A 72089-nucleotide genomic window follows, 5' to 3' on the forward strand; every position below is an offset into this window, starting at 1 on the left:
AAAGAGATATAATTAGCACAGTGATTTTTTAAAATCACTCATTTTAGATTTGGTATTTTGACTTTTAAGAGATGTAATAAATGTAAATATATGAAGTGATGGATGTGTTAATTAATTTGATGGAGGAATCCTTTCACAATGTATATGTATATCAAATCATCACATTGTACACTTTGTCTTACAATTTTATTTATCAATTATACCTCAATAAAGCTGGGGGGGAGGAAAATGCAATAAACATACTGCCATTTTAATAAATAAACAAATAATTAAAGAGAAATACTTCCTCATACAAAGAAAAACTGTGAGAATTAATTGCTGGCAGAACTGCAATACAAGAAGTGTTACAGATAAGAGAAATGTAATATCAGACAGAAATCTGGCTCTACACAAATAAATGAAGGAGGCTAGAAATGGAAAAAATAAAGGCAAATAAAAATTTGTTTAATTTTTTTAAGGTGCTCTAAAAGATAACTGACTTTCTAAAGCCAACATAGCAGCAAGGCATTGTGTGTTATAGCATATATAAAAGTAAAATATAGGAGGGGAGGGAGGAATTAATAATACACTGTTAGAAGGCCTTTACACTGCATGTGAAATCACATGATGTTATTGAAAGTAGACACTGACTAATTCTGTAAACCCTAGGGCAACCATTGAACTTTTTATTCTTTTTACAAAAAAATTTTTAAATCCTCTCATGAGGACGTGCTTAGAGAGAGGAAGAAAAAAAGAGAGAGAGAGAAACATCAATGTGAGAGAGAAACATTGATTGGTTGCCTTCCACACATGCCCCAACTGGGGATCGAACCCACAACCCAGGCATGTGCCTTGACTGGAAATTGAACTGGCAACCCTTCAGTGCACAGGACGATGCTCAACCAACTGAACCACTCAGGCCAGGCCTATTGACCTTTTTTTAAAAGCATTAAATAGTTTAACACGCTGTCCTGGATTGTCTCTCAGCAGCTTAGAACCGTTCCCCTTCTATGCTCTCCCAGGTATTATGGCATGTAGAAGCTTGGGGACTACATTTCCCAGTGTTCCATGCCAAATGGGTTACTAATCAGTTTTTACTAATGAGAAGTATAGTTGATTCTCATTAGTCATAGTGGCTATGCTCTATAAAATTGCCATGAACACTGAGTTAGTGAATACTAAATCATTGCTCCTAGTGGGAATACAGGTTTAGGTTCCTGAGAGCCTCTGATCACAAATTTTGGTGAACTAATCTATATATAACCTTGTTGTATGTATGTTTCCACTAAAAGACACCTTATTTAATATACAGTTGACCCTTGAACAACTTGGGGGTTAGGAGGACTGACCCCCCCACAATTGAAAATCCTCATATAACTTTTGACTCTTCCAAAACTTAACTACTCTCAGAATCAGCAGAGAATTGGTTCCAGAACCCCTCAAAAGTACCAAAATCTGCAGATGCTCAGGCCCCCTATATAAAATGGCATAGATCAATGTATACAATAGGCCCTCCACGTCCATGGATTCCCAAGCACAGTACAAAAATAGTACAAGTATTTATTGAAAAAAATCAGTGTATAAGTGGATCCATGCAGTTCAAATTCGTGTTGTTCAAGTGTCGACTGTATATCATTGATTCATTAACACTGAATTTATGGCCAACAGTCTCATAACTCAGGTCTGAACGAAGCTTATCCAACATATATATCTTCTCCTTAAGGCACGTCACAGCCTCTTCAGCACGACACTCGGGGGCCGTTTTAAACAAAAATCACCAACTAAAAGCATAAAAATTTAAAAATCATGGCCACTAAACAGACCATGAAGAGGACACTTGTTTACAGTATGAGAATTGAAACAAGAAGGCAGAGGGTCACCTTGTTCAACCTCAGCTGGGAACGAGTGCATTGGGTGACTCAAGTTTTTCGCCACTCTGTCAACGTCCATGGATTACTGTGATCATGCCGTGAGTACTGATTTGGGGATTACAATAAATTTTAGCAAGTAGCCAAATTTGCAAATAAGGAATCCACAAATAATGAGGATCTACTGTACTTACACAAGACTTGGAAGGCTGAAGGGAGGCAAGAAGTATAATTACCGCTTCTCCAGCAACAGCAGGCAGACACAAAGGGTACAGCAAATGGAACCTTTTATGGCAACTCCGGAGCACTTCCCTGAGAATCACCTCCCTTGGTCCTGCAGGCCGGTGTGCGCCTCACTGTGCTTTCTGACACTCTGAAAGTTTGCAGGAAATCTGAGAGCTGGTATCAGCTTTCTTGGACCTTTGCTCTTCCAGCTTTGTCAACTGTTTTATAAGCGCCTAATCTCCGGTATTAAACCTTTTCCTATTGGAACCAGAGTGTTATCTGTTTTCCCAACCAAACTCTAATATACACTCTCTAAAAAACATCCAGTTTGGAGGAAGATTGGGATAAATATTAAATGTCCAACTTCATTCGAATCATCACAATTCAGGATTTGCAGGTGAGGCTGGGTGTGACCTAATTCAAACTCAAGAGCTTAGCAAGTCACTTTGGCCTCTTCATCATGGAGGGGCATGTGACAACAGAACCGCTTTGTTTCCAAAAGTGCTGTCCCACTTCCTATTTATATTTTCCAGGGTAAACCCTTATCTTAGGCCACTAAGACACTGCAACGAGGATTTGTGTGCGAGTGATTTATGAAGGCAGTGCTTCCAGCAGAGACCAGTTAGGGGAGTGGAGAAAGCAGGAGAGAAAGGAAACAGCCAGCCAGGGTGCACACTCGGCCTCGGCCTTGGCCTGACCTCGCTGGGCTCTGGAGTGTAAATTACACTTTCATGTCCCTCCTGACTCCAGGCAAGGGAGCTGGGCTTGCCGACTCTGGCCTAGTACATCATTGGCTAAGGGCCATCCTAGTTCCCAAGTATGGGCAGAGCTCTAAAGAGTGTCCCATGTGCTGGCTGTTCACAGCAAAAGCAGAGAAATCAGGGAAGAGACACATAAAAAAGGTCCAAAAAGGGCTGTGAGAGACACAGAGGGCGTCTGCCCCACCTTTTCTTTCATGAAATGGAGAAAAGGCAGAACTTCGGGGTTATTAAGCTTCAAGACGCAGAAGCCATTCTGACTTGGGTTTAAACGGCAGACACTGAGTTGACCCCTGATGTCCATTTTTCTTAATATAGAAGCTCTGATTGTCACTGGGGCCCATGGCTGGCCAGAATAGAAGCCATAGTTCCCAGCCTCCCTAAAAGCCGTGTGTGGCCAACGTGAGGTGAGCAGTGGTTTGGGGGGTAACCTCCACAAAGTGTCTCTAAAGGGAGGGCGACCTTCTTTATCCCTCCTCCCTCCTGCTGCCTGAAGTGTGGTCTGAAGGCTAGAGAGCAAGCACCCATCTTGAGCCATGAGGTGGAGATAGGGTTGCCAAATTGAGCAAATAAAACTATTTTAGTTTTACTTAATTTAAAAAATTAATACTTGCCTGGCTGGGCTTGGCTCAGCGGTTGAGCATCAACCTAGGAGCCAGGAGATCGCGGTTCGATTCCCGGTCAGGGCACATGCCTGGGTTGCAGGCTCAGTCCCCAGTCTGGGGCGTATAGGAGACTGCTAATCAATGATAACTCTCTCTCATCATTGATGTTTCTATCTCTCTCTCCCCCTCTCCCTTCCTCTCTCTGAAATCAATAAAGATATATTTTTTTAAAAATTAACTTTAATTTTAATATTTTACTTAATTACTGAATATGGCACAGGATACACTTAAACTAAAAAAATTTTTTTCATTCTTTAAAATTCTGATTTAACTGGTGTCCTGTATTTTATCTGGCAGCCCAAGCCAGAGACCGTATGTTGGAGGTGGCAGGGTAAAAAGATAGAAAAAGCTTGGGTGTATAATGATATGGAGCTGCCATACCAGAGTTAGTGTGCTTACCTCCAAACTGCTTTTGTAAGAAAAAAGATCTTGTTAAAGCCAGTATTCCCACTCCCCCCACCTCCGCACCCCCTGCCCCTCGTCTCTGGCAGCTGAACCCAATCTAATAATACTCACCTTGCCACTAACTTGTTGGGTAACCCTGGGAAAGTTCCCTAATCTCAAGGTTGACACCTGTTAACTGGGAGTGATGATAATAATACACACCACAGAGGGCTCTTGTGAAGATTAAATGTTGCAAGCATTTCAAGTGGCCAGATATGGCTGGCAGGGTCCAATAAGTGTTAGCTATTGCTGATTCAGTGGGGGTCCTCTTCTCACTTGTAAATGATCCCTAGCACATCTGGGCCTCCCCAAACAACATTACTGCACAGCTCCTGGCCTTGCATCTCCACCCTTAAAGACCACACTCTGTCCTCTCTGAAGGCCTGACACCTCCTGATTTACAGAACCACTATTTGGCATCAAGCATTGCACCCTTAGGAAGTGGCTCCTGAATCCATTTTCTCTTAGTCAGTTTTGTAGAGATTTAGAGAAAAAAATAATATTAAGAAACTGTGACTGAATGTGCGACACGAAGCCTTCAACAAATAAGAGTCTTTCTATCTTTGCTCAGAATTAGACACAAGAGATAAACTGTTGGTGAGTTCTCACCTTCTCTCTAAATTTAGAAATCTGAAAACATTGTTTATTACGCCAGATATGTGGTGCCTTCCTTGTGGGCCTGGAGGATGAAAATTAAATCTCAACACTTTCTTGCATGAGAAGCGTATATGGAACATGAGACAGCAATCCCCAGGGACATGTGTACTTACAGGACAAGATTTTTCCTGCAAAGAGCAGTGTAGGATCGCAGGCCTTGCAACCTCTTGCTCAGTCCCTCCGGCCCCCTGCAGGTGTCTACTTCCAGCATCTAAACGGCCCCGTGCGCAGGTCCATTTGAAGTCAAGCAAATTCTGTCCCAAAGGCAAGGGGACAGCCCGCTCAGGTCTGACAATTTGTAGATTTCCTCCTACCAGCGTATTCTAATGGCCTGATTAGCAATTCGATTGTATTTAATTTGCACCCAGGGTAATTCACTGTCAGCCAGAAGAGCCATCAGCATGAAAAATGGCACCAAAATTAAAAACCAATAGTCAAATTTCAGTTGGAATGAGCTCTCCTGGCATAATGATGAAACGGAATTAACTGGAGTCAGTGGGTCCAGCCCACGAGGTGCAAACATGTTAGTTACTAACGTGCTACAGAGAATTTGAGCCAGGCCTTTCTGCATCATGGGAAACACGCTGCCAAATTCGAAAACAGAGGGAGAAATGCGTTGTTCATTCAAACTGTCAAGCCAAGTGGCTGTTTGCCATCTCCTACCCCGCTGTGGTGGTTTAAAAACATCCCCAAATTCTTTGACAGTCTGCTCATCAAAGGGTGGAGGAATCTGATCCCCTCCCGTGAAACATGGGCAGGCCTTCCAGACACATGGAACGAATAGGATATGGCGGAAGTGATACTGCATGATTTCCAAGACTAGATTTCTAAGACATAAAAGGCGATACAGTTTCTGTCTAGTTCTCTTTCTTGGAAGCCCTGAGCTGATGTATAAGAAGTCCCACAGTCCTGAGCTGCCATGTTGGAAAGACCATGCAAAGAGGCCACACAGAGATGGGGAAGCCCAAAGAGCTCCAGCTGGTTCCACCCCCAGCTGTGGGAGCTTTCCCAGCCCAGAAGCCAGACCTGTGACTGAAGAAGCCTTTGATAACTACAGCCCCTGCCACTGAGTCACTGGAACCTAAAAGACCCTTAATGAAGAACTGCCTGGCTGGGACCAGTCAAGCCCCAGATTCGTGAGCAGTATAAGTGATTGTTATGGTTTTAACCACTGTCCTGGAGTGGTTTATTACACAGCAGTAGATAAGTAGAACACCCAGTGTCCTTTCGTTTTCCTGCCTCTGCCCCGTGGTGCCTCTGGGTGCCCACAGGGATCTCTGGTTAAAAGTGCTCACCCAACATCCAGCCAGGACATCTAGTCTACTGAGTCTCCACTAGCCTCACCCAAGACTGAACAAATGAGCCAAGACTCAGAAACAACTTCCTCCCTGTCTCCCCCTTTATAGACTCTTCACCCACCCATGTGCCAAGGACAAGTGTTTCTCCCATTTGGGAAGCATCCTCTGGTTTGGGTGACACTGGGGAAACACACGGTCTGCTTCCCATTTAGAGAAGCCTGTGGCCAAACTCCTCTTTGTCTCAGGCTTTCTCCTGGGAGAACCCAAACGAAGGTAGTATCGCCTCTGTCCCTCTCCACCGCTGCTGCTTAGGCTGTCACTGCATGAGATCAAGTGCTGCATTCTTGTCAGAGCAAGTCCCAAGTCCCCACATGGCCTTTGCCCTGGGGTGGGAGTGAGAGCGCCAACAAGCTCTGGAAGCTCAGGGGCTTATACTCTGCGGTGGAGCATTCCCCGCATGTGATTGGTTCTCTCTGGCAGCTTTGCCGTTCATACCTTGGCTATGATTGGCTGCATGTAAATTAGCTAAGCCTTAATCCATTGATGCTAGTTATGATTACTGCACTGGCTGCGCTGCCTACCCACCCGCCAGCCTGGCTGGCTGTAGGTTTGATATGGATATGCAAATTAGGCAACCCTAATTTGTTGATGCTGATAAGATATTGGACCCAGGCAGCCCTCCTGTGTGGCATTGATAAGGTGCTGAGGCTGGAACTTGGAGTCACAATCCGTATGCTCACACACTCAGTAGAGACCATCACAGCATACCCAAGAGCCAGGATGCACTGGTTGAGAAATGGTGATGGAGTAGAGACATCTAGGGGTCTGGCACCATTTCTTGCCTTTGTATCAGTTGTTTGGGTGTCACATCGCCTCAGCCTGCCAGTGCAGCCCTGCTGATATGACCAAGAGACTTCGTTCCACACCACCACCACTTCCCAACTGTGCCATGTGATACAAAGTGCCTCCTCCTACATCAGCTCCTTTGTGACAGCCTGCAAAGTGGAAGGAACAGGAATTGTCATCTTTCTCCTCAATCTATTACTATTTTACTCCTGAGAGCTCAGAAACTTTGCCTATGGCCCCACTGCTCAGGGGCTATGTAGTTAGAACTAGAGCCCCAGCCTCTGGCCTTTGCGTCTGCTGTTCTCCCAGGTACATCCTGCTTTGACAATCACTCAGCTGGAAACACTGGGACACGGGCCTAATGGCCCCCGGGAGCAGCCTGGGCAAGGTGGGTGGAAGGGACTGATTCTTGAAGGTTCTGAAACCTCATTCACACACCAGCCTGATTCCATCTCTTCCCAATCCCAGCATGGTTTTCAGTTGTGGTTTTTGATTTTTGGTTTTTTTCTTTTTTCACAAATCCTGACCTTGGCTCCTAGAAGCCCAGCTGTTTTCAATTGCAGGAGTTGGGGTGGGGGTGGGCAGGAAAGGTCCTATTCACACCAAATCTCAAGTGTAGCAGCAGAATGGCAGGCCCTAGCAGAGCTGAGCTGAGAGCACTTTGGTGCCTCAGATGGATTTATTCAAAGTTCATAATTACCCTGAAATCTCTTAAAATGAAAACATGATTGAAGAATTAAACCTGGTAAACAAATTAGTCAGAAAGAAAACCTCTGCATAGCAAATGACAAAATCCAAAGATCCAATCCAGCAAATGAATGAGCCTGCGCTGTAACTGGCACTCAATTACAGGGCTGCAGTCAGACCAGGCCCCTGGCAAAGGCAGGATGGAGGAGCAACCAGGCCCCTGGGATAGGATAAGCTGGGCCCTGGGGGCTGTGTGGTCAGTCAGGTGACCAGGTCCTGGGAAGGGACATGGCCAGGTGGTCTTCAGTCCACCACAGATGCATGGAAGTTCATGACTACAGCAGGGCTCTGCTGTAGCCAGCATTCAGGAGCCTTGCTCTGGCAGCGCCTGGAGGGAAAGCAGCTGTGGGGAGGCCTGAGTGCAGCCTCAAGCCACATGGCTCTGTCTTCGAGTAGCTTTGGGGAGGGGCAGTTTCTCACACTGAGAGGAGCAGTTTCCATTTTCTGTACCCCACACATGTCATCGCACCTCATCTCTCATCATGGAATCAGTGGGAATTGGGGTGGGGGTGCTTGTTTAGACAGTACATGTTTTCTTTGTCTTTCTCTGAATCAGACCTATTTCTTAGGAACTGCTAACCCCTTATTTGGGGCTTTCTTTAGACAAGGAGTGGTGTCCTGATTACTATTGCTGTATGTCAAACCACCCCAAAACTTAGTGGCATAAAATACCATTTTATTATCCTCAGATTCTGTGGGTCAGGAATTCAGACAGGAGACAGGAGGGACAGCTTGTCTCTGGCTCTATGATTTCTGGGGTCTTGGCTGGGAAGACTCTATGGCTAAGGGTAACTAGACAGCTGGGGGGTAGAATCATCTGGATTGGGGGGCTGCTTGTCATTTGTCTTAGCAGAGCAATTGGTCAAAACACCTCTCTACGTGGCCTGGGCTTCCTCTCAGCATGGCGGCTTCAAGGCAGTTAGATGGCTCACCTGATAACTCAAAGCTCCAAAGGCAAATGTTTCCACAAAAAAGGCAGACGCTGCATCACCTTTTCTGACACACCTTTGGAAGTCACACCGAATCACTCTGCCACATTCTTTTGGTGACAAGTGAGCCACAAACTCACCCAGATTTGGGAGGGGGGGCAGAGACAGCACCTCTCTATAGGAGGAGTGTCAAAGAACGTGTGGCCACATTCTAAAACCAGCACAAGGGGGTCCCTACTGGTCCAGTTCTTCTCGGTAAAATTGGATCACATTCCAGGGAGAGCAGATTCTTTACTTAGGTTTATATCTCTGGTCTCCCTTTAAACTACTATTCCCATATAGAGTGAAGAAGATTGGCCATGAGTTGACAATTGTCCAAGCTGGGCGATGGGATCATAGGAGAACAATATATTATTTTCACTACTTCTATATCTGTTTGAAATTATCCATAATAAAGCCATATATGTATGTCAAGTGTGGCAGGTTGGGTTCCCCAGGAAGCAGACTCTGAGATGGAGTTTAAGGTGCAGGATGTTTATTAGGGAGAGCCCTGGCACCAACCCTTGTGGAAGGGAAAGGAGAGAGCAGGATGAGGTGGAGGGAGGCCCCACCTACACCTCTCAAGGAGCTCTAGAGCTGGCTTCCCCTTCAGAGTTGTACTAGTTTCTTCTCTTGATGGAGAAAATTATCACAAACTTACTGCCTTACACCACATATTTGTTCTCTTACAGTTCTAGAGGTCAGAAATCTAAAATCAAGGTATCAGCAGAACTGCGTTCCTTCTGAAGTCTTCAAGGGAGAATCCATTTCCTTGCTTTTTCTAGCTCCCAGAGGCCTCCTATATTTCTTGGCTCTTGGCCCCTTCCTCCATCTTCGGAGCCAGCAGTCACATCACTCTGTCCTCTGCTTCCATTGTCACACATCTCCTGGGACTGTGATCTCCTGCCTCCTTCTTATAACGACCCTTATGATTACATTGAGCCCACCCAGACATTCCAGGCTAACCTCATTTCAAGATCTTTAATTCAATCACATCTGCAAAGTCCCTTTTGCTGTGTAAAGTGACAAACATATTCACAGGTTCTGGGAACTAGGATGTGGACATCTTGGGGGTCGAGGGGCATTATTCAACCTATCACAAAGCTGTCCAGAGGTGGGGCTAAGTGACTAGGCCTTTATACCCCCATATTAAAAGGTCACTGGAAAGGTGTGACTTTGACTGAGGCACTCTCTGTAGCTGAGGCAACCTCTGAAGATGTGGACAGCTAGAGGGTGCCCTTGAAAGCACCCCACAAACTGGCACAGCAAGTCCTTCTTTGAAGGGAGATCTGGGAGGTATATCGTGGTGTTTACCACAAACTCCCATCCCCAAATCCTTCCACAGTAAAGGGCACTAAGTAGGCTCTTAACCTTGACTTTGGCTGCATAAATTGACATTAGAGGCTCACTCTCAGATGGATCATAGTGACAACGATGCCCACTGATGGACCATATATCATCTACCAGGCCCTGCAGGAAGCACTGAACTCACATTACCTCATTGCTTGTCCACTCTCACCCTATTACTTTTTCCATTTGTTTGTACACAGAAGGAAACTGAGGCTCAGAAAGGGGAATCCTTTGTTTAAGGTCACACAGCCAGAGTAAAGGCAGGACTCAAACCTATGTCTTTTTAGCTGTCCTGCACTATGACATGGTCCAATTGAAGTGATACAGCTGTGGCAGAATGAACTAGATGCTCTGAGACCAAAAAGTTCCCCTCAACTGTCACAAGGCCTCACCACATAAGTCTGGCTGTGTCCTTACTTGACCTTGCCATAATCCCTCCAAGGGTGAGGGGTATCTTCATCCTATCCCCACCTCACCAGCTGGTGTGAAGAGCTGTATCAAAGTGTCTTTAAAAGAGATTCTCATATACTGTTGGAAGGAATGTAAAATGGTACAGCCACTGTGGAAAATGGTATGGTGGTTCCTCAGGTTAAACACCAAGTTGTCATATGACCCAGCAATTCTACTCCTAGGTATATACCCCAAAGAAGTGAAAGCATAGACTCGAACAGATACTTGCACACCCATGCTCATAGCAGCTTTATTCACAATAGCCAAAAAGTAAAGGCAACCCAAATGTCCATAACAAATTTGGTATTATTCAGCCTTAAAAAGAAATAAAATTCTGACATATGTGTCAACATGGATGAACCCTGAAGATATTTTTTTATTTTTTATTGAATTTATTGGGGTGATACTGGTTGATAAAATTATGTTTCAGGTATACAATTCTATAATATGTAAACTGTTTATTGTATTGTGTGTTCACTGCCCCAAGTCAAGTCTCCTTCTATCACCATTTATTCCCCCATACCCTCTTCTACCTCCTCCCACCCCCCTTTCCCTGTGACAATCACCATAATGTTGTCTGTGTCCTTGAGGCTTCTTTTTTAATCCCCTCACCATTTTCACCCTGCCCCCCTCCACCCTCCCCTCTGACAGCTGTCAATCTGTTCTCTATCCGTGAGCCTGTTTCCATTTTGTTTGTTAATTTATTTTGTTCATTAGATTCCACATGAGTGAAATCATACGGTACTTGTCTTTCACTGACTGGCGTATTTCACTTAGCATAATACTCTCCAGGTCCATCCATGCTGTTGTAAAAGGTAGAATTTCCTTCTTTTTATGGCTGAGTAGTATTCCATTGTGTAAATATACCACAGTTTTTTATCCACTCAACTACTGATGGGCACTTGGGCTGTTTCCAAATCTTAGCTATTGTAAATAACGCTGCAGTGAACATAGGGCTGCATGTGTTCTTTTGAATTAGTGTTTCAGGTTTCTTCAAATATATTCCCAGAAGTGGAACCACTGGGTCATAAGGCAATTCCATTTTCAATTTTTTGAGGTAACTCCATACTGCTTTCCACAGTGGCTGCACCAATCTGCATTGCCACCAACAGTACACAAGGGTTCCCTTTTCTCTACATCCTTGCCAACACTTGCTGTTTGTTGATTTATTGATGATAGCCATTCTGAAAAGTGTAAGATAATATCTCATTGTGGTTTTAATTTGCATTTTTTTGATGATTAGTGATGTTGAACATTTTTCCATATGTCTATTGGCCATCTGTATGTCCACTTTAGAGAAGTGTTTATTCAGGTCTTTTGCCCATTTCTTAATTGGATTGTTTGGGGTTTTTTTGGTGTTGAGTTGTGTAACTTCTTTATAAATCTTGGATATTAACCCCTTATCAGATGTATCATTGGTGAATATGTCCTCCCATTCAGTGGGTCATCTTTTCATTTTGTTGATGGTTTCCTTTACTGTGAAAAAACTTTTTAGTTTGATGTAGTCCCATTTGTTTATTTTTTCCTTTGTTTCCTTTGCCCAAGGAGATATATCAGAAAAAAATATTGTTATGAGAAATGTCCAAGATTTTACTGCCTATGTTTTCTTCTAGGATTTTTATGGTGTCAACTCTAACATTTAAGTCTTTAATCCATTTTGAGTTTATTCTTGAGTGTATGGCGTAAGAAGGTGGTCTAGTTTCATTTGTTTGCAAGTATCTGTCCAATTTTCCCAACCCCATTTACTGCATAGACTATCTTTACCCATTGTATGTTTTTGCCCCCTTTGTCAAATAGTAATTGACTATAAAGGCATGGGTTTATTTCTGTGCTCTCTATTCTGTTCTATTGATCTATATGTATGTTTTTATGCCAGTACCATGCTGTTTGGATTACTATGGCCTTGTAGTATAGCTTGATATCAGGTAGAGTGATTCCTCCAACTTTGTTTCTCTTTTTCAAGATTGTTGTGGCTAATGGAATTTTTTGTGGTTCTGTATAAAATTTTCAAATAATTATTCTAGTTCTGTGAAATATGCCATTGGTATCTTGATAGGAATTGCATTGAATTTATAGATTGCTTTGGGTAGTATGGCCATTTTAATTATGTTCATTCTTTCTATCCATGAACATGATATATGCTTCCACTTATTTGTATCTTCAAATTCTTTCTTCAGTGTCTTATACTTTTCTGAGTACAATTTCCTTCTTCATCTCTTACTATAGCCTTTGTTTTTAAATCTATTTTGTCAGATATAAGTATTGCTACCCCAGCTTTTTCTCCTTCCCATTTGCATGAAATATCTTTTTTCATCCCTTTACTTTTAGTCTGTGTGTATCTTTCATTCTGAGGTGGGTCTCTTGTACACAGCATATATATGGGTCATGCATTCTTATCCACTCAGTTACCCTATGTCTTTTGATTGGAGCATTTAAACCATTTACATTTAAAGTGATTATTGATAGGTACATATTTATTGCCATTTTATTCTTTTAACTATGTTCCTCTATTTTTCTCCCCCTCCTTCTCCTTCTTCTCCTTCAAGAAGGCCCTTTAACATTTTTTGTATTACTGGTTTGGTGGTAGCGAACTCCTTTATCTTTTTCTTGCCTGGAAAGCTCTTTATTTCTCCTTCAGTTTTAAAGATGTAGGTCTTTGCTTTTCATCACTTTAAATATTTTATTCCAATCCCTTCTGGCCTGAAATATTTCTGTTGAGAAATTAGCTGATGATCTTATGGCAACTCCTTTGTGGGTAACTGTCTTTCTTTTGCTGTTTTTAAGCTTCTGTTTTTGTCTTTAACCTTTGCCATTTTAATTATGATGTATCTTGGTGTGGGCCTCTTTGGGTTCATCTTGTTTGAGACTTTCTGCCCTTCCTGGACTTGCGTGACTTTTTCCTTCTCCAGGTTAGGGAAATTTTCAGTCATTATTTCTTCAAATAGGTTCTTGGTCCCTTGCCCTCTCTCATCTCCTTCTGTACTCCTATGATGAGGATGTTGTTATGCTTCATGTTGTCCCAACGCTCTCTTAAACTATCTTCATTTTTTAAAAAGTTCTTTTTTCTTTTTGTTGCTCTGATTGTGTGCTTTTTTTCTACCTTGCCTTGCAAAGTGCTGATTTGATCCTCTGCTTCATCTACAGAAAAGTGGGGAGAATGGTCCCCATTCCAAAGCCACACAATTCACTCACTGGCACTCCTTGAGTCTGCCCAGACCTCTACACCCTTGCCAAGGCAGCTGATTCCTCAGGAGGACGTAAGCTCTGCAGGGTAGGGTGAGAGGGAATCCAGAGGGTGGGGTTATTGCTTTCCCCCAGGCTGATGCCACACAGAGGGGAGTGCTCCACCCAAGAAAGATAGGATCTGCAGTATGGGAGCATTACTCAGCACAGGAATCCTGGCAGCTGTCCCTTCAGGTCTCTCCCCAGAGCCACAAACCCCAGACTTTCCTCACATGACTCTTGTCCACTTCATCCTCCCTCTGCTGGATGCCAGGGTGAGTGGTTGTGAATGAAATATTGTGTTGGCCCTTTAAGAGGGCACCCATGTCTCTAGCAGACTCCGTCTCTCCCTGAGAGACAGAAACCTCACTGCTTTTCACGGCAGATGTATGTGGGAACCTCTTCCAGGCTTTGATACTCTGTGCTGAAGAGCCTGGCTTGGGGTTTAGACCCCACGCTTCTTAAGGGGAAATCCCCTGCAGCTCAGATATCTCTCCAGAACCTCAATACTGCCCATGGAAGCACCGCCAGCCCTTTGACATCTCCACCTTTCTTATCGGTCTCAATGTGGCTTCTTCTGTAAATCCTTGGGTATAAGACTTCTCTTCAGCTAGTCTTCAGTTGGTTATTCAGGATGATTGTTCTACAACTTAGTTGTAATTGCAGTTTGGTCCTAGGAGGAAGTGAGTGTAGTTCCCACCTACTCTGCTGCCATCTTGGAATCCCTCCAACCTTAAAGACATTCTGTTAAATGAAAGGAGCCAGACACAAAAAGACAAATACTGTATGATTCCACTGTGAACCACAAGAAGAAAGACTCATTTGATGTGAACCCTGAAAAGGAATTTATCTGCTAAGGTGGACTCCCCATGGTCAACCAGGGGCCCAAATTTTATAAATAATAAGATCCTAGTGGCCATTTGCTGATGGGGACTCCTCACGCACTCTGTATACCAGGAAGAACCTCACACTGAACTCTTGGCTTCCCACACTATGCCCTGCTCCTTTATGCCATCTGAGTCAACTATTATAAGGGCGTTCCTGCTTTAGTCTTTCAAAGAATGGGCGAACACCTGCCCTGTCCAATTAGAACTATTCCATAACAACCAATTAGGACTCATAATACCAATCAATCACGGCCATGTGATTAGGACCAAAAAGAACTGTAAGAATTTGGATACCTCATTCACATAAAATGAACCTAACTGGGAACCTGATGCTACAGCTCTTCTTGCTCAAATAATTTTTTTTTATTCTTTATTACAGTCTAATATTAATTTTGATTTACACCACTTATATGAAGTCATATCTTGTCACTTTTTTGCTCAAAACTCTGCAGTATCTCCCCATTTTACTCAAAATAAAAGCCAAGGTCTTGACAATGGCCTCCAAGAGGGGATAAGAATCTGCCCCACCCCTCACATCTCAGTTTAAATCTCTTATTCTCTCCCTCCCTCTGCCCCAGCCACACTGGCCTTCTTGTTACTTCTGGAACATTCCAGACAATTGCACCTCTGCACTGGCTGTTCCTTTTGGCTGGAATGTCCTTTCCTCAGATAATATTACCCAACTTACTCCTTCACTTCCTTTTAGCCTTTTTTCCAGTGTCACCTTCTCAATAAGACCTCCCTGACCAGTATAGGAGAGGAAAAATAATTTTCCCTCTACCCTTTTAGGTTTTTGACTGAGACTGCCCCTATAATAAAAGACAAGTTAACAGGAAAAAACACACAACAGAAAACAGAAGTTTAATAATATGTATTCCTCCTGTATACATGGGAGAAACCAGGGAAGACAGAATAACTTGCCAAAATAGCTCAAGTTACCACCTTAAATGCCATCTTCGGCTAAAGATAAAAGAAGATGTTGGCAAGGAGGGAAACCAGTTACAGAGTGATCAGGAAAACACACACAGTAAACAAAGGTAAGGTTGTTATGCAGAAGTCATTCTCTTCTGCATTGATAAGAGTTTCTAGAGATTTAGTCATCGTCTTCTTCCTGGTACAGAGAAGGAGAAGCCCTTACAAATGGAGATTTCCCTTATACATGTAAATTTTCCTTTCAGAAGAGTAACTTCTATTTGGCTTTTAGAGATTCTCCTGTATCTGCTGTTTGTTAAAAATAATCAGCTTTAAATAATCCTCATGCCATAGATGTATATTTTGGGGTATCATATTCAGCTCCCCTTCACAATCCTATCCAATTCAGCCCACTCCCATTTCATATTCCCAATCCCCTTCTCCTCTCCTTTTACATTTTTTCCATAGCATTTTTCTTCTTATTAAAAGATGAGATTATTTATTCACTTACTATGCTTATTGTTTGTCATCCCCCATTCCTACAATGTAAACTCCATGAAAGATGGAATTTTTTGTCCATTTCATTTACTGATTTACTCTCAATGCCTAGACCAGTTCCTGGTGCCTGGCAGGCACTCATTCAATCTTTGTTGAATAAATGAACCTAGGTTGTCAATCCCTCTTGGATTAGAAAAAGCAGCTTCTCCAAGCCTGGTCCTTTTGGAAGTAAAAACATAAAAGCAGCCAGAGCCCCCAATTTGTCTTCCTCCCAGGGAAGCTCAAAGAGGGATCTCCCTCCTCCCCGAAGATTCTCCCAGAAATGCTCTTGCATGTTCCCTACAACTGTTTTCATTTGATGAGAAAGTTCTACTCTCACGGGCACCCAGTTGTCCTGCACATCAACTCCATGAGCAGGGCTCACAACCAAGGAACAGACGAGAGCTCCAGAGCAGGCCAGCAGAGGCCCCCGCGGCCTGTGCTGGTGGCAGGAAAACCTGACCACGTTGCCTGTCTTAGAATGTACCCAGAGGCCTCACCTGCTCACCACACACCTCCCTTCTAGTTTTGGGACCTAGCAGCCTAAACAGCCTGAGGAAGAGCCCATAAGTGGCAGAGGGGGCACTGCAGCACTCACAACACAATCTGTCGAAGCCATGTCTCAAGTTTTAAAGAAAATTCCACAGGTTCTCCACACTTACAGGAATTTCTATCCTTTTCAAAGGAAGAAGAAAGAATACTCATAATGATTCCTCCCTTCACTGGGCCAAGTTCTGGGCCACCAGGCAGGACCTGCATCTAATTAGATAGCCTGAGACGCAGGCATGATTCACTCACCCATCATTTACAAGCATATCAAGATGTCAGGTTTTGCAACTGAGGCTCAAAATGAAACGGTTTGGGTTTCAAAGACCTACTGCAGCACGCAGGCTTTAACCAGGCAAGACCTGATTTAGTCACCAACCTGCAGGGGAAAACCCAGCTCCTCAACAGGCAAGGCTCACTCAGCCTGGTGTGGGGTGCTTGATAAGAACAGGAATGCAAAAGCAGGGAGAAATTTCTGAGTTGAGAGGAATCTAGGGGTGGAGGGAGTGGTGGGGGGGGGGCTTGAAGGGATCAAAGGGCCCCCTCAGGCCAAACCTGTGGAAAATGCTTTGATCTCCTAATCGCATCTATTTATCTTGGGTCCAGCCTGAGACAAAAGAACCACCAGAAGGACCGGCCTTTGAGGGCAAGCCGGGCTCCTCCCAGGCTCCTGAGGGCCACTTTGACCACTTGCTTCTCTGTGAATACTGTGCAACCAAGAAGTCGGGCAGCCCTGGAATCCCTGGGCCCCGAAGGACCTGGCTAACCCTGGCCCAGAGAGCTGCCAACAGAGAGAGGGAGATAGAAACCATTAGACTGTGACCTCAGAACTAAGCCTGGAAAATGAGAAGGAGTGGCCAGACCTGAAGTGGCAGCCAGATGCAGAGGCCCACCTGTCTCCACAACACGCACTTAGAGATCTTCGAGGACAAGTAAGCTGCTCTTGCAGCCAGATGCAGAGGCAAGAGCAGCTTGCTTGTCCTTGAAGATCTCCGTGTGTTGTGGAGACAGGTGGGCCAGAGTCAGAGAGAAGCCAAGTTCTCCATGGCCTTTCCTTCAGCTCTCCCACATCTAATAACAACAGTGATCATAATACTTACTTTGTTCCTGGCACAGTTCCTCATACTTTCCCTTTATTAGCCCATAACTATACTACTTTAATCCCCATTTTACAGATGAGGAAACCGAGACACAGAGAGGTTAAGTGACTCACACAACGTTACCTGATCTGCAAATGATGGAGCGGGACACTTGGACCCAGACAGACTGGCTCCATGGCCCGCATGCTTCACTCCTGCCTTCTAACCCTGAAATAGGACCCAGGCAAAGCCAGGACATAAGTGGCCCTGATCTGACTCTAACATCCAGATTTGTCTCTTTCTTCATCTTTTTTGTCAAATGCTCATCACACCCTCCCTGCCCCATGCCCCACAGAGGGGTTTTGAAGCTTGAGAGACGCCAGGAATGTGAAAGTGTTGAAAAAACAACAACAAAATGATAGTGCTATGCAAACATGAGTTTATTGTTCTTTTCTTTCTTCTCCTCAACTCCTCAGGGCTTCCTGGGAGATCAAAGTTGTGAGAGGTGTGTGGTGGAAAGAGCTTAGGAAGTACAGCTGACTGGCAAGAGGGGGTTGGAGTCTTTTCCCTGGCTAGAAAGGGCTCTGAAAACTACTCTCCTTTTAAGGTCTCCCAGCAGAGCCCTTTGTCTTGCAACTCCAGGAGGCACCATTCACATAAGATACAGTGCTATTGGTGACCTTCAGAGTCATTGGACCTGCCTACCGGGCTGAGTGGGAGAAGCTTCTAGAAAGGGCACTTCTGTCTGGGGAACAGGCCAGCCCTGACCACAGTCCCTAGGCTTGGGCAGCAGGACCTGAAAGGCCTGAGGTGTTTGGGAGCAGGGGTTAGGGAAAGGGCAGAGGCCATGAGAGGGGTCTAGGGAGGCCCAGGAGGCAAAAGGGGGGCTGCCATTAGAGAAAAGCCGAGGGAAGCCCCCACGCCGCCCCCGCCCAGCCCGGGCTGTGGGAGGGAGACCCTGACCACATCAGGGGTGTGTGGCGAGGAAATGAGGCCTCCTCAGAAACGAGCTGCAAATGAGAACCGTATGGAGTTTCGGGATCCCCGAAGGAACACAGGGAAAGGATACAGTTGCGTCCATGGGAAAGTTATTATCATCTCGGCTGAAGTTAAACATTCAGGAGGGTCTGCTTTCCATCTCCTCCGCCTGGGAGCCTGTGAAGGGGGAGGTGCGATGGGGGCTTGTCAGGAGGGCCTGGTGGGTCACGTTTTCCGAGGGGAGCCAGGGACAGGGAGGGGTTGTCAGAGGCAGCTGGGGGAGGCCCTCTGAGCCAGCAGCCTCTGCTCCTACCTTGTGTCTGCTGGCTCTTTCTCCAGTGCTCAGGAAACCATTTTGCCAAGGGCAGGGTCTCTCTGGGACGTGTCACAAGCTACACTTCAACTCCTCAAGTCCCTGGGCAGATGGAGGGGAGGAGGAATGAGGTCCTTGGCCCCTGAAGAGAAAAACACATAATGTAGAAAGATCTGCAGGAAGGCAAGGACTTTGGGCTTCTGGAGAGTTCTCCCTCCCCTCCAAACATACTAGGAATGGAAGTGAGTCCAGTAGAGAGGTCCAAGAAGGAATGAGGACCAGCCTCCAGGTGCCCAGCCTCCACTAGTGACCTTTGGGACAATAAAGCTGCCTCAGAAAATGGTCATCCTGCTGCAGCTGCCCTCAGAGATCAGGGGGAAGCTGGACTTTAGGCTTCAGGGGAACAAGTATGTGGGCAGAAGACACAGTGGCCTCCAAGCCTGTGAAGCCCTAGCACCTTCTCAGGCATCTCAGAGGCCTCTGCCTCTGGGGTGGCCCCCTCCCTGCTCCCCCTCTGCCCAGAGATGTTTTTCTTCTTTTTTTAATTGAATTTATTGGGGTGACATCGGTTCACAAAACCATACAGGTTTCAAGTGTACAATTCAACAAAACATCATTTGCACACTACATTGTCCTCCCATCGCCCAAAGCAAAGTCCCTTTCAATCCCCATTTATTCCCCCTTTGTTCACCACCACCTACCCCACCCTCCTTTTCCTCTGGCCATCACTACACTGTTCTGTGTGTCTATGTGTTATAGATATGTGTGTTTTTGCTTAATCCCTTCACCTTCTTTCATCCAGCCCCCAAATCCCCTTCCTTCTGACAGCTGTCAGGTTGTTCCTTGTATCCATGACTTTCTATTTTGTTTCTTTTGTTCATTAGATTCCACATATAAATGAGATCATGTGGTACTTGCCTTTCTCTGACTGGCTTATTTCACTTAGCATAATACTCTCCAGTTCCCTCCATGCTGTCATAAAAGGTAAGATTTCCTCCCTTTTTACAGCTGCATAGTATTCCATGGTGTAAATGTCCCACAGCTTTTTTATCCACTCATCTACTGATGGGCACTTGGCTGTTTCCAGATCTTGGTTATTGTAAATAATGCTGCTATGAACATAGGGGTGCATAAATTCTTTCTGATTGGTGTTTTGGGATTCTTAGAATATATACCCAGAAGTGGGATCACTGGGTCAAAAGGCAGTTCCATTTTTAATTTTGGAGTGAAACTCCATTCTGTTTTCTATAGTGGCTGCACCAATCTGCATTCTCACCAGTAATACACAAGGGTTCCCTTTTCTCCACATCCTTGCCAGTGGTGGTTGTTTGTTGATTTGTTGATGGGAGCCATTCTGACAGGTGTGAGGTGATTTCTCATTGTGGTTTTAATTTGCATCTCTCTGATGATTAGTGACATTGAGCATTTTTTTATATGTCTCTTGGCCATCTGCATGTTTATTTTGGAGAAGTGTCTATTCAGCTCCTTGGCCCATTTGGTTTTTTTGGGCAGGGGGCTTAATTCACTTTATTTTTCTGGTATAAAATTATGTGGTGGCCACGATGGAGCCTGGGTCCTTTACACAGAAACTCTGGTGTGGGTCTTTACAAGATGGTCAGTGAATCCCTGATAGGGAGACTTGGTGAAAACAGTCTCTTTCCAGAGATCTGGGGTGAGATAGCTGTAGGTCTTAGAGATGGCATCAAAGGTAGCCTTGGCAAAGCTGCCCAGGGTAGCAGTGCAGCCCCTGGCCGAGGTTTAGCAGTCATCGATACCGGTCATCAGCAGCAGCTTCTTGGGCACAGAGGCTGAGATTATGCCAGTGTCCCTGGGGGCGGGGATGAGGCCACCAGTACAGAGCCACAGCGGCCAGTCACCTTGCAAGGAATGGTGTGGGGCTTGCCAATCTTATTCCCCCAGTAGCCTCGTGGCACAGGGACAATCGAGAGCTTAGCCAGGATGATGGCCCCACGGATGGCAGTGGCTACTTCCTTTGAGAACTTAACACCCAGGCCAACATGTCCACTGTCGTCCCCAGTGGAGACAAATGCCTTGAACCGGGTCCTCTGGCCAGCCCGTGTCTGTTTTTGCAAGGGCATAATCTTCAAAACCTCATCCTTGAGGCATGCCCCCCCCCCCCAAAGTCAATGATCTCAGATTCCTTAATGGGCAAGGAGAAGAGATAGATCTCCTCCAGGGACTTGATTTTCATGTCCTTGACCAGGCGACCCAGCTTGGTGACAGAGATCCACTCCTTGTCCTCAGCCTTGCCTCCGGGAGCTCTGTGGCCTCGCCTTGGCCCGACCCTGGCCGCGACCTCGGCGGCAGATAACGCTGCCAAATCCTCCAGGGAAGCGCAGCGGCCTCCGCTTGCAGGGCCCCCGGGGCCTCCTCGCCCTCCCGCAGCACCGGAGTCATCCGCCATTTGGTGTTTCTTTGGGAAAGAAGCTGCCCATTTCTTAATTGGGTTGTTTGTCATTTTGGTTTTCAGTTGTATAAGTTCTTTATATATTTTGGAAATTAACCCCTTATTAGATGTGTCATTGGCACATATGTTTGCCCAAACAATGGGTTGTCTTTTCATTTTGTTGAAGGTTTCTTTTGCTGTGCAGAAGCTTTTTAGTTTGAGGTAGTCCCATTTGTTTATTTATTTTTTTCTTTGTTTCCCTTGCCTGAAGAGATAAATCGGCAAAAGTATTGCTAGAGAAATGTCTGAAATTTTTCTGCCTCTGTTTTCTTCTAGGACTTTAATGGTTTCACAAGTTACATTTAAGTCTTTAATCCGTTTTGAGCTTATTCTTGTATATGGTATAAGTTAGTGGTCTAATTTCTTTTTTTTTTTTTTTTTGCATGTACCTGTCCAATTTTCCCAACACCATTTATTGAAGAAACTCTCTTTACCTCATTGTATGTTCTTGCCTCCTTTGCAAATATTAATTGACTATAAAGGTATGGGTTTATTTCTGTGCTCTCCATTCTGTTCCATTTATCTATGTGCCTGTTCTTGTGCTAATACCATGCTGTTTTGATTACTATAGCCATGTAGTATAGTTTGATATCAGGTAGTGTAATACTTCGAACTTTGTTCTTCTTTCCCAAGATTGCTGAGGCTATTCGGGATCTTTTGTGATTCCATATAAATTTTTGGAATATTAATTTTGTATCATGCTACTTTGCTGGATTCATTTCTTAGATCTAGTAGTTTTTCAGTGGAGTCTTTAGGGTTTTCTATATACAATATGAAGTCATCTGCAAATAATGACAGTTTTACTTCCTCCTTTCCAATTTGAATGTCTTTTATTTCTTCTTCTTGTCTGATGGCTGTGGCTAGTACTTCCAATACCATGTTGAATAAGGGTGGTGAAAGTAGACATCTCTGTCTTGTTCCTGATCATAAGGGAAACACTTTTCATTTTTGCCCATTGAGTGTGATGTTGGTTGTGGGCTTGTCATATATGGCCTTTATTATGTTGAGGTACGATCCCTCTATTACCACTTTACTGAGAGTTCTTATCAGAAATGGGTGCTGGATTTTATCAGATGCTTTTTCTGCATCTATTGATATGATCGTGGGATTTTTATCCTTCATTTTGTTTATGTGATGTATCACGTTTATTGATTTGTGAATATTGTACCAACCTTGCATCCCTGGAATAAATCCCACTTAATCATGGTGTATGATCTTTTTACTGTATTACTGGATCCAGTTTGTTAATATTTTGTTGAGGATTTTAGCCACTGTGTTCATCAGGGATATTGGCCTATAATTTTCTTTGTTTAGTGCCTTTATCTGGTTTTGGAATTAGGATAATGTTGGCCTCATAAAAAGAGCTTGGAAGTCTTCTTTCCTCTTGAATTTTTGAATACTTTGAGAAGGATAGGTGTTATTTCTTCTTTGAATGTTTGGTAAAATTTGCCTGTGAAGCCAACTGGTCCAGGACTTTTTTTTCTTCAATATATCTTTATTGATTTCAGAGAGAGGAAGGGAGAGGGAGAGGGAGAAATAGAAACATCAGTGATGAGAGAGTCATGATTGATTGGCTTCCTCTTGCACGCCCCCCACTGGGGATCAAGCCTGCAACTTGGGCATGTGTGCTGACTGGAAATCGAACCACGATCTCCTGGATCCTAAGCCAGTGCTTAACTGCTGAGCCATGCCCGGCTGGGCCAGGACTTTTGTTTGCTGGGAGTTTTTTTTATTACTGCTTTGATTCCATTAGTTATAATTCATCTATTCATATTCTCTGATTCTTCATGATTCTGTTTTGGAAGGTTGTATGTTTCTAGGAATTTGTCCATTTCGTCCAGGTTGTCCAGCTTGTCCAGGAGTATAGTTGTTCATAGTATTTTCTTACCTTCCTTTGTATTTCTGTGGTGTCAGTCGTTATTTCTCTTTCATTTCTGATTTTATTTATTTGAGTCCTCTCTCTTTTTTTCTTGATGAGTCTGGTTAAAGGTTTGTCAATCTTGTTTATCTTTTCAAAGAACTAGCTTTTGGTTTCATTGATCTTTTGTATTGTTTTTCAGTCTCTGTATCATTTGTTTCCACTCTAATCTTTATTATTTTCTTCATTCTACTTATTCTGGGCTTTGTTGTTCTTCTTCTTGTCCTTTTAGGTGTAGGGTTAGATTCTTTGAGATTTTTCTTGCTTTTTGAGGAAGGCCTGTAATGTTATGAATTTCCCTGTCAGAACTGTTTTTGCTGTGTCCTGTAGATTTTGGGTTGTTGTCTGTTCATTTTCATTTGTCTCCAGGTAGCTTTTGATTTCTTCCTTGATCTTATTGTTAACCCATTCATTGTTTAATAACATATTATTTAGCCTTCATGTGTTTGAATGTTTTCGGATTTTAAATTATAATTGATTTCTAGTTTTACACCATTGTGATCAGAGAAGATGCTTGGTATTATTACAGTCTTCTTGAGTTTATTAAGACTTATTTTGTGTCCTAACATGTGGTCTATCTTTGAGAATGTTCCATGTACACTTGAGAAGAATGTACATTCTGTTGCTTTGAGATGAAATGTTCTGTAAATATCAGTTAAATCTATCTGATCTAGTGTGTTGTTTAAGGCCACCGGGAGTGGAAGGGCAGGCCAAGTGATTTGACAAGTATGTGGTTGGGGGGGGAAGGATCTGCTATGTGCTTGAGGTGGGGAAGAATCGTCCCCTTTCCAAAGCTACAAAGTTCAATCACTGTCTGAGTATATGCCAAGAGCTTCTCCAGTAAAAGAGCTCCCCAAAGGTTCCTGATAGGTGCAGCCAGCAGACCCCTCTGAGGACACGAGCACAGCAGAGTGGTGTCACCAGTAGTTGGAGGACCAGACAGTGCACTTTCCAGGCTGATGTTGTAACAATAGGAATGCTTGACCCTGGGAAGGTGGTGTCTGGGTCTCTAGCAGTCTCCCTTCTCTCATAGACAGATTGAATTCCCACTGATTTTCACCACCAGATGCTATGTAAGCTCCTCTTTGCATCTCTGTTGGGGATCTCTGCATGGGCTTGAGACCCCACACTTCTGGAAGGGGGGGTAGTTTTGCAGTTGAGATATCCCTCCAGTTTCTCAGCTGCTGCACATGTGTGCCAGGGCTAGCCCTTTCTGAATCTCTGCCCTTCTTACCAGTCTCTATGTGGCTTCTTCTGTAAATTCTTGGTTCTAGTATTTCAGTTCAGCTAGCCTTCAGTTGGTTATTCAGTTGATTGCTTCATAATTTAGCTGTAAATCCAGTTTGGTGCTGGGAGCAGGTGAGTGTAGCTTTCACCTACTCTGCAGCCATCTTGGAATCCCCAGAGATTTTCAATTCCCTGAGCTTGGAAGGCAGAGGCTGCCTGTTACCTGCCTCACAGCTCTTCCTCATCCTCTGGCCCATAGCCTTACTGAGGTTTTCCGGGTTTTCTCTCAAGGGCATCAATGGGGAAAGATAGGAGACTTTTAAAGGCTCTTTTCTGACACACACATACCCCTCCTTTCTGGACAGACAGATGCCTTCCTGGGTGCCAGTGAGGATCTGCAAAGGCTGCAGTCAAACCAACAATGCCTAGCCTTTGTGGACTTCCCTGGCACTCTCCCCCAAAAAGGAGTAGTGGGAGGTGGACCCCAGTTCTGCCTGCACTGACTGAGAAGTGTGGTGAAGCAAGCATGGGCTCTGGAGCCTGCAAGTCCTAGGCCTTGGCCCCAGTTTGACCACCGGTCAAGCCACAGAACCTCAGACCAGTTTTCTTACCATCAAAACAACGAAAGTAACACTAGTGGCTAGAATGGTTTTAAGGATTAGCTGAAGAAACACATCTAGCCCATGGAAGGCACATGCCAAACAAAGATTCCTTTCTCCTCTGCATCTTGATCCTGGACCCTGCCTGAGGAGACATGAGCATTGAAGAATGGAACTGAAATGAGTAAGCAATTAAATTCAGATGTTAATAACAGACCTAACTACACAGGCTTACATGAATTTGAAGTTTATAAAAACTCTCATAAAAAGAGTCTCGTGGTGAGCAGTCTGGGACTGGTATGGCAGCTCTGTAGACATCAGGGTCTCAGGCTCCTTCTATATTTCTTCTTTAGTTTCTTTAGCATGAGGCTTCTATCCTTAAGGTCACAAGATAGCTGCTGGAGCTTAAGTCATCATCATTCCAGGTAGAACAGGTTTAGGAAGAAGAAGGACAAGAGACAAACAGGACTCCTCACAGCTAAATGATCTTCGAAGACTTGCCATTACATATTATCAGCCACCTCTAAGCTTCAAGTACAGCTAGGATATAGTCTTTCAGCTGGGCACGATGCTGACTCTAAGAAGATCCAAGGAAGATGAGAAGAATACAGAGTTGATATTCATGGGTGCAGTAGCACTATTGTTAAAATATTAAAATATCTCCATACCGATGAAAAAAATTTCCTTCCCCAAGACTGGCCCCCTGTGTCCCTCCTTGTGGCCTTAACCCCTCCTCTATCTCCCCATGACCCAGCAGCAGAAGGGTCAATGCCTGGCCCAATAGAGAACCTTCAGCACTGCATAGGCATCTTCTCTGATTGGTTGTTATCTGGACTATATGGTGGTGAAATATTTCAAACATCACCCTTGAAAGAATGGGTGCCAAGTAAGTGAATAGCTTAAATGAAAGTTCCTAAGCAACTGCACAGGATGAAGAAAAAGGAAATGAGTGACAGCTCAAAGGACAGAGAGCACTTCTACTGAACAAGACTTGGTCTGATCCTTAAGACAAGAAGTATCTTAGAACTGGGTGATCAAAACCCTTAGCTTGGGTCCCATGCTCTAGAGGGCCTTAATCTGGCCACACTCCTGCCCATGGGGCAAGGAGTCTACAGGACCAAAGAGACACCCATCTGGAGCCTGTTCTCCCTTTCCTGACATACTCTGGGATCCTGGGACCCCAGAATGCTCTGCCACATGGCCCTAAGCCCACTACCATGGACTGTCCAGGCCTCCTCCCCTTGTCTACCCTCCCAAGAGTACACATCACCATCTGTTCACAGCCTTAGGTAGCCAAGGGATGACTGTTTGTAGGAGGAGTGTTGGGGGGAAGTGGGCAGAAAGTGGACAGGGCTAGACCATGTAAGTTAGATGGTGAGCATGTGCCCACACCAGGCCCCGCCCAGTGTGGAACCTAGCCCCATAGGTAGGAATAGAAGGGGCCAACCAGGGCAAGGAGCCAGCTCTGTTCCAGTGCAGAACTCTGAGGAATCCAGGAATCCTGAATTCACATCTGACCTTTCACATCACTGTGAAGTTACATACTTTATGTAATGGCTGGTAAGCTTGATTTTAAGTTTTAAATATTTAGAGATGTGGTATGTGGGCCTCTGTGTGTACTTTAGTACAAAATTAGGAGCAAGTGTGCTCATGATGATCACCCATTAGTAAGTCTGGTCTCTGTATCTTTGGGAGGGAATAATCAGAGTAGGGAGCAGACCTGTACAGAGCAAGGCCCAGGAGGTGGACCTGAGCAGCACCATTAGGGCAGTCATGGCCTAACCAGCCCCCCACCCATATCTTCCTGTCTGCTGTGGGGTCCCTGGGTGTCTCTCATAGCTGTGACTCTGAGGTCTGGCTGCATTTTGTTTGATGACCACCCTAGTCATCAACAGTCCCTGCAAAGGACATTTCATGGGCATCTTCTGGGGCCAGGCTGTGTGGATGTAAGCAACAGCAGTGCAGGTGAAGCTCGTGATGAAGGAGGTGGGGTAAACTATCAGTGTCACTCTCAAGCCCACAGAGAACAGCAGGTGGAAGAGGCTGTGTGTGTGGTTAGTGCTGATGGACCAGGCAGATGCCACCATAGGCAGGACAGCCTTGTGGAAAGACAGCAGATGGAAAGACCTCAGCCCCACCACTGGAGGAACCCATCTTCTCCAGTAAAAGAAAAATCAAGAGCTTTGGAAATGGTCTCAGACCTGTTTATTTCCCCACTGGCTCACTGGAATTAAGAGTTTCAGCCCATCATTCTGTGCAGTGACTGACAGACTTGGGGAAGAGCATGGTGGCTGTGACAGGGATATGACCTGCTTCTTGATCTTGCCCCAGCCTGCAAACCAGTCCCCACTTCCCCGGGCTTCCCAGGTGCAGCTCCCTTGTCTCCCTGAAGCTCCCAGTCCCATGCCCTCTTTCCCTGGAGCCAACTCCTGCTGCACTTGGATTTCTAGCGACAATGGCCACAGCTGAGACCAGCCGCATGTATCAGCCAGCTTGAGGTCTCTGGCTCTTGGAGACTAAAACTCACTCCTTAAAGCTCTATGACAGATTCAGTGTGTTGGCATATCTGGGCACACTGTGGGGAAGGGAGCCCTTAGTTTTTCATGTGTCTTGCAGCAAAATCTCCCAGTGGTTTCTGGTTTCTTGTGAATAAATGCTTTTTAGTATATATGTATGTCCAACTATCATTTTCGTGAAAAATCTTAAAAGTTTTGCTAACTTTTAAAAATGCATTATAAAACATTACATGGCTTTGAAGAAGCAAGTAAGTTTAGGAAAACAAAGGGAGAGGTTGTATGTGAGGGAGATATCTCACTTCTTGAGAGAGGCTTCGCCAACACCCCAAACAATATCCAGACCCTCTGTTATACTCTCTCTCGGCATCTAACATTTTTCCTTCAGAGCATTTATCTTGATTTGTAATTATATATTTTCTTATAAGGTAATTTGTTTTCTGTCTGAAGTTGGGCACTCTGCCCATTTTATTTTCAAATGTATACTCATTGCCTAGCACACTTTAGGCACTCAATAAATATGTGTAAAATGAATTAAGGAATTCTTCAAGGGAATGGATCCAGAAACAAGGTTTTAAGAATTTGCAGAAGTAAGACCAGCTTCCATGTGCTCTCAAACCAGTTCCAATTATTGCTTGGGATTCTGCCCCAAAAGAGATCTGAGAAGAGGCTGATATTGTCCTGAGCCCCAAATATGGACCTGAACTCATACTGCCCTTTTCTCCAGCCGTCCCAGTGACAATAACCACATGATAAATTTTCCAGAGACTTAGTAGCAAAAAGTAAAATAATTATGCTCATAGATTCAACAGGTCAGAAGTTCAGACAGGGGACAGCAGGAACAGCTTATCTTTGCTTCATGATATCTGGGGCCTCAGCTGAAAGACTTGGAGACTGAGAGGCTGGACGATAATGTTGGTCATTGTCTGGGACCTCAGTTTCTCTCCCCATGAGTCTCTCCTTGTGGGCTCTCCACTTGGTCTGGTTTGGACTTGCTCATAACATGGCAGCTGGGCTCTAAGGGAGAGATCCCAAGAGGAAAAGCCAGTCAAGTGGAAACTATATGGCCTTTTATGACCTAACCTCAGATGTCACTTAGTATCACTTCTGTCTCATTCTACTTGTGAAAGTAATTACAAAGTCTCAGCCAGGATGAATGAGGGGGACTCAGACTCCATCTGATGGGAGAGTGTCATGATTCTAGAAGAACATGTATGACTAGCTTTCCGCTTTTGGCTGGGAAGAGACCTAGGTGCAACTTTCTTTGGTCATCCTGAATCCGGGTTCATCCGACACCAGCCTCCTCTACTATACCACTGAAGTTCAACCCCCACTGGATCAAAACGGTATACTTGAGGCGTACCAGTGGGGAAGTCGGTACCACTTCTGCCCTGATTCCTAAAATTAGCTCCTTAGGTCTATCTGCAAAAAAGTTTGGTGATGATGTTGCCAAAGCAACCAGTGATTGGAAGGGCCTGAGGGTTACTGTGAAACTGACCATTCAGAACAGACAGGCTCTGCGCTGATCATCAAAGCCCTCAGAGAACCGCCAAGAGACAGAAAGAATCAAAAAAACATTAAGCACAGTGGAAATATCACTTTTGATGAGATTGGTAACATTGTCCAACAGATGTGGCACCCATCTTTAGCTGGAGAACTCACAGGAACCATTAAAGAGATCCTGGGGACAGCCCAGTCTGTGGGCTGCAATGTTGATGGCCACCAACCTCATGGCATCATAGATGACATCAACAGTGGTGCAGTGGAATCAACTAGTTAAGAACCATAAAGGTAAATATTTCAATTAAAGGTCATTTGGCAACAACAACAACAACAAAAAGAACATGTAGGACCAGAAACAGTGTTGTGGCCATTTTTGGAAAATAAAATCTGCCACATGCCCAACACCAGAATGCCAGTCCCAGGCTGGGTGCCTTCAGGTGCCCCTTCACTCTCTTTGCTCTGCTCTGCTTTGTCTGCATGTTTCCTGGCATCCGTGGAAGGCACTGGAAAGAGGCTGAAGGAAAGGAGGACGGGAAAAGCCAGGGGGGTTCTCATCCTCACACCCTGCCTAGAACTGGAGCTCCTCTGTGGCTATAGATCCCAAAGGACAGTACCGCCACAGCCTTGGCTTCTGCCTGCTGACCCCACTTCTGGGCTCCTGTGACCTGGCTTTTCCTTACATCCCTCAGGCTTTAGGGGCGATAGAAGCTTCCTGCCCTGTTTATCTGTACGTTGCGTTACCATCAACTGTTTGGTTTCTCAGTTTTTCGTTATATATGTAAACAATTTTGTATATTAAGTTCCATCTGCTTGAAATACCTAGAGTAGTTTCTGTTTTTTGAGTGGACTTTGACCAATATAACTAGCAAGGACCAGTGCTTGCAGGAGAGCAGAGAAGGCCATGGAGTTTGTGTCAGAAGCCCTAGGATCACGCCTTGGCCCCATCATCACTTCATTTGATGCATTGTGAAAAGTTGTGTCTTTCTCCTGACTTCTAAAATGGCTAAGTTAAATAAGAGTTTTTGGTGCCCGTATGTTCATAGCCAGAATTCCCAGTTTCCTTTTCAGACATTTAAAGCAGTTGTCTGACTTTGATAGTTTTTTACCTTCTTGAGTGTATTTTGGACCCACAGAGACCTTCATTCACAGTGCCAGGAACCACAGAGTCAAGAGCGTTGACCAGACAATGCATGTGGTAGCCCACCTCCAAGATGGACCTCCAGTGATCCCGACCTCCTGTTATTTACATCCTTGTATATCCCTTCCTTGACCAATAGGACATTATGGGAACGATGGAGTGTGACTTCTGAGGCTAGATTATCAAAGACTTTGTGTCTTCTGCCCTGCTCGCTCTTAGATCAACCTATCTAGGGGATGCCAGCTGCCATGCTGTGAGAGGACACTTTATGGAGAGATCCATATGGCGAGAAACTGAGGCTTCCCACCAACAACCAGTGAGAAACAGAGGCCTATTGCCGATAGCTATGCAAGTGAGCCATCTTAGAAGTGGGTCCGTTAGTCCCAGTCAAGCCTTCAGATGACTGTGGCCCCAGCCAACAATTTGACTATAACCTCATGAGAAACACTGAGCCAGAACCACCCAGTTAAGCTTCTCCTGAAGTTTTGACCCACAGAAGTAAGGTAACAAAGGTTTGTTTTTGTTTTGTGAGGTAATAAAGGTTTGTTTTTGTTTTAAACCACTGTTTTGGGGTAATTTTGTATGCAGTCATAGATAATTAATACAGTACAGTAACATTGTACTCTGGTAGCAGCTCCAAGGATAGAAACTCTGCTGTTGACCCCTGGGAGGTGGGCATTCCCACATCCAAAAGTGTGTTCTAAGTGGATAAGGAGCCAAACATTAAAAACTATGAAAATGCTAGAAGAAAACATGAATTAAATTTTCATATGATTGGGATGAGGAAAACCTTCTTAAGCAAGCCACAAAATCCAGAAGTCATGGAAAAGATGGACAGATTTGACTATGTAAAAGTCAAACCTCATGTATGAAAACAAACATCATAAACAATGTCTATAATATATGACAGACTGGGAGAAAATATGTAGAGAAGAAGGGGAAGACAAACACCACAATGCCATGTGGAAGGGGTATAACGTGCAGTTTTATTGGGAAATTTTTCAAGTAAATGCTCAGCAAGATGAGGCAAATAAACTTTACTCTTTTGTCAGCTTATGGAGAGGAGCAGGGGCTCTGGATGCTGGATTCATAGTGAGCTATGATCCAGGGAAGGGATCCTGCCCCCTCCCCACCCTGTATACTACATTTTAATTGTGTAAGCTTAGAGTAACTTTACATACAGGGAATAAACAGTAAAGACTTGGGGGCATGCATGCTGAAGGAAGGGGAGACTTCGGCCCAGTGCAAACTTGGGTTCAGTCACAGCCACTCCCACTAGGGAAAAAGCAGGGGTCCTCAACCTGAACAGGCAACAAGAGAAGGGTTCCCAGAGTCATCATTGGACCATTCTGCTTGTCACTCCACAAAATGTTTGCAACATACATAACAGATGAAATGTTGACATCTATGATAAGCAAAGTTTCTATAAATTAATTAGAAAATTATAGTCCAATAAAAAAGCAAAATATAGGAAAACAAATCACAGATGAAGTATGGTTGCATGGGTAGTGGTTAGGTGGGTTACACTTGTCAAAACTCATCAATCTGCACCCTTAAAATGGGTGCATTTTATTATATGTAAATTATACTTCGGTAAAATTGATTAAAAGAAAACGTGTGGGTGGATTCTTGCTATTTATAGCACAATTTCATCCATGAAATCTTCTGAAGACAAGAGCATGGGTTCTTCCTTCACGGCCTGTAAATAAGGCATCAAGTGCTGTGCTAGAATGTGTGAGGGACTCTGAACTCCACAGTCACACAAATGAAGACGCAAGGGGACACCTGTCAGGAAGTGCTCGCTCTCTCTCAGAAAGTGCAAAATAGTGTTTTGATCAGAAGCAGCAGATGGGAACTGAAATAGTATTGCTCTATGATGTTGGGATTTATTGCCCTAAAGCTGAATCCATGATTTTAAAAATATACCTAATTTTGCAGCATGGATGGATCTGGAGGGTATTATGCTAAGTGAAATAAGTCAGACAGAGAGACATCTCACTTATATGTGGAATCTAAAAACCAAAGTAAATGAATAAAGAACACAAAATAAAAACAGACCCATAGATAAAGAAAACAAGCTGATGGTTGCCAAAAGAGAGGGGGGATGGGTGGGGAAAAAGAATTATACACCTAATTATGTATCACCCTATGGTTCATTTGTCTAACCAAAGTTGCTATTGTCCTGGTTACCTATTACCTCATGGCTCCTCAAACCTAGTGGCCTTAATATAATTTATTATTATCTTTTACAGTTCTGTAAGTTGACTAGGCTCAGCCAGAGGGTCTTCTTCTGCTCCAGGTATCTCATGTAACCCAGGTGTCGACTGGGGCTGGAGTCCTCTGAAGGCTTAACAGAGCTGGCCATCCAAGATAGATCACATGCAGGGATGGCAGTTCATGTTGGGTGCTGGCTGGGAACTTAACTGGGGCTTCAACTGGAGTACCTTATACATGTCCTCTCCATGTAGTTTGGGCTTCTCACATCATGGTGGTTAGGTTCCAAGAGAAAGTGTCCCAAAAGTGAGCATTCTAATAGGTCCAAGTCGAAGCTGCCAAGCTTTCTGTGAAAATCACACAGCATCACTTCCACCTCATTCTATCAGTCAAAACAAAACAGTCACAGGACCTACCCCTGTTAAAGGGGTGGAAAAACAGACCTCTCTACTTAATGGGGGAGTGTCAGGTCACACTGAAGGAAAGCATGTAGGATAAGGTTGCAACCTTCTTTTGAAAATGCAACCCACTCCAACTATGTAATGAAACTTCTTTTTTCCTTGCTCTCCAATGTAGAGTTTTAAACTGGAATCCAACCACTTTGACAAAAGACAAAGGTTTGAGAAAGGCAGGATTATATTGGTGGTCAGCCTGGTGGTATGCTGGGCCTTGTTATATATACTGTAGCAGTATTAGGCATTACAGAAGTTAGTGTCCCTGAATAACTGTTTACTCTTCCTCTGTAGTCCCTAGAACACTTAGTAGTGTCTTTCTTCCTCCAAGACTCCCCTCTACTATTGGCCCTCAGCCTTCCCTCAGGATCATCCTAATCCAAAATATATTTCTCTGGGCCACATCTGACTCTACATTCTCATCTCCCAGCATTTCAATCTCCACTCACTTTCCTCCAGACATTTACAATGTTTTGTAGAGCTGGGCTGTAATGCCTCATTTCACCAATAGGTGGTAACCTAGCATTTGACTCAGGCCTGTATTATAGGGAAAGGGGATGTGGGAGGGGGGTTGGGGAGAAAGTATCTAACATTCCTGTATCACAGCCTAAAATTTTCAAGTTTAAAATTTTAATTGTTCTAAAATACCCTTTTTAATAGGCTTTAAAATTTGATAATACTGGCTTTCTCTCAAACAAAGGACACTAATGACAGCTGTATCAAATGTGCCAGAGGGAGCCTTGATAATTTAAGATTTCATCCAATATCTCAACTCATTTCGGAACCAGTCAACAAACCTTAATGGATAAGCCACTCAGCCAAGGGCACGCTATTAGGCCCTGAAAGTGGGTTATATATAATAAAGAATAAATCAAGTCCCTACTTCAAGGTGCCTACATGGTAACTTTCAAGGCACCTACAAGACCGACAGTGTCTAATCAACTTAAATACGGCAACTGCAGGGCTCAGGTGTGGGGCAGTTGAAGCCCATGATTGCTCTAGCAAGGGGAGGGGAAGGGAGGAAGCAATGGGAGAGGGACAGAGTGGGAGAGCAAAAAGGAAACTGGTTGTTGATACCCACGGGACACAGGTGAATGATAAGATGTTAGTACCAACAGAGACCCCAGAGACCATCCAGTCCCAACTTAATGACCAGTGGGGCCACCGTCAGAGGCACTCCTGGACTAAAATGCACCGTCCCAACATCTACATTAGGGCTCCCTCCAAGTGGTGAGCAAGGATGATGTAACGCAAGTGAAGAAAACAGTTATTAGTCAGAATTTCCAAGAGGCAATAACCTCTCCTCCTTTTTCATCAAGTCCGACTCAGTTTGGCAACTCCCTGAATGGACTTGGAAACATTGTTTCTCTTCACTGAGCCTCATATCCTTATCAAGTGCTTACTGTATGTTTTGCACTCTTTTTAATTTTTTTTTAAAATAAGAGAAAGTTTATTGGAAATTCAGAGAAGAAGCGAGCTGTAGAAGAAATGGGTTCAGCAAACAAGTTGCAGCAAAAGAAAGGCCCTTAGAGCTTAGGGGAGAGAGAGATAAAAGAGGGAGGAGAGGTGTTCCAGAGGAGGGAGGAGGGAGGGAAAGAAGGAGAGAGAGAGGGAGAGAGAGAGAAAACGAGAGAGAACACCCTGGGGAAAGAAGGAGGTGGGGAAAGGCATGGGCTTGCTCGATAGAGGGCCACAGCTTTGTGCCATTCTTGATGCTTTACACATGTTCATTCATTTTGTACCCACTACAATTCTAGGAGGTAGGTATGATTATTACCAGCCCCATTTTACAGATGAGAAAACTGATGGAAAGGTCAGTAACTTGTCCAAGGTCACACAACTAGTAAGTGGTGGAGTCAAGTTCAAACTGGGGCCGTCTGGCTCCAAATCTGTGCTCTCAACCCCTCTGTAATCCTGCCTCTCAGCAGGGCCGGACTAAATGCTCCAAGGTCCCTTCCAGGGCTGACATATTAAGGTTCTACCCACTTGCTTCCTCAGGGATTGATCGGGAGAACCCAGTTAAGTTCTCTTAGATAGTGACCAAAAAGAGTGACAGAATGCACCCAGTGCCTGAGCAAATCCTCCCAAATGGCCATGGAGCTTTCTGTTTCTTGGAACATTTCACAACTCTAGACATCATGGAAAAAGCTAATGGGGATGATCAAAATCCTAAGAGAGACAAATGTAGCAGGTGATGGTAGAACCTGCCTTTTTCAATCTGTCCATCTCTATTGTTTCTCTCGGTGGTCGTTCTTATGCACAGAGGGTCTACTTTTCCAAATGTGATTTTTAAACTGCAGCAGCGAGAAAGCTAAATAAACACAGAATGGGACCGGCTGAGGGCCTACACTTTCTATTCCTTGGTTACAAAGTAAAATTAGCTAGCTGGTGGCCAGGGCTGGGAGATTTATTTTGGTCTGAAGTCAACCCACAGATTAACAATACTGGCAAGAACTATCCAGGAGGGGGAAATATTTTGGACAAGGCTGCATATGTTTGCAGATACATCATTCCCCTCTGCGCAGTGGCCAAGGTTAAAGAGAATGGGAGTCAGGAGCAGGCTGCCTTGTCTCCTTTCTGTGAACAGTCGTTTTCTCCCGCACGATGACAGCTCATGCCCTCTGTGAACAGTTGTGCTGTTCTCCACAGGACAGAGGGAAGGTGGACAGGAAAGCACACTCCCCATCTGGTAGAAGATGGACTTGTTCATCTTTTTTAACTTCTTTCCTTCCAAGATCCGCATTCCATTCTGAGGGTAATTCTTAGGCAACAGCTATTTCCGGATTCTCAAGGACTAACCAAGGGTAGTGTCAGAAAAAATTATCTAAAATTGGAAATAGGCGAAAGAGATTATTGGGTGTTCTTTGAACACAGCGCTTGGCTGGCACCTTTGATTGATTTCCTATTGACTGGGCTATTTTACAATCCCGTAGGGGCAGAGGTTGGTTAACTTTCAGATTTTTGTCTGGTAGAGATGCAAATAATTTCTAACCTAGCTACCTCACCCTAACATTCTTCCATTAAATGGCCTATAAATACCTTGCTCCTCACATCCTCATTGGAACTGGTTTTAACATCTTAGAGGTTCCCTCATTAATGAACGAGTTAAATCAAACCTTTGACATGTGGTCATTTTATATTTGTACAAGAGTCAAGTGTTTTAACCTTTTGAAAATTCCACCTTAACAAAGGAATGCTTGTATCTGTTGGCATGACATTTTTCTCTGGATTCCTTGTCCTCCCAACTCAAGCCCATGGGCCAATACCCCACACTCCACAGGGTGGACTCCACACAGCTCCTTGACAGCAGGCGGCCATCCCAGCCCCTTTTGTGGAGATGGAGCTGCAGATGAGACCCTGACCCGACCCTGCTCATATCCACCCTGTACTGGAGTGTGCTGAGCCTTCAAGGAACAGCTGCGGGTAGAGGAAAGGAGCCAGGACACAACAGGAGTCACAGCCCTCTGCTAGATAGCTCATGAGCTTGCGCAAAAGAAGTCATTAATTCCCTGAGGAGGTTTTCTCATCCTCAAAATGGGACTAGTCATTTCCACATTGCAGATTTCACAGGGGATTTCTAAAGTGCTTCTCAAACTTCAATGTGCATATGACTCACCTGGGGGGGTCTTAAAATACAAATTGTTTTGTGTGGGTTTTTTTGTTAATCCTCACCTGAGGATATTTTTTCCATTGCTTTTCAGAGAGAGTGGGAGGGAGGGAGAGAGAGAGAGAGAAACATTGATGTGAGAGAGACGCATCGACTGGTTGCCTCCTGCACGCGCCCTGACCAGAGGTGGAGAGTGACCCTACAACCCAAGTCCTCACCCTTGACCAGGAATTGAACCTGCGACCCTCTAGTGCATGGGCCGATGCTCTCACCACTGAGCAACACCAGCCAGGGCTTAAAATACAAATTCTGATTCCATAGACCCAGCGAGGCATCTGAGGTTCTGCCTTCCTAACAGCCTCTCAGGTGCTGAGTAGCAAGGCTCTGGGGCTGGTGTGAGAGCCTGCCCTTTGAAAACCACAGGACGCAGCTGAAATACGCAGGGCAGCCTTTGAGGAGTTACGATTTACACTCAGGGCTCCACGCCCTCAAAGCATGGGGCCACATGTCTGAATAAATCCCAGGAGCTGCCATCTCCTAAACCCGTGGTGTGCCCTGCAGGGCCCCCTAAACCGGTTACATGCCTGATCTCCCTTAATCCCCACGACCAGCCTGCGAGGGAACTGCCATAATCGCAATTTTCTCAAAGAGGAAACTGAGGCCCACACAAGTCCTGCAGCAGCACTGACTTTTGGAGCCGGGTCTGCTGATTTCTAACCACATTAGCACACAGCTTCCTTCCACCACCACAACCTCGCAGGCCAGATCTGCAGGAGTGTTTGAAAGGAAGAAGGGAGAACATGGCCCCCATTGCCCTCACATTCCCTGGATAATTCTCCACCCTCTCCCACTGCAGCTGTCAGAGGGAGGGTGGGCGAGATATCCTACTAATTCCAGAGCAGATTTATGGTTTGCATAGCTTGGTTCTTTGCCTTGAAGGGGAATATGGAGAAATTCAAAGACCTGCAATACATCCCTGCCCTCAAGGAGGCTATAATGCACTGGAGATAATGTATAATCGTGGATATACATTACCACAGTGCCTCTTCAGATCTTCCCTGCCAGGCCTTTCATTTTGGGAGCCCCTCTCTCCTCTGGGAAGGGCCTCTGTTTATCAGCAAACATTTTGGTCCATGAAGATAACCCTTCTGAGTTTTTTTTAAAATGGTCTGGGAGTGGGGGAAGGACCAGGCAGGTGGCAGAATGGGGGGGGGAGCAGTGTTGTTAGTGGCAATTAGAGTCTGTTTCAGTTGATGGTGTGCGCTCCCAGGGACCCAGGGACTGGGTGCTCCTTTGCCTAATGTAAATATCAAACCAATAAATGCTAATGTAGCATGAAAAAGTGCTGATTTGGGAGAAAGTTCCAATTATTTAGAGAGCTTGTCGCAGAAAGCATTTAGGTGTTTCGGCTGCAAGGGGAGCTGCAGAAGGAATTAAGGGGATGGAATCCATAGCTCCTGGGACCTGGCACTACCCTGGCCACCCATTTCAGGAAGAGGGGACCGGCAAAAAGGGACATGGCTGGGTGGAAGGCAGTGAGGGGACAATAAACAAGACAAAACCAGAAAAGGGGGTCAAGTTCCTGAATATCTGGCACCAGAGGAGGTAGAAAGTAAAGAGCCCTGTTATCAAGATCTCAGTGAACTTGACACCTACCTTGATGGGCTTTTGCCCAAGGTCATTGTCATTCTGATGGGTTTTCTGATCTAGGCCCAGCCACATTAGCCTGCTTTCAGGGACCCTTTCTGATTGATGGCTCTTATCTCTCTGTCTCTTGCCAGCTACACTCACCCCACCATATACTCACACTTCTAACACTCCTATTAGGACTCCTCACCCCCCCCCCCCCAAACCAGAGACACTTAGAGCCCTAACAGCCGCAACCCAAACCTGCCACACCTATGCCCCTCTGGGAGGCCCTGGAGGAACTCTGTAAATACTTGTGAACTTAATTCAATACAAGTGGCTGTTAAGGGACCCTTGAGAGGAGAAAGTGGGGAAGTCTGTTAGGACAGCTGAGCTCCAGGCGGGGCTCTGCCACTTCTTTGACTTTGGAAGAGATGCCATGCCTTTCTGAGCCTTAAAGCCTCGGTTGCTTCATCTGTAGAATAGGAAGAACCATCCTCACTGGGACAGTTAAATGACACAAAGATATGTGTGCAAGAGCAAGTGCAAGTGCTTGGTAACCTGCAAATCTAGACGGTCATTACCGCATGTTTCTCCTGCAGAGTAGGTTGCCTGGGAGACAAGCAGCAGTGGGGGCCTAACCCCAGACAGGCTGCAGCTAGACCCCCTGTGTGAATGACATCATGGCCCAAACTCTGCCAGGCCCCAGGCTTTCTAGGTCTCTTGCTGGTCCCAGGACACTGAGTAAACACCTTAAGCCTCCTTAAAGCACTGCCGCCTCCAGACATTCAGAGGGAAGGCTCTCGTCCACCATCCCCACCTCCTTCCTTCTAAACTGGTTATCTAATCTGGGTAAGTTTACATTTAAATATCACTAAAACTTGCCTCCCTTCTTTCCTTTCATCCTGTTCCCAGGGCTGTGGGCTTGGTTCAGACTCTTGTGACTTTTGCCCAGACCTTTGCAGTCTCCTTGCTTTATTTATTCTCACCACCTCAGCCCCCCTCTTCCTCCTCGTGGCTGCCTCAATTACACCACTGCTCTGCGATTTGGCTTTAAGCCTGTGTTCCAGCCTCACCTGGCCCTGCCTTCACAGCCCAGCCCTCCCGCTTAGTGGTCCCAGAACCTGCTCCACACTTTCCCACATCAGGGCCTTTGCATCAGCTACTTCACCAGAACAGCAACTTTGACCTGTCCTCTGTTGGCCCAACACTGGGCCCCTGGGCTACCCTCAGCAGGATGTGAGCTCCTTCCCATGTACTTTCTTCTCTCTCTTAGGGCCTGCACAGCTCTCAGCCTTGTAGGACAATTATTTTGGTTTCTGTGAACATGAACTCCCTTAGAAAGAACTCGGAAGCCCAAGGTTGAGCTTTGGAAGGAAGGGTTCCGGTAAGGAGGGGCAGCTAGGTCCTGAGCCTTGGTAGCTATCTCTCCCTGATTTTTCCTTTCCCATAACCTTGGAATCCTCTTTAAAACCTTGCGCCCACTGTTGACTATGCAGAGACGTGAAAAGACCTTGCAGAAGAATGTAAAGGAACTAGGGCAGAATAACTAAGGCAGCTCTTAGTCTTTCAAGCTCTCCCAGGATGTGCTGAGCCAGGCATTAGGCTAGGCTCTGGGGATACAGCCCAGACCAAGACAGAGCCAGATCCTGCCCCTCTAGAGAAACCTGCTGTAGGATATGCCAGTCACCATGCCATGAGGACACTCAAGCAGCCCTGTGGAGGCTGAAGTGAAAAGAAATGAAGCCAGCAGCCAGCACCAACTTCCCACCCATGTGAATGAACCACCTTAGAAGTGGGTCCTCCAGCCCCAGCCCAGTCTTCAGATGACTGATATCTGACGGCAACCTCTTGGGAGATGCTGAGTCTTAACCACACGGCCAGATCTGGATTTCTGTGCTAGAGAAACCAGGAGAGAGAGAGAGAAAAAAGATGACTTTTGTTATTCTAAGCCACAAAGTTTGGGGTAATTTGTTACCCAGTAACATACAGTTGGCCCTCTGTACCTGTGGGTTTCACATCCACAGATTCAACCAACCATGGATTAAAAATATCTGGGGGGGGGGGGAATCCAGAAAATCCCAAAAAGCAAAATTGAATTTGCCGTGTGCCAAGCACTATGCTGAATCCATGCAAATGAAGTGATGTGTGGGCATACTCTACTGTAGCCTATATGCAAATATGGGTTTTAGGCAAATATTACACCATTTTATGTAAGGAATTTGAGCATCAGTGATTTTGGAACAAATCCCCTGCAGATACGAAGGGATGACTAACTATATAACTAACACAGCGCCACAGATGAGTGAACTGGATTGAATAAGGGCAGGGCTGTAGATATGATATCATTGTAGTAGTTCCCATCTGTTGAATATCCACTATGTTTCCAGGCACCGGCTACAACCCTGCATACCTCACCTAACCTGCTGGCCACCCCGACCCCAACGCAGAGCTTATTATCCCCAATTCAGAGATGAGGCAGAAAAGTGTTAAACCACTTGTCCAAGGCCACACAGTCTGCAAGTGGTAGAGCTCTCTCTGGCCGCACCCTCTGGGACCTGTGTGAAGATCCCCACTCCTGGGTTCATCTCTTTCTCCTCATGTGTCCCACTCAGCTCAGACTCAGGCCAGTGACCTATGATGAAGAAGGAACAAGCTCTGTCTAACAAAAATACCTATGTGTGGGTCCAGATGTCTTCAAACCCCCTGTTCCCACCCATCAGAGACCAAAGCCTTGGGAAACTAGTGTGTGTAACAGACTATATTTTCCAAGAATGGCTGTAACAATATTATTTATCTCACATTCTCTTTCACAATGTGACACTGACACTCCTCATTGAGAGACTGGGTCTGTGCCCTTTCCCTTGAATCCAGGCAAGCTTGTGAATGCTTCAATCAATAAAGTACAGTAGGAGTGACATTGGGTGATTTCCCAGGGTGAGTCACAAAAGCCCATTCAGCTTCTACTTTGTTTGCTGGAACAATCACATTTGAAGCCTTGAGCTACCACTTAAGATGTCCCACTATGATGGGGCCACCATGCTGTGGGGAAGCCCAAGCTACATAGAGAAGCCAATTGTAGGTGCTCCAGTCCACAGTCTAAGCCTCCAAGTCCTCCCAGCCCAGGCACCAGACACGTCAATGATTGAACCTGCAGATGATTCCAGTCTCCAGCTATCGTCAGTGGGTTTTGAGTCTTTTCAGTTGAGGCCCCGGACATTGTGGAGCACAGACAAGCAATTCCTCGTCTGAATTCCTGACCCAAAGAGTCTGTGAGTATAATAAAATGATTGCTTGGAGTCACTAAATTTTGGAGTGATTTATTATGTAGCGACAGTAACTGGAACAGTATGCCATAAGAAGGTGGGTGGATGGCTGGATCAGCCAGTGGGTTCCCCTTCCCTGACATATACAGACCTGCCACAATTATGTCTCAGCTCTGAAACCAGGAACCTTTGCATCCCCCTTATACCACTGAGAACTAAAACCACGTAATTCCTTTTCCCAGTGATTCTCCCCCATCCTCCCCATGTTAACTCCCTAGCATGGTTACCTCCCACATTGAATAAGGCTGACCTGTACAACCAATAAGTTATCTTGGAAATGATGAAGTGAGTTTCTGAGGTTAGGTCATAAAAGACATTGTGGGTTCCACCTGGCTCTCTTTTGAATCGCTTGCTCTGGGGGAAGCCAGCTACCATGCCACGAATATTCTCAAGCAGCCCCATTGGAGGGGTCCACGTGGCAAGGAACTAAGTCCTCCTGCCAACAGCCACCACCATTTCACCAGCCATGTAAGTGAGCCACCTTGAAATTGGGTCTTCCAGCTCTGGTAAAGCTTTCAGATGATAGTTGGTAGGCCCAGCCAACATCCTAGTTGCAACCTCATGAGAAACCCCAAGTCAGGACCACCCAGCTCAGCTGCTCCCATATTCCTGACCCTCAGAAACAGTGAGATAATAAATGTTTATTGTTTTAAGTCACTAAGTTTTGGGTTAATTTGTTATTCCCTGTTCCTATGTTAAACAATACCAGGACCAGGCATACTTTCCTGTCTCTATGTTTAAATAATACTTAGAACAAGCAGAAATAACTTAGCTATTTGCTCTAAGAAATACCTGCTCCTAGAAAATAAGACTGAACCAACTAAAATAGCTTATTATCAAGACCAACAGATAGACCATCAAGACTTGCTATAACAACTTTGCCTTGCTGTGTTCACCTATCCAGAACTATTTTGTCATAAACTCTCCCCAGTCCCAGTCAGTTTCTTGCCTTGAATGATCCAACTTCAGAATCACCCAGTCCAGGCTCTGAAATACTATAAATACCCTTCCGCAGTGTCGCTGCTTGGAAACATCACTAGCATCCTGTCATGGGGTATTCTCACTTACTGAAATAGGGCTAATGAACTTAGTTTTGCTTGACTGAGAAGTTTTTCTAATGGCCTTTTGAGGGAGTCAATAGTCAATACAATATACTCCCCAAACTGGGGCATCCACTCTTGGTTTTGACATGATCATCTATCCCTGTGCTGTCCAACAGGGTAGCCACTAGCCACATGTGGCTATTTAAATTAAATAAACTGAAGTAAAATTTATATTTAACTTCCTCAGTCACAAGTGCTCAGTAGCCACATTGGACAGCACAGATACAGAACATTGCCATCCTCGCAGAAGGTTCTGCTAGACAGGCCTGCTCTGGGGAAAGTGGATCATTTGCTTCAGAGGATGGTTATCCCTGAGGAAACTCACAGAAGCAGATGAGTTGGGGAGTGGCAGCGAGCTAAAGGCAGGCAACTGCCCAGAGTGAAGCAGACTGCCAAGCTGGCGCTTCATGGGCTCGATCAATGCCCGCGTAGGCCACAGGCATGACCCCACCAGGCAGGCTCTGTGGGCTGCAGGAGATCACCAAGCTTCAGACCCACAGTGCATGCACACAGGCACGCTGATTTCTGGGACTGTGTGTGATTTCTGCCCAGCGGCCAGCTCAGCTGGGAAGGAAGATAGATGATCCCCAATCAACACCTGGCCTCCCTCACCAACTCATCTGCCCGCCAGCCTGCCCGTGGGGCTTGTTTTCTTGTTTTGGGCCCCACAGCGGTCTGTGGAGCCTTCAGAGCCTCCTAGCCAAGTTTCCGGGATCCTTATCATCCCCCAAGATGGGGACCCAAGGAGAAATTGGAGAGGAAACAATGGCCTTGTACGTGGCCCTCGCAGAACAAAAACTGAGCGAAAGGGCAAATTAGAGATTAATCAAACCCTCGGGCTTACTTTGCCTCTTCTCTTTTTGGCTTTGAGAATGTTTCTTTCTTCCATGGTTAATCTTCTTGGCTGGGGAATGTCCTTGAAAAGAATTCTGTCTTTAAAACTGTGGTATGAGGGGAAGGGAAAAGTCACCTCTAACCAGGTCCGCACTATGCAAATCAAGGACATTTCAAAATGCTGGCAATCTGCTCGGGGACTTCAAAGGTGTCCAGGTCCAATTACATTTCATTTGGGGTGTGAATTGAGGAACTCCGGGGGAGGTGGCCCTGGTGGAACGTGTCAGGGTCGATACTGTGGTAATGAACCTAGGCCTTTGTTCCTGGGAGCCCAGCTGTTGACAAGTGGGCTGTTTCCTGAAGGGCGGAGACCTCGCTGTGTCCCCCACCAGGTGCAGGAAGCAGGGTAGAGACCTAGCTGCCATTAAAAAAATCATTTTAGGGTGGGCTTTTATTTTTCTTTACTTTTAAAAATCAAAGGTTTATGACAATTTTTTTTTAAAGGGCATACAGCCTAGGTCAACATCTAAATCTTGTCCTGTTCCTGAAACAGACATGCTATTCGTCTCACAAGATTTGATTGAATTGGGGTCTGGGCAATGACTCTTATCTAACTTATGGCTTAGGTACTACCTCGGTTTTCTGTGTTTGAGTGTCTTTGGGTGGGCACTGGGAGAGGCCCAGCGGGGAAGGAGATCCTTAGCATTCATTCTTGAGTGCTTAAAAATTTTTTTAAATAATAATTTTGGTTTTTTTGGTTTGGAAAACTCAGCCCCCTATGGGCAAGGTTGATGGCTTAAGGGCATTCAAAAATGATTCATTCAAGTTCTTCTAGCCCAAAAAGCCCCTCCAAAAGACACAGCATATTGGGAAATCTCAGCCAGGACTGCTGGGTAGATTCCTAGCAGGATGTGTGAGAGCAATAAATCTACTGCAAGTGGGAGAAAAAGATCAAAAGCTGGTCTCTCCCACTTGCTAAAATGCTTATGCAATTCATTATTTTATGTCCTTGGCTCTTTTTTCAAATGCAGATACCCTGAGAACGGCAACACATCCACTTACTAACACCTTAGTGCAAATGCATCAGAAACATTCTGAATAGTGGAGGAGTCTGGGTAAGGCTGCCTGTGACTAAGGAATAAAAAGTAGATGCTGGAGTCACACCCCGGAGATTCAGTTTCCTAGGATGGAGCCCTAACAGCAATATTATTATTATTTTTTTTAAATCCTCACCCAAGGTTATTTTTTCCATTGATTTCTAGAGAGAGTGGAAGGGAGGGAGGAGGGAGGGAGAGAGAAAATTGACGTGAGAGAGACACATCAATTAGTTGCCTCCCACACGCACCCCGACCAAGGACGGGGAACCTGCAACCAAGGTATGTGCCGTTGACCAGGAAACAAACCTGAGACCCTTCGGTCCGAGGGCCGACATTCTAACCACTGAGCCAAACCGGCCAGGGCAGCAATATTATTTTTTAAAGCTCCCCAGGTTATGTCACTATGCAGCCAAGTTGAGACCCTCCAAGACAGAAGATCAAGACTGAAAGAACAAGGGGGGGAGGGGTGAGAACGAAGATGGAGGGAGTGGAAGAGATAAAAGAAAAAACATAGTTTCTCTAATGAAAGACCTGGCACCCAGTTCGTTGGCTGCATGATCCTGGGAGAGTTACTTAGCGCCTCTGAACTTCATTTTCTTCATGTATTAAATGAAGAGAGTAAAGTTCATAAAACAGTGGCTCTCAAACTTGAACTTGAAAGGGCATCAGAATCACCTGGAGAGCTTGTTAAAACAGATTCCCAGGCCCCATCCCACCTGTAAAGATTTTAACTCAGCAGATCTCGGGTGAGCCCTAAAAATTTGCATTTCTAACAAATTCCCAGGTGATGGGGGTACTGCGGGTCCAGCCACGCTTTGAGATCCACTGATATCATTCATGGGCAACTGAGCTGGTTAGTATTAGTTCACAAATTTCATCCACAAGGAGGCCTGAAACCAAAGGCAACATCCCGTTCTCTCCTGCAAAGGACTCAAAAGCCACATACGGGTTGAACTTACACACAAACATTCACATCATTTCAGCATTTTGCTAAGATATAGCCCACATCCAAACCCGAGGCCTGAAGCCACCAGTGGACCATCATGGAGAGGACAGCTTTGGAAGTAGAATTGTGCAGGGCCAGAGAGGCCACATTTTAAGCAATACCTCTCCTTTCCTGCAAAAGCACCTCTCACATATGTCATCCCAAAGAGGCCTGGACTGGTCTTTCTGGAACCCACTGGGCTGGGGCACAGTCACCGAAATCTGCTGTAACTGATTCAAGTTGCCACGCTCCTTAAGGGGGTGAGCCTCCCGCCCTTCTGGAGCACAATTCACCCCATGAAACGACTGAATAGAGGACTACATTTCCTCTTTAAGATGCTCAATGTCCTTCAGGGGCTGGAAGAGGGGCTGGGGGTCTTCTACTTTAGCTGACCCTCAGAGCAGGGCTGGCGAGGCCAGGCTTTGAAGTAGGGAAGGTAACTACTCATCACTGATGTGCTCCTTCCATCCAGCCACCCGGCCTTGCTTTTCTTATCCCACTCCCCAGCCTTCTATGTCTCCAGCCTGGGTTTGCTGCCTCTCACTGCCCCAGACTTACTCTACCTCCTCCCATCAGAGGGTTGCCAACTCAAACTTCCAAGGTGCCAGTGAAAGAACCCAATTTTCACTTATATGGGGGTGGTAGGTTGAGGCATTCCCATGAATCTTAGCATTTTCCCTGGGGACTCTCAAATGGTGGGAACTCTGACACAGGGCTTCACAGGGGATACTGCAAGCCACAGAGTAGTCTCCAGGATCAAAATAAATGCCAGAACATGTCAGGTAAGCTTCAGAAGGAGACTCTCCCTTGAACAACGAAATTGGAACTCTGCCCACATGGGTTGCACCTTCTACTTGAGAGTCTCTCACTCTGAGTCCCACAGTCACGAATTAACTAGGCATGAAGAGCCTGAGATACACCAGATCATTCTGACTCACCAGGGCCTCGTACCCATCTGACCACAGCTGGACACATTCCCTGTTCCCTGGACTCTGCAGCCTGAGCCCACCCCATCCCCAGTATGTGATGTCACCCCCAAAATGATGCCAATGTGAGAGTACCTGCTTCCCTGGGCTCCAGGCTTTGGTGGTTCAAATTATCACAACCTGAAGTTATTTTTAAATTCATCTTATTTATTTGTTGTGTCATCTGTTAAAATGTTATAAAAGCCCCATAGAACACTCACTATTAAAGCGCCAGCCCTAGCCTAGTGTTTGGAACACCTTGATTGGATGTATGGGTGGAGAGGTAAGTGGGTAGATGGATAAAAGAATGGATGGATGGAAGAACGAACAGATGGAAGGAAAGAAGGGAACAAGGGAAAGATGGATGGATGGATGGATGGATGGATGGATGGATGGATGGATGGATGGATGGGTGGATGAATGGGTGGGTGGACTGCCTGCCACATGTTACCAAGGCACTGTAGATACAACACCTAAACCAGTAGTTCTCAAACCTTTAGGTCTGGGAACCCCTTTACTTTTTTTTTTTATTATTGATAAAAAACTGATTCAAGTTCCCCTACCAACTCGCCAATTTGAAGACCTGAGGACTTCAAAAAGCTTCTGTTTATATCAGCTATATCTATCACTACTTCCCACATTAAAAATGAAAACTGAAAAAAGTTTTAAGTATTTATTAATAAAAATGACAACAGCGAGCTTACTACATGCGTGGTAGGCAGCCTCTAAGATGGTGCCCAATAATCCCCACCTTCTGTCATCCACGCCCTTGAGTAATCCCTTCCCTTTGAATGTGGGCTGGATTTATTGACTCACCTCTAATGGAGGGACAGAAGTGAAGGGATATCACTTCCAAAATTAGATTAAAAAATGATTGTGGCTTCTGTCTTGGGTGTTGTCTTTCATTCTCTCTAGGGGAAGGCAGCCTCCATGGCAAGGAACTGAGGCCTGCTAACAGCCACATGAGTGAGCTTTAAGATAAGTGTAGCCCTGGACCACACTTTGATTACAGCCTCGTGAGAGACCCTGAGCCAGAACCACCCAGCTAAACTAGCTGCTCCCAGATTCCTGACCCAGAAAAACTGAAATAATATCTGTTGTTGCCCTGGCTGGTGTGGCTCAGTTGGTTGAGTGTCATCCTGTCCTGGTCAGGGCACATGTCTCAATAAAAACACATTAAAAAGGGACTTACAAATATTTGTTGTTTTCAGTCACTAAGTTTTGGGGTAATTTCTTACACAGCAATACATAACTAATACACATGTTAACAACAATAGCACATGAATGAAAAATAACCCTATTTTCTGAATCAAAAATAAATTAAGGAGAAAAGTTACATTGTTTTTACATTTTTGCAAACTTCTTTAATATCTGGTTGAATACAAGACAGCTGCTTTTGGCATCCAATCTGTTGTGATGTGTTGTTTTGGTTGAAGTATATGAAGAAAACCCAGCTTCATGGAGCTTTGCAGTTAGAAAAGAGTCTGAAAAGGTTTCAACCTGCGGGGATCCCCGGACCACCCTTTGGGAACTGCCAAACTAGACAATCATGGCCTCTAAGGACTCTAACTCTAGCCTCCCCACCCCCAAATCTTGGTTCCCTATTTGGAACATTTGCCCCATTTCCCCAGGTGTCTGGGTGACCATAGTAACTGACATCACCCCTCAGATCTTGTCCCCTACTGGAAGTGATAAGGCCTCCTCTGCGGCAGAAGGGAAAGGATGTCCCACCTCTAAGAGCCAAGGTTAAGGAGGAGGTATCTGGGGTGGGTTGTTCTGTGCAGGGAGGGCTTCTGGAGACTGGTTTGCTGGGTCCTCAGGGATTTCCCCCTCTTCACCCATTTCCTGCGCAGCTCCCACCCCCCAACCGCCTTTCCCCACCCCCCAGGTTTAGGACCCGTTTTCAGCGGGAGTCAGCCTAATTTTTCACTGCCTAGTTGGTCAGAAAAATGCACTCAGCTGTAGCAAAGAATAAAAATAGCCGCTTTCGAGACGAGTTTCTTCCCACTTCCCTTCTCTCTCTGAATGCTCTCCTCTCTCTCGATTCCCACCTCCTGTGGAGGCAGGAAGGTCCCCGGAGGGTGCGAGCGTCACTGAATTATGCCAGGCGCCCGAGTTTCCCTCCCAAACAGCACGTGTCCCCTGTTCTATTTTGCTGTGGCTCCGCAGGCTAGCACGGGCTTCCCGGGGGACAGAGCGTCATCAGATGGGTCCCTGCTGGCCCAGCGTTCGTCCGCCTCGCAGCGCAGCCCCGCTCTCCCGCACGCAAGCAAAACACACATTCGCGCAGGGGGTGCCCGCGGCGGCATTCGCATCTGGGGCGCCCAGTCTCCACAAAGGCCTGTCCGCGAGCGTTCCGATCTTCTGGCATCTTAGAGGTTAAACAAGGAGCCTCAAACTGGGAGGGGAGGGGGGAATAAAACACACTCCCCGATGCTATGCGCAGAGGCTCCAGGCGGTGTCCCCAGCGCCCTGGGCTTCCTCTGCGCGGGGTAACCGCGCGTTCCGGAGGCGTCCGCGGCTGAAGATGGAATCCGACAGCGGGCACTGGGCTTGCTAGTTTGGAAACAGAAGCAGAAAATCAAACCTGCAGCACCTCCACCCCCCACCCCACCCCACCCCCGACGCGAAGGTCTCGCCTGCCTCGGGCGAGGGAGCGTTTCTAAAACCGTCTACACCCGCGCCACTGGCGAGAACCAGGGGTATGGCCTGGGCACGCCCAGTCTTCCTTCTCTAAGCCTGTAGGAGCATGCGGAGGGAGAGAACAGGCCGCCTGTCTCATTTCAGGGGTGGCTGGTGGGGTCCAGGGCCCTTTGCCTCCCTGTACTGCAGTTTGGGAACAAGAGCAAACCGCCCCAGCGCAGCTCGGTGAACTTGTTCAAACCACACAAAAGTTCAAACCACACAAACGTTGGCTCCAACTGGGCTTGGAGCGCAGGGCTGGCTTTATCTGTCCCCGGAGGCTTCGCCCTGCCTAGCAATTGATTAGGGCGCCTGAAAACCACTGAAACGGTTTATCTCACCCACTCAGCCTCAAGCCCCCTGATGCGCTGGAGTGGAGCCTGGATTGTTCTGGCAGCCAACCCAGGCCAGCTTCCACCCAGCTTCATAGCCCCCAGGGTCACCTGCCTGGGCCCTCACTCCACAGAGGGTCCCCATTTCATGTCAGGGCATAGGGTGAGGGACAGTGGGAGGATTAGGGCTTTGGATATACGCAGGGAGAAGAGCAATCCTTTCACTGAACAGAGTGGGGGGCTCCACAAGATCCCCCTTTCGTTTTGTGTACTTTTCTCCAATTCGGTGTTCCTCTCCTCCCTCAGCAGCCAGCGCCCCTGTGCTGGGGTTGCCTGGTCTACCCAACCCCAACCTTTAGGTCCCCTATGATTTGATCTTCCCAAGCAATCCCGAAGAATTTACACTCGCTCCGTTCTTTCCTCTGGAAACTCTTACAGGAATGGGCCGGTGCCATGGCCATGAGAATGTTATTCACCGCAGAAAGGGAGATCCTTCAAACCTGATGGGAGGGGAGAGAAAGGTTTTATAACACAAAAATTTAACTGAGAGGGAGCAAGGAATTAAAGTGAGCTTCAAAGCAAACTAGTGGTGTTAATGGGGACCCCAGGCACCGATAGGGGAGAATTCCCTGGTAGATGACCTTCTGGGCTCACACCAGGAAGCCTGACACCTTTTCCAGATGCCTGAGGCACACCTGTGAGGACAGTCATTGCTCTAATGGTGGACAGAGAGGTGGAATTTCCCCTGAGTACCTAGGCAAACCCTTTGGGCCTCTGAAAGCAGGTGACCCGCCCGCCCAAATTACCTGAATTCTTTCAGGTTGTCGTCTGCCCCAGCAGCTCCACCGAACAGAACTGAGAGCAAGCATGTGAACTTTGAGTGGCCCATCAGACAGGTTTCCATCACATTTAGCCTCCCCTGACGAAACAGGAGCTAACATAAAGGGCTTTACAGTTTGCAAAGTTGTGTAGCAGCCACCATTTCGCCTCATCCAAACAGCTGTATGAGCAGTGGGTGCTACCCCTATGGTAGTTAAGGCTCAGTTGCAGGAAACAGAAAACCTCTCCAGCTATTTTAAGCAAGAAGAGATTTAATGCAGGACATTAGAGGAAGAGACCGAGGAGTAGGTTCTAGACTCCCATGGCACCACTGAGCTGGGCCACCAAGATTGCTGCCATCTCTGCCACCATCCGGAAGGTGGGGAGGGAGGGAGCCACCCACAGAGATGTTTATTTCAAGAGTGCAGCGGGTCCTCAAATAACGTGGTTTTGTTCAACATCATTTTGTTATAACGTTGATGAGATATCAAAGGAACGTAACTCTTGTTTATATCAATTAGCCTATGGTAAAATTGGATTTCATTATACGTCGTTTCGCTTAAAGTAGCAGAACCTACCAATGACATTAAGTGAGGACTTACTGTACACTACTGTAGTTGCCATACAAGAGTCATGAAGCCACTGCCACCACAACACCTATCAATATCCACAATGCTGGCGACTGATCAAATAGTAGAATGTACACACACACACACGGGTGTCTCTGGCAGCAGGAACCACAGTAGCAGGCAAGTAATCTGCCTCACCACTGCTTTCCTTCTTAACCTCACACAAGTTCATCTAATTGGTGAGATCTAATTCTCACCCACAGCCCTCGCTACAAAGGTGTCTGGGAACTGTAATTTTTAGCCTTCCAGCCTCTGCAGAATGTGGAGGCACCATCGGACCAGGTTGAAATGGAGGCTGAATTCCTGCCAGCCCATCTCCATTTGAAACTAAGGTTCAGAGTAACATGGCTGGTAAATGCCCACCTCCCTGACTCCAAAACCTGCATTCTCATCCACTACGTGGAACTGACGGCCTCATGCCATCTGGGGCTTTGGCAGTCTTAAGGCATCTTTTGGCCCAATGGCCCAGGTGACAGCAGAATCTACCACCCAGCTTCTGCATGCTCAAAGGCTAGACAGCAAGTGGAACTGAGGGCCCCAAACTGAGAACAGCTTGTCTAAGGTAGACAGGCAGAGGGGACTCAGGATCGAACCCAGGGTTCCTGACTTCAAATCATGTAACACGTTCCTGTCCTTACACCCCCCCCCCACCCACACACACACATTCCATCACCATCTGGAGGAAGAGAAGATAAGCTCAGATTGTCCCTGGAGGCATACACTTCTCTAGTACTCACAGGGGACAGCTGCTCTACATTTTTCCAGGAGAGGCAGGTAGATGGCTGACCCACATCTAACCCCCACTACCATGTCTGACAAATTCTTCATCTTCCTGGTTGCCTCCCACCAGAGAAGCTAAAAATCCCAGATAGCCACTTTCCCAGCTGTCACTGTGGTTAGTGTGAGCTCCCGACTTAGGTTCAACCAATCAGATGCCTCCATCAAGGACTCAGAGTCAGAAGTTGGGGATACAGAGATGCAGGAAGCACAGAGGTCCCTTCTGGTGGAGGGTGGCAGTCACCATGGAGGTGGCAGCGCAAGCCTGGGCATCCTGGACTTGGCAGTGGGGTTGTCACTGGATTGGCCTGACTTTGGCTGTGGCCCTCCCTGTTGTACAGCCTCCTTTGTTTGGCCTGCTTTCAAAACCCGGTTCTCCAGCCCTCCTGGTTATTTCGTGAACTCCCCAAGATCCTTTTGATAAAGTCCTTTTCAGTTTAAATAGACCAGAATTGCTTCCTGTTGTTCAGAGCCAAGAGCTCTGGCCGTTACGACTCAGTTGCCAGATTTTGCCTGGCTTCCCTCAGGAAGACCACACAGGACACCACCAATTCCTATCCTGAGATTCCTGCATCTCAGTCCACTTTCTGGGAGCTCCATAGGCCAGGACTTCAGCCTGTTGATCTTACATCAGGAGAACTGGCCTGATCTGACAGCAGGTCCCATATCCATCCCAGGCAGCTGTGTGATAACATTCTTGAGTTCCATCTCAGACTCTTTCCCATCAAAGGCTTTCTTGTTGTCCATGATCTTTCTTTGTGCACAAGTGTGAGGCCTCCCACACACTTACACATACCTCCCAAGGTCATCAACGCAGCATCCAGAAAACATTTCTTCTCTCTCCAAATGCTTTGCTTTTAGTTAGCCTTCACTCCACGTTGAGGCAGAACATCTGTGGGCCCTGCTAAGACCCCCAAAATGTTGGGTGCACTGGGGATCCCGCAAGATAATGGCTGGAGATGATGGCCTCGGTTCAAGGCCCCAGCTTTGCTGTCAGCTCATGATAAGGTATTGAACAAATGGCTTAGCCTTAAAAAGAGGGGAGGGCCTGGCCAGCATGGCTCAGTGGTTGAGCATACACCTATGAACCAGGAGGTCAGGGTTCGATTCCAGGTCAGGACATGTGCCTGGGTTGCAGGATCGATCCCCAGTAGGGGGCATACAGGAGGCAGCCAATCAATGACTCTCTCATCATTGATGTTTCTATCTCTCTTCCCCACTCCCTTCTCTCTGAAATCAATAAAAACATATTTTAAAAAAAGAAGAGGGGAGAGTGAAAGTCCAGCCATAGGAAAGTGAGTGATGTTCACAGCCAACACAAACTGGGAGCAGGGAAAGACCAGGAGAAGGGCATTCCTCACCTAAGCGCCAGGCCTTGGGGTCAGACCAGTGGGTAGAATTGACCAGGGTCTGACTCAGTCAGAGGCAGGCAGGAGCCAGAGCCGTTGGGTTCCCACAGTCATCACCATGGGACCAGCTCAAATTAGCCTCTGGCTGAGTGTAGACAGGGATCAAGGTAGGGGGCTTATCTCAGGGGATGACCCAGCCAGTGGGCAGACTGCAAGTCCACTGGGATGACGACCATATGCTATAAACTTGGGCTTCTCTCCATGATATTGTCTTTGTTCCCATAATCTTTGCTTTCCTAATAAGTATAACCCTGAAAATAGAGCTGCGGTCCAGAGAGATGTTGCGTACCCTGAGGCCAGCCAGAGCCAGGATGCTGCTGTGGCCAGAGAGGTCAGAGTGACAGGACCATCACCATCCTGGCTGGGACTCTGGAGGAAACAGGAATAGCTTTCTGTAGATGACATGGAAGAGAGAAGGGCAGAGGGGGCCCAGCAGAAGCAGGGTACTTTTCTCCCCTCTGTCAGGTAAACAGGAGAGGTGTAAGGGCCTCATAGAGTACTGGGGGTGGGGGTGAGCTGGAAACAAAACAGAAAATCACCTCACTATCAGACTCTGGTGATGGGGCCACAAATGCCAGCCTGCCCTAGAACTATCCTCAGCCGTGCCTTGAGGGAGGAGCATGAATTTTGGAGTCAGACAGACCTGGGTTCAAATCCCATCTATGCATTCAATATCTGTGGAATCCTAGGCAAGCCTCTTTTGGTAGACTGTGAGGTGGGTAGCCCCCCATGAGTCATGCTTCCCAGTATGTGCCTTCATGTAGTCCCCTCCCACATTGACCCTTTGTTTGGCCATGTGACATTTTTTGACCAACAGGACATTAACAAGCTTGATGTAAAGTGGAGGCTTGGTAAGTGCTTGCACCCTGAAGCTGGTCCTCTTGGAATGCTCCTTCCTAGAACCCATCTGCCATGCTTGGGGAAGCCCAAGCTAGCCTGGCAAAAACAACAACAACAAAAAACACGTCAGGAGGAAGAGAAACGAGGCAGCCGGTCCAACAGCCAGCACCAGGACTCCAGGAATGTGAGAGGCCTTCTTTGACCTTCCAGCATAATCTAGCTGACAACTGACTGTATCCACATGAGAAACACCAGCTGATACCACTTGGAGCCCAAGAACCACCAAATTCATCCACCGAATCAGGAGAAGCTCTCATTCATTCATTCATTATCACTCAGTGTTGTTTTAAACCGGTAAGGTTTGGGATGGTTGGTACATAGCAATACATAACTGAAACACTATTTAACCTTTCTGAGCCTAAGCCACCTCCTTCATACAATGGGGTGATAATATTTGTTGCTAAAAGTTATGAGGAGTAAATTTAAGACACAATAACAATGATCATTTATTGAGCATCTGCTGTGTTTCAGGCACCGTAGGAGATGTTTATGTATTTAACTTAAAGCCTCAAATCTGCAGAGCATCTCTGTGAAGTAAGTACTCTTAGGCCTGCTTTACAAGCCAGGAGACTGAATTCAAAGAGACTAAGTAACTTGCCCAAGGTAGTATGCCTAGGGTCAGAGTTGGGACTCCAACTCAGGTCCCTCTTGTTCTAACTATTATGGGTTAGCACGGCCTCCTCCACTGATACGGATAAATGGTTGGTCTTCCAGGGAAGCACCAAACCATCCTATATTTCTAGAACTTTGTGTTTGTCATGTGGCTGGAGGAGGGAGCCAGGGGCATACTCACAAAGTCAGCAACCAGCCCACGTCCCCTTGAGGATGGGTTCACATGGCTCCATTTGGTGGCCAGTCCTGTGCTCTTGGAGCTGCTTCCCTGAGCCCTGAATCACAAGGGATAACAGAACTCAGAGCAAATCCATTTTCACTTCTAGGAAAACAGTTAATGGGGGTCAGCAGCCCCACAGTCACAGCCAAAAGGCAGCTTGTCTCCCAAGAGGCAGGAAGTGCCTGGGCCTCGGGTGCCCTGCCCCCACCACTGAAGTGCCTCAAGAAGCCAGAAGCCAGTCCATTTGTCCCTTCACAAGACAACCCCCCTGGAGGCCTACACACACACACACACACACACACACACACACACACACGCCCATGGCGAAGGGGGAAGCTGTGGGAACCAAGCTTACAATGGGGTGCAAGTGGTGCATGACCAGAGGCCCCTGTTGGCCCAGGCAGAAGCTGCTGGGAGGCTCCCCACCCTCCCAAGGACTGGTGAGTGACATTGAGGACGGTGGCAGAGGGATCTTTCTTTACCCTCACTCCAAGCTGACGACATCACTCTCTATCCCAGAGGCCCAGGACAACTGTGTCTTGGGTGGGGTAGGGAACCCCCCAGCTAAAAATAACCCCATCCCCTTTCCTCGATTCCATCCATCTTACCCAGAAAGCCTTTGCCTTCGTGGGGTCTCTTTCAGAAGTGCCCACATATGTGTGAAAAGAGCTGATTTAAAACTATATTGCTAGGATGATCTCAACTTTGCTTAAAAATTATATATATTTGAAAATTTACATATATATGTATGTATACATGCATATATAGAGAGAGACGAATGGCAGGGGCCATCTGAAAATGTTGACAATAATTATCTCTAGGTGGTAAGATGAGGTTTTTTCCTTCTTTATACTTGTCTATATTTTCAACTTCTCCAACAAAGGGCATCATCACTTTTAGATTCAGAAAATAATCTATATTGTCTATGCTGCTTTTTATGAATGTGTGCAGCCTGGAAAAGTCACACCTTAAAACTCTTGCCATCCAGCACCTTAATTATTGATTCACACCTACATTATTAGCTAGTGTCTCAGAACATCTTAGTCTCCAGCCAGGGAAGAGATGGGAAGGGACAGTCATTACTGAGCAAGGCAAAAGGAGGGCAGGGCCACTGAGACAAAGCAGAAAGGGGCCGGGGTCAGTGAGCCTGGGGCCTGTGCAGTCAGTACCTAGGGCTGCTTCCAAACACTTCTTGTAGGTTGGAGACCCTGGACCAGGGGCATTGCAAGACTGGTCTCGAGAGGTTGCTGGAATGGAGAACCGCCCCTGCTTGACCTGGAGCTGGCAGGGCAGGAGGCCCTGGGCCAGAAGGAGAATTCTGAAGCTCAGCTCACACGTGCCGCCTGGTTCACATTAGACTTCATCACTTAGAGTAATAACCCAACCTCGCAGGCTGAGTGTGAACTAAAGGAAGGAAGGTGGCACGTGTACAGTGCTCAGCATAGATTCTAGCACACACCAGGCACTCAATAAATGCAGTTATGATTATTAGGAACAAACGCATGCCCATGAGCGCTCTCCTCAGTGAGCCCAGTATCTTAATCACCCAGTGCCAGAAAAGGAATGAGCCATGCCCCACCGTCAGCTGGCCGTTCAGTTTTGTTGGGGCCCTGCTGTTTATGCAGCCAGATACATTTTTTCTACCCACCCCCCACCCCCCTGCCCAGAGCAGTTTCCAGATGTGCTACCTTGGCCAAAGCAAACTGCTCATTAGCATGGGTGAGAAAGCCCAGATGATAGCACCAAAGGCCATTGAATTACCCCCTATGATTGAGGTGTTTTGTTTTACTTCCCGTTAACTCTCCTTGGAGCAATGCTAGTACCTCCAGCCACAGTAGGAGTTAAGTGGGGTAGGGTGGGGGTCTGGGGAAGGCAGCCACAATTGGGAATTATGAAGTTCCCTCAGACAGGGGAGTGGGGCTCAAGATGAGCCCCTCCATTCTCCTGCATTTTCAGGCTTGCAGTGCCTAGCTGCTCACTTCCTGCTCTGACTCGCACACTTGCTCCCAGGAAGGGGTTTAAAGTAAGTCATTTACACTTTAGTATGAACTTCAGCATGCCCAGGGACCTCTGGTTTCATCATAGAATAAAATGCAATAAAATACTTTATTCTCTTCCCGTGTGTGTGTGTGTGTGTGTGTGTGTGTGTGTGTGTGTGTTGGAGGATGGTTCTTGGCCTTAAATGAGAAAATGGAAAGGAGTTCTAATTTTGGTGTTTTAGCCAACCCTAGGCCCAGCCACCCACATCCCCAAGGTCAGGACCTCTTCTAGTCTCTGAGTCCAGTAATGTAGTAGTCACCTTTATTTCTCATTAAGGAGACTTGAATAAAAGCATGAAAAGCTTCTCTCTGTATCCTTAAACAAGAAGGATTTAGAGAGTTTAAAAAAATGTGTTGCCTTGACCGGTTTGGCTCAGTGGTTAGAACGTTGGTCCATGGACTGAAGGGTCCTGGGTTCAATTCTGGCCAAGGGCACGTACCTTGGTTGCAGGCTCGATCCCCAGTCCTATTCAGGGCGCTTGTGGGAGGCAACCCATCAATGTGCCTCTCTCACATCAGTGTTTCTCTCTCTCTCTCCCCCGCCCTTCCACTCTTTCTGAAAAGCAATGGAAAAAAATATTCTTCAGTGAGGATAAAAAAAAAGTGTTAAACTGATAAAAAGAAAAAATATGAAACAGAACTCAAACATCATGAAAAAAATGGACAGATGTGACAACGCAAACATCCTTTGCAATGAAATACAGTACCAGCCAGAGGTTGCAAACTGATGTCCTGCAGATTGCACCCAGCCCAAACACATGTTGTCTCTTATAGTGCTTATATTTTTTTGAACAAGTTGCCAGCATTTTAAAATGGAAAGTTTTCCCATAAAAATCCTTATTTCTCGCAACCCCTGAAGAATGAGACCTAGCACAATGGTTCCCACCTTCCCACCTGCAACACTTGGCCAGAGCCCAGCAGAGGGATGCAGGCTCCCAGGCCTGCCACAACCTCCAAGCCTGCATCACTTATTTGCATTGTTTGCCTAGCCCCGGCAGGCCTCTGAGATGTGCCATAAACAAATTGAAAAGACAAAAGGTGTTCTAGGAGAACATGTTTGCAACACACCCAACAAAAGGTTAATATCTGTTATATATAAATAAGAACCAAACAGTTCAACAGAAAAATGGGGAAAAGTATAAACAGTAATTCATAGAAAAAGACATTCAAATGGCCAATAAACATGAAAGATACTCAACTTACTGGTGATTAGGAAAATGCAAATGCCATCAAATTGGCAAAAAATCAAAAAGTCTTCCAGCATCACTGCTGGCTAGGACATGGGGAAAGAACTCGTGTGTTACTGGTGAGTGTGCAAATTGGTGCAACCATTTTGGAGGGCATTTTGGCAGCTCCAATCACTATTTTAAATACCTGTACCTTTAAGGTGATGTAAGTAAACTTTTATTGAAATAGAGCATGATTATAGAAAAGTACACAAGTCGTGTGGGCTCAGACACCGAACACTCCCGTGTAACCATTGCATAGATCAAGAAAGAGAATATTATCAGTAGCCAGAAACCCCTGTGTCCTCTCTCCATCAGTAAATCCCCCCAAAGGTAACCACTATCCTGACTTCTAACAGGATTTGCCTGTTTTTGAACATCTCACAAATGGAATTATATAGTATATACTCTTTTGTGTCTGGCGTCTCTCACCGAATATTATATATTTAAGCTTCCTCTATGTTGTTCTACGAAGCAGAACTTTCATTTTTGTTGCTGTATAGAATTCCATTGTATGACTAGACTCAACTTGATTTTTCTGGTGTGTGATGAACATTTGGGCTGTTTCCAGTTTGGGGGTATGCAAGTGGTGCTGCTACGAACATTCTTGTATGTGCTTTTATTTCATGTAGAAACACACTTCTGTCAGGTCTATACCTCTTGACAACACTTTCACTCCAGGAATTGTTCTTACAGAAATTCCAGAGAGAACAGACTGCACATCCAAAGGAGCTTATTGTAACATTAAACAACAGTGGGGTCATATTTAATAAATCATTGCCAAATAAAAACAAACAGACAAGAAGGCAGTGTGGTCGACCTCTGTGTTTACTAATGATGATATGGTTAAAAAATATAATCTAACCCTGGCCCGTTTGGCTCAGTGGTTAGAGCTTCGGACTGAAGGGTCCTAGGTTCGATTCCAACCAAGGGCACATACCTCAGTTGCAGGTTCTATCCCCAGTCGGGCATGAGACAACTAATCAATGTGTCTCTCTCACACCGATGTTCTCTCTCTCTCTCTCCTTTCCTCTTTCTCTGAAAAAGTAATGGAAAAAATATCCTCAGGTGAGGATTTATATATATATATATAAAATAACATTTCATCCTGACTTGGAATAGTATGTAGCTGATCAAAAGAGAACGAACTAGCCCGGTTGGCGTGGCTCAGCGGTTGAGCATCGACCTAGGATCCAGGAGATCGAGGTTCGATTCCCAGTGAGGGCACATGCCCGGGTTGCGGGTTCGATCCCCAGTCGCAGGCACACAGGAAGCAACTGATCAATGACTCTCTCTCATCATTGATGTTTCTCTCTCTCTCTCTTTTCCTCTCTGAGATCAATAAAAGATATATTTTTTTTTAAAAAGAGAATGAGCTACATATGTGGGTTCTGATATGTGAGGCTGCCTACACATCGTCAAGTGAAAAGAAGAACCCTGAAAAACAATAGTATGATATACTATTATATATATGTATATATAACATATGCTATTATTACATAACAGTGTGATATACTAATAGAATAGTATGACTCCACTTTCTAAACAAATAAAAGATAAAGCAGAGCTTTATATGTGGAGATTTGTGTGCATTAACGATCTGGAAGGACTTTTCACATATGAACGAGGGAAGAGGAATGCAGTGGGGGAGGGAAAGGGGTGATGTTACATACATTCTATACATCTCAAATTCATCTACTTTTCTCTATCCTCAGTGCCACTGTCTTAAGTCACCATGAACTCTGGTGTTGAAAACACAATGGTTTCCTTACTGATTCCCCTCCCAGGTCACCTCTGTCACCATTGGCAAGAAGGGAACCCGGGATGGTCTATGGAAATGTCTGCCTCAAGAGTACACTGTTGTAGCAGTGACCCAAGGGTTGGGTGGCCATTGTAACACAGCCTGTGATACTGCAAGTCAGGTGAATAAACTGTCTTTCAAAGAAGGAGGCACAGCATAGTCCCATCTTTAAAATAAAAATTTTAAAGTTAAAACCATACTTTACAACTTTACAAGTGTGTGTGTGTATGTGTGTGTGTGTGTGTGTGCATGCTTGCACACGCATTCAAGTATTTGGAAGTCACAGGTAATACAGTATCTCATCTACAAAGCAGGTAGATGTTCCCCTATCTAGGAACAGCTCCACATGGTGCCCTGGTGACCTTCCATGTGTCCACACGGGCCTTGAGGAAAGGTTTGACCTGCTGCTAATCTGAGTCTGGGCAGGACACAAGAAGATGTCTTCTCATAAAGACATCAGACTGGAGTAGGGCTCACCCACATGATCTTATTTTAATCACTTCTTTACAGGCCCCGTCTCCATAGACAAATGCTCCTTGACTCATAATGGGCTTTCATCCCGATAAACCCATCGCAAGTTGAAAATATTGTAAGGTGAAAATGCATTTAATACACCTAACTTATCAAACATCACAGCTTAGCCTAGCCCACCTAGCCCTGGAAAAGATCAAAATCCAAAATTGGAAGTACGGTTTCTACTGAATGCGTATTGCTTTTGCACCACTGAAAAGTTGAAAAATCTTAAGTTGACCCATCATTAAGTAGGGTACTTGTCTGCGCGGTCACATTCTAAGGTACTGGGGGTTAGGACATCAACAGTATGAATTTGGTTGGAAGGGGGTGACAAAATTCTGCCCATAACACCCCTCTGTGTCCCCTAGGAGGCTTTCTGGAGACTGTTTCTCACCACCTCCTGGGTTCTCACGAGGTCTGAGACTTCCCTACGATCCCCTCTCAGCTAGAGCTGCAGACCGTACACTGCTTTTAGTGTAAAACAAGGACCCAGGAAGCTGGCACCTTTTGCTTATCTCCTTTCACTGTTTTTTTAAATATATCTTTATTGATTTCAGAGAGAGGAAAGGAGAGGGAAAGAGAGAGAGAGAAACATCAATAATGAGTCATTGATCGGCTGCCTCCTGCACTCCCCCTGCTGGGGATCGAGCCCCAAACCCAAGCATGTGCCCTGACGGGGAATCGAACCAGAATCTCCTGGATCCTAGGTCGATGCTCAACCCCTGAGCTACGCCTGACCGGGCTTTCACTGTTTATGTAAGTAATAAACTGTCCAAATCTGAAAGTGGCTCGCTGCATCTTTATTAGCCTTGGCCTTGGCTTTCCTGGAAAGTCTTGTGTGTGCTTGCGAACAGACTCTGGAATGTCTTGCAAAAACAAAACCAAAAATCTTGCTAACAGGGGTGGGAGAAAGGGAAACATGAAGGATGGCTCCCGATTCTGCATTCCTTCCTCCGCCTCGTCCAGCACCCAATGCTCTTATGCTGGGATTACCCAGGCTCTCTACCCCAGCTCTTGGGTCCCCGGCATTTGAACTTGCTTGCCATTTAGAAAATGAATTAACAAAAGATAAGACACAATTATATTATATGTGCATATCTGTGTGCATTTAAATATCTACAATAACTTTTTATATACAAACTGATAACACTGATCATCCTTGGGGAAGGGAGATGAGGTGTGGGGAAGGGATTTTAACATTTTATACATATTTTATACAACAGGCCCCAGAAGGCATGGGTGAGCTGCCAGACGTGAGCTGCTGGCCGCTAGCAGGCAAAGTTGAGTTCACTCACAATTAACACCCTGTACAAGAATCATTACTCTCAACTCCTTCTCCAACAAATAAAAGTTGAGCTAAAGAAATCAAAACCACAATCAGAGATCACTTCACACCCTTAGGATGGCTATTATCAAAAAACAAGAAAACAACAAGTGTTGGTGAGGATGTGGAGAAATTGGAACCCTGTGCACTGCTGGCAGGAATGTAAAATGGTGCAGTCACTGTGGAAAACAGTAAGCCAGACACAAAAGCACAAATAGTAAAATGGGAACAATGTAGAGAGGATTAGCTTGGCCCTTGCGCAAGGATGACACACGAATTCAAGTGGTCCAGATTTCTTTTAATGCAGAAAAAGATACGAAGACTAGAGTAAAATGTCCTGGTATCCTACCACTATTTGACCACACACACACATAAATAGTATAAAAGTGCTCTCTTCTAAAGTAAACTTTGTACTCCACACACACGGAAAGTTTGGCTAAAGATTTGTGAGGCTTTGCTGTCTGGAGATGGAATTTAATAAAGACACTGGTTCCCTTGCCGTGGTTGCTCACCTGTTGAGAGTGGGAATGAGCTGACCCGCCTGTGACTTCGTTGCCAGAGAAACTTCCCATGCAGGCACAGCCTCGAGCCAGAGAGGTGGACACACTGTGGGCTCATCATATCCCTTTTCTCTCTTCTCCTTCTATAGCCTGGTGAGAAGACACAGGTGAGAAGCTGAGACACGCAGAGCCTTCCTCCAATCCCCTCTCTGTCCTCTCTGTGTCACCCGCCTGGTCCCATCACACTTCCTTTTTTGAACCCTCCACGAACTCTTCCTGCCTCGCAACTGTTACAGCAGTTACTTGTTCCATATGTGTCTCTCTGCATCTTTAATATTATTAGCTGACTTTGCATGGTGTGTGTCTCCTCTCCCCAGCTAGACTAGAAGTTTCTCAAAGGTAAAGACTGAGCCTTTGCCCCTTTTGGATCTCTTTAGCTCTCACATTGATGTCTGGTATAAAATAAGGGGTATGTACATCCAGACAATGGGATATCATTCAGCGCTAAAAAGAAATGAGCTATCAAGCCATGGAAAGACATGGAGGAATCTGAAATGCATGTTATGAAGTGAAAGGAGCCAATCTGAAAAGGCTACTTACTGTATGAGTCCAACTATATGACATTACGGAGACAGTAAAAAGGTCAGGGGTTCAGGGGAGAGAGGAAGGGAAGGATGAAGCACAGGACATGTGCCCAGCCGGGCGTGGCTCAGCGGTTGAGCTTCGACCTAGGATCCAGGCGATCGGGGTTCGATTCCCGGTCAGGGCACATGCCCGGGTTGTGGGCTCGATCTCCAGTTGGGGGCGTGCAGGAGGCAGCCGATCAGTGACTCTCTCTCATCATTGATGTTTCTATCTCTCTCTCCCTCTCCTTTCCTCTCTCTGAAATCAATAAAGATATATTTATTAAAAAAAACAACAACACAGGACATGTTTAGGGCAGTGAAACTATTCTGCATGACACTGTAATGGTGGATGCGTGGCATTATGCATTTGACAAAACCCATAGAATGTACAACACAAAGAGTGAGCCCTAACGTAGACTATGGAGATTGGTTAACAATAATTTACCAATTATTCATCAATATAAAACCAATATTCTACTGCAAGACATTAATAATGGGGAAAACTGGGGTGGGAAACAATATGGAAACTCTATACCATCTGCCCAGTTTTTCTGTAAACCTAAAAGTGCTCTAAAAGAAATAAAATCGACTAAATATATATATTGTTGGTTAGCTGAGTGAATATTGGACCATCCACATGGACACCCCCAGTTAGGAGGGAGCTGAGAAGACTGATCCAGGCCTGACATTTCTCAAAGTGCAGTGAAACATGGTTGGAAGTCAATTAAAGGCTCACCTTGAAGCCAAAGAAGAAAAATTAAAAGATGACTAAGCATTTATTTGTGAATTAAAATTTACACAGAAAGTTGCTAGACTTGCCCCTAGGTGTTTGTGTTGCTTTACATTTTTCCCTAGCGTATCATGTTTTGTAGTAAAATCACAAGGAATTTTTACAGAGAATCAAAGCATCTTTAATTGTATGTGTCTGCCGTCTCCTTTCCAGGCCTTCTCTAGCCCTGACCTCTGAGGGGAAGGAACAAGCTGCATATCACACGGCTTCGTTTGGAGAGCTAAAAAAAGGAGTTAAAAACCAAATGGCCAACATTACCACAGACTGTCTGTGGAAAGACAGGATTCAGGGAACCACACTGCAGAGAGAAACAGAAACGTCCTGATGTCAACAGATATTTGTCAAGAAAGTGCTCGACCAGAAGGCCATGGGCAGTGCAGCCAGCCTGGTGACCACTGTGCTTCTACACGAGATCGAGGCAGGTCCTCACTAGTGGCCTGTGTGAGCTCCCAGCGCCTTCCTCCCCTCCAAAGCAGTGACATAACCAGGTTTAACAATGTCTTGTCTTTCCCATGCACCCAGCCTTCGCTGTCTTAGGTTCAATGTATCTGCAGCAAGCAGCTCTGTTATTTTGTGGTGTTCAGGGCTCCTGACTCAGGGTGCAAATGTGCAGGAAAGGAGGGCCAATTAGTGCCTCCAGCCAGTGGACTTGACACTCGGTTTTGAGTGGGACTTTCCTGCTGTTCCTGGCTCCCAGGTGACTGTTTCTTGTCGTCACTCTGCACCACAGCTCCCTCTTTCATTTATCATACTTTGCCCCCATGCCAGCTTCTGATTAGAGGCTAGAAGGCAGGCCCTGGGAGGGAACTAATTACTTAAATGGGGGACGGAGAGGCCAGGGGATGGCTTGCTAACAGTCTCCGTGCATTGCCAGAGGTATTATCGCAGGCCATGGTGGCCGGCAGTGTCTTAGGTCAGGTTCCCTACAAGCAGACCTCAGACATGGATTCCTGTGCAAGTGAATGACTGAGGGAGGGCTCTCAAGAGAAAAAGGTAGGGATGGGAGGGAAACAAAGTAGGACAGGGGAAGAAGTCAAGCAAAGATGGAGATCTGGCCAAAGTCTAGTTTTGGCTGGTTCCTGGGCAGGGGGTGCATCATAGTCATTCACCACTATACTTAACACAAGGGGGCCAGGCCTTTATATCTCCCACCTCAGTCAGTCATTACTTCAGGCCACCTCCACGGGGGTAGGAGGGCACATTAGCCCAAAGCCATCAGCTCTGGGAAAGGCTGTTTCTGTAGGCAAGAGCAGTTCTCCAGAGAAGCCTAAGCTGTGAGCCACTCAGCTGGGGATGAGCGCTGTGGTCAGTGCAGAGAATCTGGCTGGACCCCAGCAGCACCCACGAAGGGCTGCCCTCAGCAGGAGAGAGGTAGATTAGACCCAAGGAAAAGCCTCTTGAGGTGGCTAGATGCTCTGGAGTTCCTTCCAGCTGCCTGTCACTAGAGCGGATAGACAAGGAGTGGCTGCAACTCAAGTGGATCTTCCTAGGCAGACTCAAGCAGGATGTTTGGGCAGGTACCCTCAGAAAAGATCTAATCTGAGAACATCACTGAGAACCACAATGTGTGACCCTGCTATTAAAGGCTGGCTGGAGAGACCTAAGGAGCCCCAGAAAGCTTCCAGAATAGTTGGGTTCTAACAACAGTGGCAACTTCTACAGGTGTTACTCTGTGTCTGTTACACTTTATGTCTATTAATGCCATTTAATCCTCACAACAACCTTGAGTGAGGTGTTATTATCTACCATCCCCATTTTACAGATGAGGAGACTGAGGCCCAGAGAGGTTAATTAATCTGCCCAAGTTAACAGTTGAAAGTAGTAAAGCCAGGATTTGAACCTACGTAGCCCGGCTCAGGAGGGCTACAATGTGTCTTTGACCAGAATTAAACCTGGGACCCTTCAGTTCTTGGGCCAACGCTCTAACCACTGAGCCAAACCAGCTAGGGCAGAAACCTATACATTTAGCAAGCTCCCCGGGTGTTCTAACACAAGGGGTCCAGAGGCAACTCTGTAAACTCCACAACGATTTGGATGAAAGAGCAAAGGCAAGGTTCATAATCCTGCCTCTTCCACTTTTCATCTGTGTGACCTCGGAAAAATTAATTCGCCTCTCTTTGTCTCAATTTTTCTGAAATCTAAAATAAAAACAATAAGCCCAGCTCAGTGGTTGAGCATTGACCTATGATCCAGGAGACCACCGTTTGATTCCAGGTCAGGGCACATGCCCAGGTTGAGGGCTCGATCCCCATCAGGGGGGGTGCAGGAGGCAGTCAATCAATGACTCTCTCTCATCAATGATGGTTCTATCCTTTTCTCTCTCCCTCTCCCTCCCTTTCTCTGAAATCAATAAAGCCATATTTATAAATAAATAATAAATACAGTGATACCTCAGTTTTCAAATGTCTCCCTTGATGAACATTTCAGTTTATGAACGCTGTAAACTCGGAAGTAAATGCTTCGGTTTTCGAACACGCCTCGGAAGTCAAACATGCCACAAGGCTTCCGCTGAGGGCAAGATCCTGAGGCCTAGTTGTTGGCCGTTGATTCCTCGGTTTTCGAATGTTTCAGAACTCAATTGGTCCTCTGGAACGAATTACATTTGAAAACCGAAGTACCACTATAAATAAATAAATAAATAAATAAATAAATAAATAAAATAAAAACAATAAGACTTCCCCTCTTAAGATTTTGTAAAGCTTAAACTGTGAGTTACTGTGCATATGGTATAATTCCATTTATATATATTCAAAACTATGTGTGTATATCTCGTATGCATGTATATCAGCCACAAGGATTTTATATATAGAGAGAGAGAGACAAAGGTCAGGTAGACCAAGCTATTAAGGGTGGCTATCTCTATGAGGGGAAGTAAGGCGATGGGGTAAAGGGGGCAGAAATGGAAAGAGAGAGACTTTCACTTTTTACTCTCTACTAAATATTCATTTTTATAAAGAGAACATATTAAACTATTGCATATGTAAAATGTATTTAATCGAAACCAAAAAGGTTAAATAGAATCATCTAGATAAGGTGCCTGGCGCACAGTAGGTGCTCAATCAATAGTAGCTGTTAGCATAGTATTACTATCACCATCCACAAACACTTGTGGAGTGCCTATTATGTGCAAGTCATCATATTTAGGCTCCATCAGGAGGCAAAGAAATACACAACAAAGTCCCTGTTCTCACATGCACACAAAAATCCCCCAAACGATCAATGGCAGTGTTTACTTTGGGTCCAATAAGTGCTATAGAAAATAAAGCCTTTAAGGAGTTGAAATGAGAGGGAGATCATTTCCAGCTGGCCTCTTCAGGGGAGGTGGAGCTTGTGCAAGGCATTGAGGAAAGGGGAAGATTTCAATAGGCAGAGAAAGGGGGAAAGAACATTCCAGTGGCAGAAAAGAGCTGGGTTCAAAGGACAAAGGGCCATGGTAGGCATGCGCAGAAGATGCTGAGTGGACATTTAGCTTGGCACACCCGGTCTGCGGGACGCAATCACGCCAGATCCGAGGCAGGCAATAGCCAGCCTCCTGTCTCTCCACTGAGATAGCACAAGCTCTGGCCCCAACCCTTCCAGTGCTTGGAGTGGGGCCAAGATCGACTTTCTTAACAATTCTTGACCTTTGTGGATGGAGCCTAGAATGGGAAACAAAGTAGTCTCAAGAATTTTTTTTTTTAAAAGTCAACCCTCTCCCCTAACTCCTGAGGCCCAAGTGTATGCAGGGCCCAAGCAGCGAGTTGTGGGTGCAGAATGGAGGATGTGTGGTAACGTGTGTCTGGGTGCAATATGGGTATGTGTGCGCTGCGACATGTGGCGTGTGTGGGGACTGATGCGTGAGCACGCACGTTGCAATGACATGCGGTATTTCCTGTGATTGTGTGCTGTGATAGACTGGGTTGAGTTATGAGTGCAGCGTGTGCTAACCACATTCCTGAAGGCTAATCTTTCCGAGTGACTAAGAAGGGGGAAGGGGAAAACCAGCAGCCAGCCAAGTACATATCTACCCACAGAGCACGTCCTCTGCCCTCAGTGGTCAGTGCTAGGGCCCCAGGGAAGGTGAGGTGGCACCAGGAGGGGGCAAGAAAAGGGTCACTCACATAGGGCATTGAGTGATCAGGAATAAAGTTGGTGGCATTGAAATTCCTGACAGCGCCAGACCTGCCCCTTCATCAGCATTTGGCTGCCAACATCTTCCAAGATCTGGTGCCTGTGTGTATATTTACACAGTGTGTATACAGCTAGCGAGAAATAAACACTTTTTTTAAAAGTTAAAGCTTGATTAGCTGAACACCACGAGGGCCTGGGAAATTGAGTTTAAGAAAAATGTGGATAATTGGGACAGCAAATAATATCAAGAATGTTAAATACACAAGTCAACATGGCAAGCTCTGATTAAAACAAAGTTTCTGATAATCAAAGTTTTAATGGCAGAGGCTCATTTGAATTCCTTCTGCCTGAAAGAGAGATTAGATATTGTGTGTACAGAATATATTGTGATCTTTTCCTTTCTTCTCAACTGCAGTTGGGTCACACACATGCTTTTTACGTATGGACTTATTTCGTAAAAAGTACTCTGTCCTTTGCTCTGCCCGAAACTACCCCAAACAGGACTTTCCACAGATATGTTTATCAGATTGCACTGTGAATGCAAGGAGGGGAAAGTCTGCCTATCGTCTCTGAGATTTCAAAATCAAAGCCATCCCAGGCACACCAGAAGCCTAAAGCAGCCAAGAGATAGGCCAAGTTTATAAACTTCCATAATATGTTTATTGCACGGATGGCAATTACTCAATATCCCTGCCCTCCTGGGTCTTAGATCAGAATATTTCCACAAAAAGAAATGTGTGTTTGCCTGCATTTAGCCAGTCATAATTCCAGATGTCTGGAATATTCCCACACCAGGCATGGGGGGGGGGGAGAAAGGAAGCCGCTGATCATTCTGTTATGGTCTCGTCGCCGTCGTCTGCAGTGGCGGGTCTAGTGTGGGCACTCGTGCCTCTTCCTCCTCCTCCTCCTCTCCCCCCTACTGGCCAGGTGTCTCAGGAGCTGTCATTGTGTTCAGAGGAAATGGCTGTCATTGTGTTCAGGGAAAATGGCTGTCCCACAGGCGGGCTTTTCTGTCCAGCTCCGGCAACCTGACACGTCACATCAGAGACATAATTTCTTAATGAAATGGCTAGAGTGTACCTAATTTACACCAGAACAGAAAACGCTGACAGGGCAGAAAGGACACTTGTTTCTGCTGTTGCAGGGAGCACATATGGGCCACATCACTCAGGAATGAATCACACCAACATTACAGGGCAGCCAGCTAAGAGAATTGCCTCCTTGAGCGCTCCTGTAAAGCGTTAAAGATATTTACTGTGTGCGCACATGGCGGCCCATTCCGCCCTGTTTGTTGCGACAAACTTGTGGGAGTTCCATCATTTGTCCCAGACCCCTTTCTGAACATGAATAAGAAAAGCAGGATTGTTCTAGAAAATCATCAGTGGGATTACCCTGCCCTTTCCTCTGGGCTCTTCTGGCAAACATTAAACGTCACAACACCGCACTAAAGGGAGTCAAAGTGCTCATGTCACAGGGGCTAAGACTGACACACAGGTTTTGCTTCCATGATGCCTTATAGCCAACAGGATAGATCTGCCCCACTCCCACCCCAGCAAACTGAGTGTGAGATGTGTTGGTGAATTTAAGGCTTGGGTGTGGCGTAACCGAAGAGGTCAGGGCTTCTCCTGATTGTCCTGGGGCTGGGAGTGGAGTCTGAAAGTCTAGAGCCTTTGTCCTCTGTTCAACACTGGGCCAAGAGGTGTCAGTCATGGCCAGATGCAAGAGAACCTTCCCCACAGGTTCTCTATGCCAGAAAGTTTCCAAAGTGGCAGAATACACTCTGAGTGGCACACAAGGCAATCCTTTCAGGGGTAGTGTTAACAGGATGAATTGTGACACCCCCCCCAAAGCCATATGTTGAAAGTACTAACCTCCATTACCTCAGAATGTGACCTTATTTGGAGATAGGGTCTTTAAAGGGATAATCAAGTTAAAATCAGGTCATTAGGGTGGGCCCTAAAAAATATAACTAGTGTCATATAAAGGGGAAACTTGGACACAGAAACCCATAGAGAGAAGACAATGTGAAGAGACACAAGGAAAGGGTACGCCAAGGAGAGAGGCCAGGAACAGATCCTTCCTCAAAGCCCTCAGAAAGAACCCATCCTGCCCTGGCCAGCCTGGCCCGGCGGTTAGAGCGTCCGCCTGCAGACCAAAGGGTCATGTCACAGGTTCGATTCTCAGTCAAGGGCACATACCTGGGGTGCAGGTTAGACCCTGGCCCAGGTTGGGGTGAAGGCAACGGATGGATGTGTGTCTCTCTCTCACATTGATGTTTCTCTCTCTCCCTCCCTCCCTTCCACTCTTTCTAAAAATCAGTTGAGGAAACATCCTTGGGTGAGGATTAACAAAAACAAAACAAAACAAAACAAACAAAACAAAACAAAAAGAACTGATTCTGCTGGCAAGCTGATCTTGCACTTCCAGCCTCCAGACTGTGAGACAAAAAAATTTCTGTTGTGTAAGCCACCCAGTTTGTGGTACTTTATTATGACAGTCCTAGTGAACTAATACAGATAGGAAGCTATCAGAACTTTAGAACTTTCTCTGTATCACTGTGGTAATTTGGCTTATTGACCCTAATTCATCACTCATATGAAATAGAATTAATACCCTTTGCCATGTAATTTTGCAGTGCTGCCCACTATGGGTGGAATATAAGCTCCTCACCCCAGTAAAGTTGGGCGTGACCACATGCTTTGCTTTGACCAAAGGAGTATATCCAGGCATGGCTTGTTAGCAGGCACTTGAAATATGTTGCATGATGTGGTTTGCCCTCCGGAGCTTCTGCCATCACCAGGAGAAGAACAGGTCCTGGGTGGCTGTAGTCACATCAGCCTGAGCTCCAGACCTGCACAAAATCTGCAACCTGAAACCAAGCCCAGCCACCCTGCAGCCTGAAATAAGCCCGCCAGCCAAGGTCAATCCAACCCCCACAGCCCTGCAAAACCACGAGCAAGAAAAATAATGCCTATTGTTGTAAGCCACTGAGTTTTGGAGTGTTTGTTCTGCAGCATTATTGAAGCAGGAGCTGACTATTACAATGACCAATATGCACCATACAGATTGACCTTGGCACCTTATTGGGACTGTATGTCAGCATCCAGTAGCAGGCAAGGAATGCTGAGGGAAGAGGGCAGTCCCATCACTTGCACAGCATTCCTCATGATTTTTCAATAAATATCCTGGTACGCGTGCCATGCCGAGCGAAGTTATGGATTATATTATCTAGCTCTAACTAAACTAATCATCACAAAATAGGCAAGGGGTTTGATATAGCTCCTTGAAAGAAACAGTGGCTTGAAGATAATGCTGGGGATGCAAGCTTCAGCTGGAAGAAACTGGCAGAGCTCTCAGTTCTCTCAGTTCTAGAGCTCTGCCAGCTACATTAGGAGGAAGCAACAGCAATCTCATCAGATTTGACAAGGACTATGTTTTTAAAAGTTCAAGCTTAACCAGAAGATAATTTGAAATGTGGATTTTCAACTTCTATTATTAATAATGGACCTCACGCACATATATAAGGCCTTGTGATCTTGGCAAAAAAACATTAGCCCATGAATGTAATTTATAAGTAAATAAATGTACATATAATGGAAGGTGTGTTAAAAATGTTTCACTCTTGAGGTTGAGACCTCTTGAAAGTCACCTGAAAGTGAGCTCACCATATCAAACTGATTTGTTCACTTGTTGGGTGCGTTCATTTTTTTAACGTTGAGGAATTATTACGGTGCTGTCGTTGAACATGGGAGGGACCTGTCCCCTTGAAGGGCAGTGTGCAGAACCATGGGCTCTCCAGTGTTTTGTTGTGTTCACACTGTTTCAAAACCCTGGGGGAGAGAATGACGTCACGGAAAAAGTGAGGACACACCTTGGTGCTGGGCCTAATGAGAACCATCCAGAGCCAAGAGCTGAAGCGCTCTGCCATAGAGAAGGTGCCCGGGGCCCTTGAGGAGGGAGCAGAGGAGGGAGCAAAGGCTCCTCCCAGCTGCACTCAGTCCTGAAAGGGCATGCACCTCTGCCGTCCTGACTCAACTCCAGCACGGCCATTCGAGGTGTGGAGGCAAGGAGATGTGCCCCACTCTCAACCAGAAACTCTTCTGAACCTTTTGGTTTCCTCTCCCTCCGTTGCGCAAATGCTCTGGTCACAGTCGCTGAGCAGCCAGGGTTTATGCTAACTCTGATTAAACAATAATGTGTCAAACCCGGCTGGGCGTGGCTCAGCGGTTGAGCGTCGACCTAGGATCCAGGCGATCGGGGTTCGATTCCCGGTCAGGGCACATGCCCGGTTGCGGGCTTGATCAATGACTCTCTTATCATTGATGTTTCTAACTCTCCCTCCCTCTTCCTTCCTCTCTCTGAAATCAACAAAGACATATTATTATTATTATTATTTTTTTTTTAAAAAAAAGAACTTCAGCCTGGCCGGGCTTGGCTCAGCGGTTGAGCGTCCACCTAGGATCCAGGCCATCGGGGT

General features: G+C 45.8%; 2 pseudogenes across 2 annotated transcripts; one reads left to right on the top strand and one right to left on the bottom strand.

Moving 5' to 3' along the window:
• Positions 1 to 20307: 20307 nt before the first annotated feature.
• Positions 20308 to 21154, bottom strand: LOC308551501 (small ribosomal subunit protein uS5 pseudogene; annotated as a pseudogene). Its single transcript has one exon. The product of its transcript is annotated as a small ribosomal subunit protein uS5 pseudogene (transcript).
• Positions 21155 to 26320: 5166 nt separating this feature from the next.
• Positions 26321 to 29233, top strand: LOC308551039 (large ribosomal subunit protein uL11 pseudogene; annotated as a pseudogene). Its single transcript has 2 exons — positions 26321 to 26366; positions 28753 to 29233. The product of its transcript is annotated as a large ribosomal subunit protein uL11 pseudogene (transcript).
• Positions 29234 to 72089: the final 42856 nt, after the last annotated feature.

This window comes from Miniopterus schreibersii (genome assembly GCF_964146895.1).
Source record: "Miniopterus schreibersii genome assembly, chromosome: X".
NCBI classification, from domain to species: domain Eukaryota; kingdom Metazoa; phylum Chordata; class Mammalia; order Chiroptera; family Miniopteridae; genus Miniopterus; species Miniopterus schreibersii.